The sequence below is a fragment of the Nicotiana tabacum genome, chromosome 15 (genome assembly GCF_000715075.1).
Source record: "Nicotiana tabacum cultivar K326 chromosome 15, ASM71507v2, whole genome shotgun sequence".
Taxonomy (NCBI): domain Eukaryota; kingdom Viridiplantae; phylum Streptophyta; class Magnoliopsida; order Solanales; family Solanaceae; genus Nicotiana; species Nicotiana tabacum.
This window is the reverse complement of record NC_134094.1, coordinates 125,464,731-125,536,819: the sequence shown is the minus strand read 5'-3', so window position 1 is coordinate 125,536,819 and position 72,089 is coordinate 125,464,731. Positions and strand designations below refer to the sequence as shown.

The following is a 72,089-nucleotide window of genomic DNA, read 5'->3' as shown; positions in this document are numbered from 1 at the left end:
ATTAGGTAGTCAGTTATATCAATTAATCACTGTTGATATAGTTAGTTAGCACTGTTAGTAGTCGATTAGTGAGTGTCACATGCTGTGCAAGTGACTCGGACAGTGTAACTGTATAAAAGACTATGCCTTGTGCATTTTGTGTAATGAGAAACAAATCTTCTCCCTCACATTCTCTCCTCTAGATTCTAGAATATTCCTTCTATGCATATGAACCCTAGCTCCTCCATTTCTGTCAATTGAGCTGAAATCCACAAAGTTCATCCTCAATTTAACATCTATATATTGATGCAAGTGGGGGCACCCCATTTATAATTTCAACTCGAGTTATGTATGTGTACGAATATAAATATATTTAATTAAAAAAATCTTGAAAAATAATAGTACTACGTGTTTATACTAGGTGAAAACAAGTTGTCAAAAATTAACGTCCACCTTTTCCATAAAACCAACTGTGCCTTAACTTAATTATAACCACGTGGCTTTTCACCGGAGAATTGTTTTATTAATTCCGGTGGATTAGACTGAATCAACGCTCATTGCATTCGATTTAAACTAGGTATACATATGAAGAAAAAAAAAGAAACTTTTATATACTCATTGTACACTCTGATCTAGATTCTCGATTTGAATTTGAATAATTCCTACCTAGTTTGTGCAGTTAATTTCTTCTGGCAACTCGTATACTAATAAATCTGCCGACAAAATGATATCTTGAGCAGTTTGTGTGCTAGTTTCATCATGGAGGTTTAGCATCTTAATAATATCCTAATGTAGGCAGAAGATCAGAAACTGAACTTAATTACTTTTTCTGTCCCAATATAAACTAAAAAAAAGTGTCACATTTTTATATTTAAAATAACTTAACTTTAAAATTCTCATTTTATTTTTAATGAAATAATTTATACGATTGTTTAAGCCTTATTTTAGACAACAAATTTCAAAAATCTTTATTTCTTTTTTAAACTTCACTCAAGTCAAACAAGATCACATAAAGTAGATCTTAACTTTGTACCAAGTCAAACAATTGAGACGGTAGGAATAACAAACTAACAATTACCCAACAAAAGGGACAGCAAGATACATATACCTGCACGTAGTAGAGGTGAGCTTTTTGCTGTCTCGTGAGAAAAAGGAGAGAACCCCAAAATCCATAGGAATGGGTGGAATTGGTAAGCTTAAATATTTTCTTAAAGCAAAGGGATGAAAAAAAAGAGAAAACTATTATATAAAGCTTCCCAATCCACCCAATCCCAGAGATTGTTAGAGGAACCAAACTCCCTTTTCATATCAGCTCCTAATTAAACTGTGATTAATTAGTAGAACTTCGACGCTTCAGATGTGCTGTGATATATATACACAGTCGAGGGAACTAATTGCTTGAGACTCTGATCCCTAAGATAGCTGGATAGGAACGAAAAAAATTAAGTAAATAAAGATAAAAACATGTGACACGATATTTAAGAAAGAGGGACCTATATAGTTAGTAGAAATTTTTTTATATATATTGAGGTGTTATCGTAAAGGATTTTATATGCACTAATATATTGTGTAAAAGTTTTTTGCATTATCAGAGTAAGTTAATGTATTATACTGTGTCAAATTGTAGATTATTGATCTTATTTATTGCAAACAACTAATTATAATTATTGTTTAGATGATTTGATAGTATTAATTCTTTTACATTATTTGTTATCTCGTTTATTATAAACGATAAGTACCATGATAAGCCCCTAGAATAATATAGAAGTAATAAATGTAATATTTATATTGCAAATTACTAGTATCATAGAATTCAACATCACATTTGTTGTCAATAACATTTTTTTTTGGGTTGTCAATTGAGTTTTATATTTGTTTTCAAGAAGAAGCATTCTGGGGAAGACTTTTTATAGGCTAACGGACGTTTAAATTTGAAATATAGCAGATAAGGCAATCATTATGCATTAAATAAATCACCATTAAAATTTGATCGAGAATAAAAATTTGATCGAGAATAAAATATGCATTTGGTAAGATTTTGTTCGTATTATTTTGATACGATGTTTGTTTTCATAGTTGAAATCGAATTTTGTCATTTTCATATTTCTAACTTTCAAATTTAATATTCATCCATGACACGTGGCATACATGTATCATGACAGAATTAGTAGAACCCTTGTAGTATTCTGTGTGCACAATTGAACCTATCTTAGCAATAGGATTTAATTATATACATTGGAAGAAGATTATTACTTATTGATTATCAATAAAATAATCTATAAATACCTTATAAATGACTTAATATTAAAAAAAAATATGTCATATATATAGAACTTAAACTCTTAGCAATAAAAGAAGATATATAACGTAATTAACCAAAAAAAGGATACCACAACTAATTACTTATATGATCAATAACACGTTATCAGCAGGAAATGAATCTGTTTAATGAACAAATCTTTATATGTGTATAATTGAATATGACATCCCATCACTATGTGTAAACCAGGCTAATTAGTAAGTGGGAAGAATAGATTATATGTTGACAATGATAGGCATTTTGACATTTTATTTGTGTAAAATTACTCTATCTTAGTATAATTACCAGTGGCATGGCTTGGAAAATATTTTGAACTTTTTTACTTTATGAATAAATTTATTTTTCTATAGGTAAATCCATAATATAGATTAAAAATAGAAAAATAATATTAAATTTACAGGGTAAAGTAGGTATTGACCATTAAAAGTTTAAAATTTTTGGTTGAGTGACCTTCTGAGTGATATAAGCATAGTTAAGTGACTTTCTGTTACAAACGAAAGAAAAATGACTTTACTAAATAATTTCGAATAGTTGAGTGACTATTTGAGTAATGGACTTAACAAAATAGTACTCTATTACTAATATAGGCTAATTAATAAGGTCGAACCAAAATAACAAGGGTTTTTCTTTTTCTTTTATATTTTTATCAATAGTCTAATGTTTTTTCTTTTTAAAAAAGACAATGTTAGAACTCTAACATATAAACACAAAATTAGACTTCTTCTTCTGTGTAATTCGTGATTAAGAGATGAAATTTGGGTTATATATGCATAGAATTAATTAGATTATCATCCCATTAACGATATACACAACCAATATTTGCTGAAATGATTGAACAATATTGTTTATAAGCATTATTTACTATTTCTTTTGATAATCCTAAAAATAATACAGTATTAATAATTTTGCTTCCACATAAAAAAAACACAACTACGTCTAAATTTTCTTAATTTGTTTTGTGTGAGATATGCATGCCATATTCTAAATTTAACCATTAAACACGAGCCTACATTTTTATGCCACTATTGGAGGGGAAAAAAGGCAAGCAATAGGGTGATACTATTAGTAATACTTTCATAATATGACCTCTAAGACAAGGTATTAATTAGGTTGTGACCTAATGCAAAAAAAATTAAATTAATTAACTTAGACGTTCTAGTTACATGGAGTTGTACATGTATCATTTTATGCAGATCATCAAAATATCATGTATAAAGAAGAGATATATATATATATATATATATATATATATATATATATATATATATTCTCTTTATTCATGAATGAGTTTGGGTAGAACATGTCGCTGTTATTTGTAAGAACAAAAAATCACATCTACTTTTTGTATTTTTTCTCGATAAAAAATTTCAAGAAATAATTCAAACAAAATACTTATAATTTTGGTGGGTGAGTCAGAAATTGTACATTGACTTATACATGTATCATGTTATGCAGATCATCAGAATACAATGTATTAACTCATGTGGGAGAAATAAAGAAGAGAAATTTAAAAAAAAAATAATAATAATCATTGTATATGATCATGTGACTATTATTGTTGGAATAACTCACATGTACTATTTTGTCATTTTTTTCTTGATAAAAAAAAGTCAGGAAATAATACAAACATAATATAACTTTGGTTGGTAAGTCACAAATTGAACCAGGTTTAACGAGAATTCTTCTGTGGTATTATCCCAAAATTAAGGAGCCAATGTTTCAGTAGTCAGTGATTCCAAATCAGCAAAAAGAAACGCTGTTGCCGGGGATCGAACCCGGGTTACCCGCGTGACAGGCGGGAATACTCACGACTATACTACAGCGACTTACTTGCTTAAATCGAGGTTCAATATATATTCTACATGAAACAGAAACTTCTGCGTTTTTTTTTCCGTTTCTCATCCTTTCTCCCATATTATTCTTTTTTTCTCATGCAAAGAGAATAAAAATCATCTGATATTATGACAGAGCAATTGAATGAAGCGGTACGGGGCCTATAAGATTATGAATAAGCTATTTATTCTCCATCCTTTTGAATAAAAAAATCTTTGAAATGATGGTAGTAACCAAGGGGTCCCATCATGCTTTCCCACCCACCGTAAACTCTTACTACCTTCAATATTATCAAGAATATTTAGACCTTATAGCTCTCAATCAAAGGTGAAACGATGTTGGCAAAATCCAATACAAAATGTCCCGAGGGGGCATTGTTGAATGAATTGACTTCGGTTTGATTTCCTGAAACACAAGCGTATCGGAAAAATATCCAATGTGAGATTATTCACCCCATTCGTTCGCATTCTCATATTGTGGTGAGTTTGAAAATTGATAGTATACATGATCGACAAATTTTGTTTTATAGTTCTCGAACATTAGAGGTAGCGAGCATTGTTTTTGAGTATTTGAAAAGTGGTTCTTTGAACTATTTTTATAAAGCCAAAAAAAAAAAAAAAAAATTCCTAACGATACGAATAATATACACAATGGGATGCATTGTCTAATACATATATAAACGAACCTGACTAGTAATAACAAATGATTATATTTGGTATTCATCATAGAAACGACGACACATTATTATTGAATGAGATTGTTGCCTAGAACAATGGTATGCATCAACAACAATATACCCAGTGTGATCTCACAAGTGGGGCAGAGTGGTCGGCATCACATAATGAAAAAAACAATAGATAAAACATGAAGGTTCCTAGTACACTTGCTTCATACAAATCCAACCTCTGTTTAGCTGGAAAGGCAGACTGCTTGTTGCCCCAGTTACTGCACAAGTCAAGAGACATCTATATCAACTTCAGTCCATACGTTTGTATCTGCAGACATCAATAACTTTTATGGTAAGAACATAAACATGACAAGCGAATGTTACTTTGCAAGGAGAGAGTTTGCAGAGCGCGCATAGAATATCTAAGGGACAATGGCAATTAGCAGATTTTTAATTACCAACCTCTGATGGTATCTTTACAAAATTTTCAAGCAAAGAAGAATTATTGCTTTAAGATCACATCGTCTGCTTAAAACTATGTCCTGGAGATTTTGGATTGGCCATATAATGTAGTTAAGTGGTATACCTGATATTTATCCAGTTATGCTTCAATGTTATCGCTGAGCAAAAAAGAAAATCTTACATACTTCACCCTGAAACATAATAGAACTCTCATTTGTGGTAGGCATATTATTCAGTTACCTGCTCAAGTGATTCAGAAGCCGGAAAAAGTGTCGCCATTTTGTTTCATTTCATGGAATGTCTTTGATGCTCCACTCGATGAAGTTGTGACGATAACTGAAGCAAATCAATAGTGGGACCATCTTGACAAGAAAGTAGATTCTTGGTGTTCACATAATCTGATCCATGAATACTCCCGTTGATGCCACAGTTGTTTCTTAGTATCTGTTCCAAGCGACCCTCTGCAGAAATTGCTCCGGATATATTGAATATACCGGACGCATTACTTGTTGAATCCTTCAGGCTCATCCCTGGGAACTTTTCAGATGTCTGTGTCACATTGTAATGGGCATTATCGCTAGGTGCAATAAGGTGGTGAGAATTAGGAACTACAGATGAGTAATTTGACGAGCCTTGTGATTGAGATGACAGAAGAGAGAGAGCACAGCCAGAACTTGATATCCCTTGAAAAGTTGAGGCCAAATCCATAACATTCAAGACTTCGCTCCCAATTGAGGTGCTGTGGAACAGAGAACGGGAAACAAAATCTGATCCTTCAATATCATTTAGATATGAGTTGCTACTCACATTATTTTTGCTTCTTGTTATAGCTGTTATTCCTTCATCATGGAGAGCTGGACAGTGTTTGTCGGTATGATATGAAGTACTGAAAAGGGGTCTAGGTTGTGAATGTCCGTTTGTAAAAGGCATGGTTAGTTGAGGGCTGTAATCAGAGCTATGTTCAACCTTTACATTCTTATACCAGTCGTGCAAATCGTGTTTTGGTTGATGAAGAAGGCCACTGCCGAGTATATCTTGGCAAATGAAGGATGATGTTGCAAAAGGAGTTCCTTGAAACCTTGTACCTGCAGAGAACCTAAAGAGTGTTACCAAAACAGCACAGGTTTCCCTTTGAAGCAAATTAACTCAAGAGATATCGAAGTGTTTCCAACAGTAAGAGGTGAAAATGAGTAAAATACATCCTGGTTTTTATCAAATTCAGCTATGCACTAGTAGTTCTCCTCTTTCTCCTTTACGTCCAAATCTCAGTGACAATATCCTTTAGGCATAAAAGAAAATAGATGCAGAGGAATCTGTGGAAGTACCTAAGCTCTATAGATAATTATACATGCTCCTCCTCCTTTTTTACCATTATTAAACAGCAAGACAATACCTGTTATGTGTATAATTAATGATTTCAGGAACATGTCTTGTCGTTGTCGACATAGTTCAGCAATTTTAAACCTATACGAAATTGTTAGGATCAAAATAACATGGCGTCATGTAGAATCTAACAAAGCAAACCTTAGCGATAATAAATCAAACAAAGAGGATTATACTAAAAGAGGATATTATAGTGGGGTTTGGTCAATTAATCTACATTCATAAAAAGAATCTACTAACATAAAAGAGAGTACTGGAATATCGAGAGAGAAATTCCCCCCTAACCAAGACTCTCAAAACACTAAAGGAGTACATTGTGGATACTCTTGTGTTGTGTGAAGGAGGGATCCTCATTTATAGAGGTTCACAACCTTTTTCCTGATCTGTCAAATATGGAAGAGATCGATATTACCTTTCAGGAAAAGTAAAATCAATTATGATAAATATTCTGCCACTTCTTCAAGTAAAAGGAAAGTCCAATCATGGTTAAAAAAAAATCAGGACAAATCCTAACAGAAACATGTGGTGTTTCCAGGAAGCAATCACTGGTAAATGAAGCCATTGTATCAGGATACTATAAATTAATAAGGAATGCATTATCTGAGCCAATGAATGAAATACAGTAAACCAGTAGAATCCTAATAGTCATGCATCTTAAAGTTTAGCATATCAGGGAGAGGGACTATGATAAATAGATTGAAGAACTACTTTTACCAGCATATGATTGAAAGAGTCTTCCTGCTCTGCCAGAATGCAGACCTGTTTGAGGCTTCCTCCGCCGCTCGTTATGACCAGCAAGACGTTTGCGGCAGCTGCGTTTTCCATCATCAAATTCAGCTAACAAATGAAACCTACAAGTTCAGAACCAACAATGATATCCGTTAACTCTGAGAGAACATATATGTGCTTCTTTTCTTTTTCTTTTGATAAAGGGAACACCTCAGTTGACTAGCAACAGCATAAATAAAAACAAGGGTAGCATTTGAATTTTATACGGCATTGGAAATAAAGAAGCTAAGATCAATCAACTTGTTCACAGAGGTTCAGAAATCTGTACCAGAAGAAATGGTACAATATTTATCAAATTCAAGACACAAGTACCTTCTACTTTTGGGGAAAATGTACGGATTGCACTAAGATTGGCTTATAGAAAATATTTTCCTTTCTCATAATTCTAAGCAGCCCAGTGCGCACTGAGCTCCCACTATGCACGGGGTCCGGGAAGGGTCAGACCACAAGGGTCTATTGTACACAGCCTTATCCTGCATTTCTGCTAGAGACTGTTTCCACGGCTCAAACCCGTGACCCCCGGTCACATAACAACAACTTTACTAGTTACGCCAAAACTCCATTTCAGTTCTAAATAGTAATAAACAGAATTTAAGGACAGAGTGATGAGAACTGGGAATTGAAACCTGCTACATTGCTGACAAAACCTCTGCTCAATGCCTTTTACAATAACCTTAGCAGTTTTTGAGTGAACTTCACATACTTTATGCCTCTTGTGGTAATCTTTACAGGAACTTAGATCCTTCCCACAACCTTGAACTTGGCAAAATGGGGTATGAGAACTCAAACCTCCAGCTCTATTTCTCTTAGCTGGAACAGTTGAAGACAAATTTGGTATAATATTAGGAGACTTGAAACTCCCAAGCTTCAAATCAATTAGTGATGAATCTTTACAATTTGATTCCACAACTGAACTTGACTCATCTTCACCAGAAAATGAATTGTGAGGAACTCTAATAGAAACAAAAGATCTTTGACCACCAACCTTACTACTCATTGCATCTTTAATTTGGTTGTTGGGCAAAGATTTTCTCATCAAATCTTGATACCCCATTTCAGCAAAATCTTGTTTTTCACCTCCTTCTTGATTACTTAAGCATCCCATACTGTTTCCCCAGCTGCATGGTGTGTTCAATTCCCAACCACTTGTTCTATTTTGCCCGAGGGAAATTCCATCATCTATAGAAACACATTCTTTGGGTTCCGGACCTTCACGAGACCCCGCGCATAACGGGAGCTTAATGCACCTAATTGTTTCCTCAGACACAAAACCCTTACCCCCGGACACATAGCTCCAAGATTCCATTTTTTTTTCAAGAATTGAATAATTTCACATAAACTGAGGAACCCAATTTGCTCCTTCACTCTTCAACACAAGAACCATGTTGAATATTCAGCTCCATAACCTCAAATATTCTCCACAAACCCATAGACCAAGCAAATAAATTTTTATTTAAAAGCTCAGAAAATGCAAAACAAGATTTTGAATAATCTTGAAAGATAAAACCCCAGAAAAAGATAAGTCATAAAACACTATTCCGACAGCTCAAAAACAGCAGAAATGTATGCAACTAGAGACTAAAATTATTTCAATCAAAGGGGCCACTAAGAAAGCAAGTAGTAGTAGACAAGTTAAATACGTGCCTCCTTAGTGGAAGCAAAGTAGGTAACGGAAGGTAAAGATAGCTATAGTTGGCGAATGAAACTGTGGTCCAGTTACTATAAATATATAATAGAGAGTCAATCCGTTATAAATTTAGATAAGATAGTTTAACTCGACACAAAATTAAAAAATTAAAAAAAAAATTGTAATTTGTGGTCGTAAAAGCTAAATGGATAAAAATTTTGTGGGGCTATGACATTTGTATGGTTATAAAAGTTTCTAATCAAGGGTAAAACGAGTAAAATGACTAGTTTAAAGTTAAAGTATTTTCAAATTTAAAAATATGTCATTTATTTTGAAACGGATTAAAACTGATTAAAAAGAGAACTAACTCAATCTCATTTGTAACGGAAAGACTAATAGTTAATGTGAAAAAGAGAGGTATACTTGTTTGGGGGATAGTTGCAGTACTAGATATTATGTGATGAGTGGTAGTTAAATTTGTGGATGTATAGTTGATTGGTGAAGTGAAGAGACCACTCAATGAAACAGAGATGTGGCATTGGATTTTTGTTCCCACCTCCACGGAAGGGTTCACACTTCAGTCTTCACTGCTTCTCTTATCCATAAACAGTAGGCTGGGGTAGGAAGGGAAAGAATTTTTTTTGGGGGGGGGGGGGAACGGAGGAGTCAATATTTTAAATTTTATTAGTTTTTATTTCGAGATTATATTATAATTTATTTTGAACCCCGCACATAACAAAAGTTTAGTGTTCCGCGCGGTCATGCTCTTTATTATAATTTATTTGATTTATTGAGTTTGAAGTTAATTATTTGTATATTTTTATTGAAATTTTCAACTTATATATATAAATACTGAAACAAAATTACTAAGTTTTGATGAACACGTTTTCTCTCTAGATCCGCTCTTATGAGTGTTACTTTTTGCTTCTTTTATCTTAGAAGGATGTTCAGATCCCAATTTATAAGAAGATATTGATTGAAAGAAAAAATTTTAAAATTTATGATTTAAAATAAATCATAGAAATTTGTGTGGGTAAGAAAGAAAATTATAGTTTAATTATTACTAAATAAAAAAAGACATCATTTTTAGGAACTGACTGAAAAGAAAAAAATGTACATAAATTAAAACGAAAGAAGTATATTATATGTAGAATTATATTACTTTTTGGTACTTTGCTTAGCAAGTAGGGAAACTGCAATTTCCACACCTTTTTGTTTCCTATTTTAAGTTAGAGGGGTGTGAAATTATTGAAGAAATGATAACGGAAAAAGAAAAAGACAAAGGAAAAGAAAGATAGAATAAAGCAGACACAATCAACGGAAAGAAAGATTAATTCCTCTTGGCACACGTTTTCAGCGTTCAATGTTTAGAAACATGATTTCCACTGTTATTTACACTAGAATACTGCTTTACATAAATAGCCATTCTATGAGAAAATCGCAAATGTAACCACATTGGATGTAATTTACAAAAATGGCCACTTTTGCCCACTAACCACTTTTGCAAATTTTAAATTTTGAGTTCGCTACTGCTGAATTTTCTCCCACTAACCACATGAAGTTTCTACTGACCACATAAAGTATTCAATTTTCTGAAACTTGAACGTGAAAACAATTAACGAGCAAACTATAAGTATTACGTACTATTATCGTTCCAACAAAGGTCCATTTCTACTTCTCTTTCTTCCCATATACGTTCATATAATTGAATAAGTGGAAACTCAAAGAATACACTTTTGATGTACTTCATAATTAAATTCAGTTGGAGCCAGAATTTAAAAATTATAAATTAATATTGTACACATATTTAATAAAAAAATTTAGACAAATACATAATTTAGACAAAAGTTATTGGGTTCATATCGATATTAGTTATATCAAACATTTGGTTTCTGATATTAAATTCTGCATTTCAGTTTCAAAAACTATTAGCTCGATGGAGATTATATTAGGTATGCCGTATTTTATATAGGTGACCAAATTATTAGAAAGATTACATTTTTTACACTTCAAACCAAATTAACAAGGTACCCAACTCATACTCGAGAATTTCATGTTCTCCATCCTATAATTGCATTGTTTTGTCAATTGATCTATTTTCGTTTTAATACTGTGATATCCACATTATTGGGTTTATGATATATAATTACTGGCTATATGGTGCCAATAATAATAAATAAGGCTTTTTCTGTTAATTATATCGGTACATTGTCACATCGTGCCAAAATCCCTTAAATTCTCCCAATTTTATATATCTCCTTCCTTCGGATCTTTAAAAGTATACACAAACACACACGGGTACTCATAAAGCAGTCTTAAAATATAGTTCAGCAAATGCAAAATAAATGTCTCTTTTTGGGAGGTTATTTTTTAACTTAGTTACACATAGTAAAAGAAAATTAAATTATTAGTGACAGAAAGTATTTTTTTTTTTAAAAGCGTTTACGCAAACAATACTCTCCGTTCCATTTTATGTGACCACCAATGCGAGACTTTAATTCCATGTTTGCTCTTATTGGGCAATAAGTAACTACATGATCTTAATTAATACAAGATTAAACACTATGGACCAGGTGGTTGTTGATTGATGAGTGGTTAGGGTGTAATAATATTGCAATGTTCTCAAGGTAGGAAAGGCATATTTTGCAATAGATATTCTCACTACCTCTATATGAATTATTGATACTGGCCTATCATTTTGAGGGAATTAATGATGATAATGCTAATGAAAACTAAACGTGTTTTGAGTTTTCACCGTCAAATACTATATCGTAGTGTAATCAAAATGAGACTAGTATCATTCATTCCTTGGAATAGTCCAACTACATACGGAGACGGCGTTAGGATTTAAAATTTATGTGTTTCGATATTGTCATCGAAACCATAGCTGGTTTAGTTTACTGAATTCGCAATTAAATATTTATATATATTTAACAAATTTTTAATACAATTTCATGATTTAAGCAAAAGCTACTGGGTTCGTCCGCACCTTTTTTACTTCCCTAACTCCGCTTCTGATTGCAACAAACATGGGGCAGAGAGAGCCCCTTCTTCTCCATTTTTTCTTTCTCAATATCTGAGGTAAATATTCCTTTCATTTTTAACCAGAAGTCTCAAGTTTGAATTTTGAAAATAGAAACCTTTGGTAAGAAAAATTTTACCTCCCAAAATGAGATTTTTATGCGTGAACACACCGAATGAAAAATCAAAAATTTATATCTCAAGCCTTGATTATCTAGTAAAAATAAAGTTATGGTACTGAAACTATTGAGAGATTTGGTGTTAACAACAGGACAGTATTTCTAGATAAATTTCTATAATTATTTTGGAACATATATATTTCTTCTTCTTGTTCGATATAATGTTTCTTTCCAACTTATCCTAACAAAGAGACATAAATTAAAGTCATTTCTTAAAATAATATTTACCTCTGGAACAATAGATAGACAGCTTTTGGGATCAAAATCATGCATTATGAATTGGTGACTGTTTCTTTTCAAAAGCTTTCTGCCAACTTTATGTGGCTTTTAAGGTAGCATTAACTAATTAAGGACATGTCCAATTTTTTGAAAGGCCACTGGAATTGAATGGAAGAATTAAGTAAGACAATCCAAGATTCCTCTTGCTAATTCAGTAATGTTTGAGATCTTCTAGGGCCGCCGGGGGGGGCTTCCCCACTCCACAGATCCCAGTTCCCAAATAATTGCTAGCTGCTTAATTTGATGGTTAGATACTGATCAAAGATTTGAAGCTACGCGTTCAAGTTTTAAAATTATTGGATTATAAAGTAAATAAAAAAAGGCAGCTCAGTGCACTAAGCTCTTGATATGCCCCTGTGAAAGGACCGAACCATAAAGGTCTATTGTAAGCGGCCTTAATTACACTACATTTTTGCAAGAGACTGTTTCCACGGCTTAAAATCGTGACCTTTTGGTCACATGACAACAACTTAACTAATTACGTCAAAACTTCCCTTATGGATTATAAATTAATAATTTATACATATTAAATAAATTTCTTAAGATATATACATTATTTGGACCAGAGTTACTAAATTCAACCGAAGGTGTAGCTTCTTTTCTCTCTCCTTCATGATCGGACCTCTCTGCTACGTTGTTTAATAAATGATTTGTTTTAACTTGTTGTAGAAGATAGTTTGTCTTATTTTCTAGATTACGAGTCGTGTATTCTTTTAAATACGTAGTTACTTATAATTATCTTTTATGTGATTTAAGTATAAAAGTTTTTACACTATTAGATATAGAGTAAAAAGTTAAAGTCATAAATAAATGATATTTACTCATGATAAGAATTAAGATTCCTTTCTACCTCCATCCTAAGCAATACTTTCAAACTTTTGTTGAAATAATAGGGTCAAATATTTCATGCTTTTATGACATGCTTCCTTAGAATAAAGTTCGTAGTTCATTTGTAGCCAGCTAATAAATTTAAAGAGGCTTTGAAATTGAAGTCCCTGCAACCACCACCCCCCTCACCCCCCCCCCCCGAAAAAAAAAAGGAAAAAATCCTTTCCAGCTTACCCTCTCTCCTCTATTATATGTCAATACTTGAATGTATAGTAGCTTTTTCTGCCTTTGGTAGGGTATACATCTTTCCACGCTGCTGATAAATATTTATTGTTGAAACCCAGTAATTAAGGTTGAGTATTGTCACTTTGATTATTCATTTTGGATATGACTATATACTGACTAGCAAGAATATGATATTCAATCTCACATGTGGTGCCTACCATATTTCCCTTACAAATATCCTTTCAAATCTTGATAGGGAGTGATTCCCTTTAATTTATACGGCACGTGTTCGACTTAATCGAGTACCAATGCATGTACTGAACACAAATAAAAAGAGTACTTTTGTCCTTTTAAAATTAGGAGTATCCAATTTTTTCTCCCAAAGTATGTATAGTTACTAGGACTATATTTCATGTGTCTTGCATACTTTTCTCATGGTTTTTACCTTACATTCATGTATTCGAACGTCCAAGTTAAATTTTAGACTAAGCATCTATATATATATATATATATATATATATATATATATATATATATATATATATATATATATTACAAAAATGTGAAAAGCACTTTAATGAAAGAGAAAGGAACCTACTCTTGAAGAAAATAGGTTCAAGGTATATTTCAAGTTATTGACTTTACAATTCAAAACCCCCCATAATAAAGTTTACTGGCTTATTATGGGATCTTAACATAAAATAGCCGGTCAAGTTTACTATTTATATTTTTTAGTCGGTGTACATAAATTACATATTTATCATACTTATACACGTATAATATATAAATTATATAATTTATTTTAGTTTAAGCGGTTGAATTAGCAATTATTTAAGTTAATTCTTTGCCTATTTTTAATACCACAAAAAGATTACGAATAAAGAAAAAAGATTGCTGATGTTGATGAATCGAGGGTATGTCAATTCTCTCTTTGGCGGCCATGAATAAGAGGCAGAATTAGGATTTGAACCTTATGAATTCGAAATTATAATTCTTTTAAGTTACTGGTTCTAAATTAATATTTTGTACATATTCATTGAATTTCTTAATACAAATATACGGTTCGAACAAAAACGACTGAGTTCGGCCGAACCCGCAAACAACATTGTGGCTCCGCCCTTGCCTTGAATTTAATGTCCTAATCAATATAACTATAACTATCTGGCAGATAGTAGCTGAAATAGCAGGACCATTTTGATTTATTTATATGTTTGCGCTTAATCATCAAACGTTTGGGCATGTCGGCATGCATATAGCTATTTACAAATGTTCATAATCATGTACTTTCTCAAATCTAGTTCAATGATTCTCATCAAACTACAATCCAAGCACTTCATCTACTAGTATTAAATATCACTCTTCTATTCACTTTAAGTGATTTTTTGGCTGTTTTTAAACATATTAAATTTTTTAACATTAATTAATAATGTAATTGACCGTATTAATCTTAATTTGTTCATTAAAAACACAACAAATACTCCTAGGTACTTTACTCTAAGGGAGAACTTTGAAAAAATGAAGTTAGTTCTTTCTTGATATTTGAAAAAATTAAATATTATAGACCACAATATAAAAAGCCAAAAAATCACTTAAAGTGGACATGAGAGAGTAGTCATTTAACGAACTAAATTTATTTTAAAATATTTTTTATTATTACAGTCCTAAGGTTTTAACATATTTCATTAGTTATTCCCTCCATCCAACTTTACATGTCCTAAGGTTTTCATATATTCATGAAAAAAATAATTTAATAATATTAATCACAGATTTATTTGACTAAATCAGTCCCTCTGATTTTATTTACTTATCCCTTTCGCCTTCTGCACATTCTTTAATAAAACACTAACAAGAAGTGTTATTTGACTAATTGCTTTTGTTTATTCCTTGATCTCTATATCTATTTACTTCTATAATTTCTAGAACATTTATTTGAGTTGTAAGGTAAAATTGAAAAATTTAATTATCTTAGTAAGAAAATAAGGAAAAATATAGAGAAAGACTTTTTTGTGAAAAATCTATGTTTGATTGTTTGGGTATGCAATAATATGTATATTATCCTTTAATAAAACAATACTTCTATAAAATTTATGCACCAAAAAAATAAATATAAATTCTAATAATTATAATAATTAGATATAAAATATACTTTTGACTCAATATTATATTTTAGAAATACTTTTGAAATGATATATAGTTTAGTAATATTTATATAGTAATTTTTTTAAGTTTTATATTTATGAATATGGAGTACACGCGCAAAGCGCGTACCCTGAAACTAGTAAGTGTACTTCCAATTCTCATGTTTACTTTAAATGCCATAAGGAAAATAAAGAGTGTTTTAACCAATATTCTTATAATTAAAGATGTTAAATCCATTGCTTAAAAAATGTAAAAACCCTTAAACATGCTTTCAAAATCAAAGACAAATCCCCTCTCAACCTTTCCATCTTAAAAATGAAAAGAGAGGAGTAGAATAGAGTAGGGATGAATGATATAATGGACGTGGATAACACCACGGATAAAACCAAAAGGCAAAAGCCAAGTGTGGATAATTTTATTCTGTTCCCACTAACCTTCTATCTTTTCAGTTGTAGAAACTCCTCTCAAGATTATTTCTGTAATAATTAATAAGTACTTTCATGATAAGTTTCAATATTGCAACTTACCTTTCTGATATTAATCCGTACTTTTTATTAAAGGAGTAACAAATAATTGCAAAGATTGTACTTGTATATTCAAAGATAGTCATATTTTTTTATATAAGATAATTCACTTTTAGAACATATATGTGGTTCTCTTCTTCTTCGTTTGGTGTATACATCTAATCTACTATGAAAATTGATAATTGAAAAGGACTAACTGTTTACCCGAAAAATAGATAGAGTTAAATTTATACGCAGTTCCGAGGATATGTGGCATAACTTAATACAAAATGCAAGGATAAATAAAAATATAAATATAGATTGGAGAGAATGCAAAATAGATAAGGTTATCAGGAACAATGAATCTTAGGGTTCAACAAATAGAATCAATCTAAGAAGTCTGAAAGAACGATTTTTTACTGTAGAAGGATAAAGCATTTTTATTACAATGTAAGCCTCAGAAAAAACTTGTCCTACAGAAATGGTAACCAAGCCCTTTTATAGTAGATTGATTAGGCTATAAGCATAATAAAATAAATATTCAGTGGGAGACCCACGATAAGTCAGCTTTTCTATAATCTCTGCCAAGATTCTCTCTAGTGGGATTGCAACGGCTTTTGTCTGCGAGCTCGATCCTGCTTAGAATCCTCGATTTTGGTTAGGGCTTGATTTCGGCTCGAACTCGTGACCTTAGTTCGAGCCCGATCCTGGTTCGAGCCCTCGAATTGATTCGAGGTCAATGTTGGTTGGTTTCTGGATTATCAGAACATAGATCTACTCTGCATCATGGTTTGATTTTGATTCTAGCTCGATAATGATATCGACCTCGACACGGATCGGCCTTCCGGGTTCGAGGTTAGTTCGTTCCACGCTCAGGATCTTACTCCGATAAATCGTCGTTCGAACTCGATCGGACGTGCTAAGGCAGAAATCTATTTCGACCGTATACAGATAGTCCCCTCGTTTCTCGGAAAGAGTGTGGCGAGAAACGATATGATTTCTTACAGCTCGTTCGGATTATATCCTGTTTCCATCGGGTTCGATCATGACGCATCTGGTAGCTGTCCCGTCGGTTTAGTCTTTCAAGGCATTTAATGCATGCTAGGCGGTAGCCGGCACTGCTGATACCGGACCGCCATCGCTTGAACCTATAAATAACCCTTTCTTTTATCTTTTACCACTTTTACATCTTCTATCTTCCAAATTTCCCTAAGTTCTTCTTCGTACTCTCCAACTTACCAGTAAATCTGTGATTTCTTTCAGCAAAAAACCCCTCTTCAATTCTACCAAATCTTTATCACTTCCTTTTATTCCTCACCTTTGAATTCAAAAATGGCGGAAATATCGCAAACTATTCCTCAGAGAGAGAAAGCTTCATCTTCACAGTGTGCTGCCGACGAGATGCCAGCGAAACCACGGCCTGAGGAGTGTGTTCCCGGGGCATGTGTCCTTACTTCAGATTTTAAGGTCGATAAAGGTTCATCGGTCCCTGGCCGATGTGAGCTGGTATCGAGATACATGTGTTCGATAACCGAGAAGCACCTCGATCAGTTAAAGAAGGATTGCAATTGGGGTGAAAAAGAAATACTAATTCCTACCCCTGACGAAGATATCACTTCTTACGTGAAAGGGTTTTTGAATGTGTATACTTACCCTTTCACTTTGGGTCCCCTCGATTCCGTCATTATTGACTTCTGTCGACAATATCAGGTAACCCTAGGCCAGGTCCATCCTTCTTTGTGGCGGATCGTTATCCTGATTTGATATTTTGTGAGCAAAATCGAGGGGATGTCGTTCACCCTCGATCATCTTATCCGATTGTACCGTCCTCGACTTTTTCGAGGAAGGTTAATAAAACTCCAGCGTCGGGCTACCAAGGATTTGTTCTCGAGTATTGACGAGGACAGGGACCAGGGTTGGATGGGCAGGTTCGTTCGAGTAAGGACTTCGGACCTGATTCCGACTGAAAAGATGCCCTTTCCCGAGGAGTGGAATATGAAATGTAAGTGTGATCTTGCTGTTGCTTCTATTTTGTTCTTTCATTTATTCTCATATCGACACTCCCCCCCTTTTTGTTGTTGTTGTGATGTAGCGGTTCCCTGGATGCCCGGAGCAGTTCTCGATCTCAAGAACTGGGTACGAGCCCTTGTTTCGACCTCCACATACACCGAGCGCTCATGGCGTGATTTGTCAAAGGGTCGGTGGGAGGCCAAAAATCACGGTAAGCTCATTTCTCGGACTCTGATGATCCGAACGAGGCATTTTTTAAAATATTTTTTATAAGGTTTCCCATATGCAGGTTTGGGTAAAGACGCGGTCTTGAGGCCCTTGTCTAATGAGGAGGAAATTTCGGCCTCTATCCCAAAGTCGGTGAAGGAAAATAAAAGGAAGAGAGCCTCGGTTCCCGAATATCCAAAATCGAAGAAGAGGACGGCTTGTAAGCCGAACAAGAATGTCATTCCTTTGACCGTGGAATCCGTTCTGCGTCTAAGGGATAAAGAAGAAGAAGAAGAAGAAGAAGAAGAAGAGAATGATGTGTCCGCGCTGGCGGTCCGAATGAAGAGAACCATCGATGCTTCATCGCCGGCTGGATCGATGATGCTCTATGAGGCTCCGCCCCGAACTGAAGATATACCGGAGAAAGATTTGAGTACAGTCCCTGAACTGTCGAATATCGAAGATGCATCTCATCGGAGTCAACCGGCAGGGGATATGATCGAAGATCCCCTCGAACCCCTTCGAACTGAGGGGAACGTTCCAAGCGAGTCATTTGGGGCAGCAGCGATCGAGGATTCGCCTAGCTTTCCCGCTTTTTCCACAGGGGTGATTCGGGAAGCTCAAGCTCTGGGAGCCCTCGATCTAGACATGCCTCACGATGAAGAAGATCTGTTTCGTGACCTGTTTACCGGCATTGAGGACATTGCCGGTGCCGGTGCCGGTGATGAATTAGATCTTTTTCACGGATTGCGGCAGGCTTTGAATCAGGTGAGATTTTAAAATTATTTTGTCGGTACTATCTTTATGTTCGTTTTTTGTTAACTTTGCTTCTTGTTTCTTTGTAGGCAACGGCAGTTCATCGAGAACAATGTTCTCGGTCCCAGAATGAGCTGCATCAATACGTGGCCGACCTACAATGGGCTACTGACGAGAGGAACTCCCTTAGACTTTTCTTAGGGCAGAGAGAAGAGGAAATAAAAGACCTCCGAGCTGCGTTGGCCAAGGCTTATCGAGATCAGACCGATTTGTCTGAGCAGGTAATGATGCTTTTGAAAGCCTATGGGCTTGATACTAGAACGATAGCTAACATTTCGGTCTCACAGCTGCAGCAAAAAATCCAGATGATCGGGAAGCTTCGTGAGGAGGTCGACGTGATAAGAACGGAGTCCTTGCGGTGGAAAGAAGGTATGGACCACTTTGCTGCAGAAAAAGAGACTGCTCGAGCCCAGTTATCATCGTCCGAAATCCAACTTCAGAAAATGAAGGAAAATGGCCTGGTTCAAGCAAGAAGAATTGAGGAGCTTGAGGCTCGGTTGGCCTCTGTACTTGCCAAGGCCGAATTCGATGCCAAAAAGGCAAAGGCCAATGCAGATGCGCTCGTGGCCGTCTATCGGGCCGATGCTGAAGCTGCCCAAGTCCAGGCAAGAGAGGCAGCCGAGTCCGCCGATATTCGATCGCATTGGGTCGCCGAACTTGCTAAGTGCCGATCCAGAAGGGAAACTCTCGAGGAGATTCATGCTTGTGGCTTCGATCTCGCTGAAGAGATAAAAAGGGCCAAAGAACTCGAAGTCGATGCTGAAGCTCTGGTTTCGGATAGCGATGACGATGACGATGACGATGGGAGCGAGAGTGGATCCGAAAATGGGGGGAACTTGATAAAGAAGAGACCGCTCCTGGTCGAGAAGTTTAGTTCTCAGTTTTTACGTTGTAATCACCCATGCAGATAAATTTGTATATAGACATATCTCCCTTTTTGCCGACTTGCTACTGTTTTTATTTCCCGTCTTGTGAGGACTTTATTCACGCCTTATGAATATTTTCACAATGATTTAAACAACTTAATCAAATTTGGACCTCGTAGGCTTAGTTGAGTGAATGATTCGAACTCGAAGTAATGTAGCCCGTAGGCGTAATGGTCGAGTGAGTGTTTGCTCGAACTCGAAATAAAAGTAGCCCGTAGGTGTAATGGTCGAGTGAGTGTTTGGTCGAACTCGAAATAAAGATAGCCCGTAGGCTTAGTCGAGTGAAATGATTCGAAATCAAAGTAACGTAGTAATGGTCGAGTGAGTGTTTGCTCGAACTCTAAATAAAAGTAGCCCGTAGGCGTAATGGTCGAGTGAGTGTTTGGTCGAACTCGAAATAAAAATAGCCCGTAGGCTTAGTCGAGTGAAATGATTCGAACTCGAAGTAACGTAGCCTATAGGCGTAATGGTCGAGTGAGTGTTTGCTCGAACTCAAAATAAAAATAGCCCGTAGGCCTAGTCGAGTGAACGATTCGAACTCGAAGTAGTGTAGCCCGTAGGCATAATGGTCGAGTAAGTGTTTGCTCGAACTCGAAATAAAAATAGCCCGTAGGCTTAGTCGAGTGAATGATTCAAACTCGAAGTAGTGTAGCCCGTAGGCGTAATGGTCGAGTGAGTGTTTGCTCGAACTCGAAATAAAAATAGCCCGTAGGCTTAGTCGTCGAGTTTATCTTAATTCTGATTGCATAATAAATCTCAAAATAGAGGAATTTTCATTGGATATAAGATGCCGATAAAGAAGAGAACTTTCTTCGCACGTTATTACACGCCCGGGTTCGGGCCAATCTATATGAGCATGGTTCGCTTTGACTATTTGGATCTTACAATTTTTCCTATTGGGACCCTGTTGTGAAATAACTTTCTTGCGAGACCTCGGATATTATTGTAAATGTTGCACGATCAATGGTTGCCTCATTAAAAATCTTGCCGAAAAACCCATTTGGGATAAAAACCGGTCTAAGGAAAAAAGAGTGCAACGCGAGCTTTCAAGCGAGAGATCCGTCTTAGCCCTTGTTCGAACTTCTGCAGGGGTCAGTTTTGAGATATAAACGAATATGGAAAGGTTGTACCTTAGCAGTAGTACCATTTTAGATGTGATATATTCCAGCTGCTTGATAGCTGTTTGCCGTTTATAATGCCGAGCCTGTATGATCCCTTTCCGATGTTCTCGAGCACCTGATATGGTCCTTCCCAATTCGGTCCTAGTTTCCCTTCATTCGAATTTTGGGTATTGATGGTAATTTTTCTCAACACTAAGTCCCTAGGCTTGAAATGGCGGAGCTTGGTTCTTCGATTATAATATCTTTCGATTCGCTGCTTTTGGGCGGCCAATTGGACGAGAGCAGCTTCTCGTCTTTCGTCCGATAGTTCGAGGCTTGTATTCATAGCCTCGTTATTTGATTCTTCCATCGCGAATCGAAATCTGGCACTGGGTTCACCAACTTCGAAGGGTATCAATGCTTCGGACCCATATACTAAGGAGAATGGGGTCGCCCCTGTACTGGATTTTGACGTTGTCCGATATGCCCAAAGGACTTCGGGCAGGATTTCTCTCCATCCCCCTTTAGTGTCGTTCAACCTCTTCTTTAAGTTTTGAATGACAATTTTGTTTGTTGATTCGGCCTGCCCATTCCACTGGGTGATATGGCGTCGATAGTATCCTTCTTATCTTGTGGTCTTCGATGAATCTTGTTACTTTGCCACCAACGAATTGTTTTCCATTTTCACATACTATTTCGGCGGGTATCCCAAATCGGCATATGATATGATTTCAAATAAAGTCTATAACTTCTTTCTCTCTTATTTTCTCGAACGCCTGCGCTTCAACCCATTTAGAAAAATAGTCAGTCATAAATAAAATGAATTTGGCTTTACCTGGGGTCGATGGCAGAGGGCCGGCGATATCCATTCCCCATTTCATGAATGGCCACGGGGATAGGACTGAGTGGAGTTGCTCTCCGGGCTAGTGGATCATTGGTGCGAACCTTTGACATTTGTCACATTTACGAACAAATTCCTTCGCATCTTTGCCCATATCGATCCAATAATACCCTGCTCTGATTATTTTTTGGACTAATGTATCGGCTCCAGAGTGATTACCGCAAGTACCCTCGTGCACTTCCCGTAGGACGTAATCGGTATCCCCCGGACCCAGGCATACTACCAATGGTCTATCGAACGTTCTTCGATACAGCACTCCATCCGAAGACAACGTGAATCGAGCAGCTTTAGTCCGTGGGGTTCTGGAATCTTTAGGGTCCGATGGGAGTTTTCCGCTCTTCAAGTATTCAATATACTTGTTTCTCCAATCCCAGGTTAAGCTTGTAGAATTTATTTTGGCGTGACCTTCTTCGATTACCGATCTCGAAAGTTGAACAACATTCCCCGAGCCCGAATCATCTACCTCGACCGACGACCCCAAATTCGCAAGCGCATCGGCCTCATTGTTCTGTTCCCTTGGTATATGCCGTAAAGTCCATTGTTTGAAATGGTGCGAAGTGACAAGTAGTTTATCTAAATACCTTTGCATTCTTCCTTCTCAAACTTCGAAGGTTTTGTTTACTTGACTCACCACCAGCAAGGAGTCGCAATTGGCTTCAATGACTTCTTTTCCCAAGTTTCTAGCTAGCTCGAGAACTGCAATCATGGCTTCATACTTGGCCTCGTTGTTAGTCAACCTGATAGTTTTAATAGATTGCCTAATAGTGCTACCCGTGGGTGGTTTCAAAACTATGCCCAGCCCGGACCCTTTTACGTTCGAAGCTCCGTCCGTAAAAAGGATCCATACCCCCGATGATGTACCTAATTTCAATAGTTCTTTTTCGACTTCGGGTACGAGGGTTGGCATGAAATCGGCCACGAAGTCTGCTAAAATTTGAGACTTGATGGCCGTGCGGGGTTGATATTCGATATCGTACCCACTAAGTTCGATAGCCAATTTGGCCAGTCGGCCTGATAACTCGGGTTTGTGCAAAAAATTACGAAGCGGGTAAGTGGTTAACACACATATGGGATGACATTGAAAGTACGACCTTAACTTTTTTGAAGCGCTTATTAGCGCAAGTGCCAATTTTTCTAGGAGCGGATATCTAGTTTTCGCTTCTACTAAGGTTCGACTCGTATAATAAACGGGAAATTGCGTACCTTGATCTTCTCGAACTAGGACACCGCTTACGGCGACTTCCGATACTGCCAAGTACAATCAAAGTTTCTCGTCTGTTTTTGGAGTGTGAAGTAGTGGTGGGCTTGATAGATATCGCTTTAGCTCCTCTAATGCTTGTTGGCACTCCGGGGTCCAAGCAAAATCATTCTTCTTTTTGAGTAGAGAGAAAAATTTGTGACTTCGGTCAGATGATCTTGAGATGAACTGGCTCAAGGCTGCAATTCGACCCGTTAGCCTTTGTACGGCCTTCATGCTGTCCACAACGACGATGTCTTCGATGGCCTTGATTTTTTCGGGGTTAATCTCTATTCCCCGATGTGACACCATGAAGCCGAGGAACTTGCCCGAACCGACCCCGAAAGCACATTTCTCGGGGTTGAGCTTCATGTTGTATTTCCTTAAAATCTTGAACGTTTCCTGCAAATGAGTCAAATGGTCCTCTGCGTGCAGGGACTTAACTAACATGTCATCAATATAAACTTCCATTGCTTTTCCTATTTGTTCTTCGAACATTTTATTCCATTGCATCACGTTATAATAATACGTTCCATATTTGGTGACAAATGAAGTCTTTTCCTGGTCCTCCAGGTTCATCTGGATTTGATTATACCCGGAATAGGCATTGAGAAAAGTGAGGATCTCGTGGCCGGCCGTGGTGGGCAGCGGAAAGGAATCTTTGGGGCATGCTTTGTTCAAATCCTTATAGTCCACACACATTCTAAGTTTGTTCCCCTTTTTAGGGACTACAACTATGTTGGCTAGCCATTCGGGATATTTCACCTCCCGAATGGACCCTACTTTGAGAAGCTTGGTTACCTCGTCCTTTATGAATGTGTGCTTTCTCTCGGACTGGGGTCTTCTCTTTTGCTTCACCGGTTTGAACCCGGGGTCCAAACTTAGCCGATGCGTCGTTATGTCCGACGGGATCCCTGTTATATCTAAATGGGACCAGGCAAAACAATCGATGTTATCGATAAGAAATTGAACGAGTTTCTTACTGAGTTCGGGGCTTAACCCCGTTCCCAAGTATACCTTTCGCTCGGGCCAGTGCTCGATTAATATGACTTGCTCTAGCTCCTCGATTGTTGATTTGGTGGCGTCGGAGTCATCGGGAATCACGAAAGATCGAGGGACCCTTTGATCATCATCCTCTTTGATTTTCTAGTTGTCTGGCTGGGTTGAAGCCGATGCTTGTGATTGCTATTTGGTGTCTCGTTCTCCTTCCGGGCCCGATCCTTTTATCGGTGAAAGAGAGGACATTGGTTTAGCTTCATCGACGGCGAACATTTCTTTTGCGGCTGGTTGTTCTCCGTACACCGTTTTGACACCTCCCGACGTCGGGAACTTGAGAGCCTGGTGTAGGGTCGAAGGCACAACTCTCATGTTGTGGATCCATGGCCTTCCAAAAAGGGCATTATATCTCATATCGCCTTCGATCACGTGAAACTTTATTTCCTGGATAGTTCCGGCCACGTTTATTGGTAGGATTATCTCACCTTTGGTGGTTTCGCATGCCATATTGAACCCGTTTAGGACCAGAGTTGCGAGTACGATCTGATCCTGTAGGCCGAGCTGCTCTACTACCTTCAATCGAATGATGTTGGCCGAGCTACCTAGATCGATTAACATACGCTTAATTTTAGTTTTATTCATGAGTACAGATATTACCAGTGCGTCGTTATGAGGTTGGATGACCCCCTCTGCATCTTCATCATCAAAGGACAGAGTCCCCATGGGTGCGTAATCTTGAGTCCGAGATCGCTTTTCCCTCACCATCGATGTTTTAGTGCGTTTAAGCATTGGTCCCTGAGGGGTATCGATGCCGCCGATGATCATGTGGATGACGTGCTGCGGTTCTTCTTGCTGAAATCCCTGCTTTTAAAATGGTTCTTCTCCCTATCACTCAGAAATTCCCGAAGGTGCCCTTTGTTAAATAAGCGAGCTATTTCCTCTCTTAGTTGCTTGCAATCTTACGTCCTGTGGCCATGGGTACCATGATATTCACACGTTTGATTGGGATTTCTTCGGGCAGGATCGGTCTGCATTGGTCGAGGCCATTTAGTGTCTTTGATGCGTCCGATGGCTGACACGAGAGCGGATGCACCAACGCTGAAGTTATATTATGATAATCGAGGTGTTTCTATAGGATCGACATATTTATCGAAGCCGCTCTTACTCATAAGCCCCCGAGAATTTTGTCCTCGATCAATCCTTCGATTTTTCCGAACTGCATTGTGTGTTGAACCGTTATTCACCCGATCTGCGACGTACGGTCGATATCGGTCTCTGTTCTACCTTTGTTCTCTGTCAATCTCCTTTTGGTTTTTAATAACTGTCCTGTTCTGATGAGCGGGTCCGTACGGAGCTCCCAACTGATCATCCTCGACCCTAATTTTTGATTGATATCGGTTGTGTACATCTGCCCAAGTTATCGCCGGATACTCGATCAAATTTTCTTTCAGCCGATGTGATGCTGTCGAACTTAGCTCGTTCAACCCTTGGATGAAAGCTTGTACGGCCCAATCGTCTGTGACCGGGGGTAATTCCATGCGTTCCATTTAAAATCGGGATACGAATTCCCTTAGCATTTCATGCTGCCTTTGCTTTACTTTGAAGAGGTCTAATTTCCTCGTTGCAACCTTTATGGCACCAGCATGTGCCTTTATGAACGAATCTGCTAACATGACAAAATAATCGATGGAATTCGGCGGTAAATTGTGGTACCAGATCATCGCTCCTTTCGAGAGGGTCTCCCCGAACTTTTTCAATAACACAGATTCGATCTCATCGTCCTCCAATTCGTTGCCTTTTATGGCATATGTGTAAGAGGTGACATGTTCGTTAGGATCGGTCGTACTGTTATATTTGGGAATTTTGGGCATACGGAAATTTTTGGGGATTGGCTTAGGTGCCGCACTCGACGGAAAAGGCTTTTGTATGAATTTTTTTGAATCAAGCCCCTTTATCATCGGTGGAGCCCTCGGGATTTGATCGACCCTGGCATTGTACGTTTTCACCCTCTTGTCGTTGGCTTCGACTCGTTTTGTGAGTTCCTCGAGCAATTTAGTAATTCCGGGAGTAGTCCTCGATTCTAGCTTGTTAGATTTCACTATGGCGGGCTCTGTTCTGGGGGTGACTTCTCGAAGTGGATTGGAATCCGGCCTGCTTTATGCGCGAGTTTGGCTCTGTAGCTGAGCTATCGCTACTTGTTGGGCTTGTAGCATCTCGAAGATCATACGTAAGCTGGCCTCAATTTTTCCCGCGTTTTGGGTGTCTCGGGCTACGGATCAAGTACCGCCCTAAATGCTTCTTTCCGGTTCGGAACGCTGGTTCGCCTCCAAAGCTATTTGTGAATTGACATCCAATGGTATTTCGGCTCGAATTTTGGGTACTTCGATTCGAGCCTCGGGTGCCAAGTTGTTGGTTTCATCTTGAAGGCCGGCTTCATAATCGATCGGTGAAGCCATTTGATTGGTGGTTATTCGTAGCTGATCCGAAATTCAAGATGTTTTCGGAATAAGTGCAAAGCACAATGGCGTATTTTTTCAGATTTGTATCAAATGACCATTGTTATCCTCGTCCCCACGGTGGGCTCCAAACTGTTTACCCGAAAAATGGATAGAGTTGAATTTATATGCAGTTCCGAGGATATACGGTGTAACTTAATACAAAATGGAAGGATAAATAAAAATGTAAATATAGATTGGAGAGAATGCAAAATAGATAAGGCTATCAGGAATAATGAATCTTAGGGTTCAACAAATAGAATCAATCTAAGGAGTCTGAAAGAGCGATTTTTTACTGTAGAAGGATATAGCACTTTTATTATAATGTAAGCCTCAGAAAAAACTTGTCCTACAGAAATGGTAACCAAGCCCTTTTATAGTGGATGGATTAGGCTCTAAGCATAATAAAATAAACATTCAGTGGGAGACCCACGATAAGTCAGCTTTTCCATAATCTCTGCTACGATTCTCTCTAGTGGGATTGCAACGGCTTTTGTCTGCGAGCTCGATCCTGCTTAGAATCCTCGATTTTGGTTAGGACTTGATTTCGGCTCGAACTCGTGACCTTGGTTCGAGCCGGATCCTGGTTCGAGCCCTCGAATTGATTCGAGGTCAATGTTGGTTGGTTTCTGGATTGTCAGAACATAGATCTACTCTGCATCATGGTTTGATTTTGATTCGAGCTCGATAATGATATCGACCTCGACACAGATCGGCTTTCCGGGTTCGAGGTTAGTTCGTTCCACGCTCAGGATCTTACTCCGATAAATCGTCGTTCGAACTCGATCGAACGTGCTAAGGCCGAAATCTATTTTGACCGTATACACTAATAAGCAGTAAAAAGTATATCTTGGTAGTCTTTAAATTTGTGATTTTATTATTATGAAGCCCGGTTGTAGAGGCATACATAAAACTACAAACAAAAAAGAAAACTAAATTGTAACTTACTCTTTAGTTCTTTTCTTGTTCTAGCGCATTGATTCTCTTAATTCCTTTTCTGTTTAGGTTCTTTTGCGTTGGGAATATGCAACTACCAAGTAGTAAAAGAAAGGGGTGTGGGGTTTGGTAGTTCTTTGCGTTGTGAGAACTAGGACTCCTTTTTTTTTTTTTTTTTTTAATATAGAAGATGAAGGTGGTATGAAGGGTTACGGACGGAGTCAGAATTTTCACTGAGGGATGTCATGATATAAAAAATTAAACACGTCAAAAAATTAAAAGGAGTCAATATATAGTAAATATATATAAAACAAAAAAATTTATCCAACAATATAGTGTAATTTTCTCGAAAAAATGTCATTTGACTCACCTTGGTTGAATGTGGCTCCACCAACGTGAAGGGTTGTGGTCTTGTGGGCTGGACCATTTAAGAAAGGAGAACCCCACACTATATGGTAGTATATGATATAATAGACAACTTCTGCTGAAGTGGAAAATAGTAGTGGAACCTGAATTTTATTAAAAAAAATTCAAAATATAAAGAATTAAACACATAAAGAGATAAAGAGGAATCAAATATACTATATATTCATAAAAAATAATTTTAATCTTACATATAATAGTGTACTTTCGATGAAGGGGGTTCATGGCTCCGCTTTCATTCTTAATTATAGCTATGAGGTTCGAGCCTTGGGGTACGAAGTCATCTTTGATAGAAAACGCTTTATCCCTCAAGTAAATTATTCGACGTGAATTCAAATATTTAATCAGGTCCCAAAATAAATACTAGACACGGGACCTAACCAAAAAATACTATACCAAAGCCAAGAAGGTGTTACACATGCTCTCTCTCTCCCTCTTTCTTTGTCATAGTGATGACATCCATCTTTCTTGCTTTGCTTCACTTTATATAAACCAAATCAGTCCAAATCAATGAATTGGGAGTCGACTGTCCATTTCCTGCTTTATACGAATGTTCCATGTGCACTTTCCTTATGTTTTCCAACTCCATCAGTTTCAATTTCAACTACTTTCTACTCACTTCTTGTGATCTTTTGTGATTTTTTTTGTGTGTGGTCAAAAGACTTGATAATTGATATGGTATCTATGGCACTAGATTTTCATGGGCCCCATTTCCATTTAAAGTGCCTGGCTAAACCTTAACTCTTCTACCCTACATTTAATCAAGAAACTTTGACATGACAAAGCAGTTCTTCCTACTGCTGGTGTTCATCTGTACTAAAGTAATTTGGTAAAGATAGAGTGAGTTTACTAAGCTCCCTTTGACCATAAAATTTGAGAGTTTTTTTCTAAATTTTATTTTCAAATATTTGTTTGTTTATAAATTTTAACAATTTTTGATAAATTTTGAAAACAAGTTCTTCAAATTCCAAAAACAACTCTAGAGTAGTTTTTGAAGTGTTCTACTCACAAAACTCCAAAAAGAAAATTCAAGTAAAATGCATGTTCAAATACAATTTCAATTTTCAAACATAATTTTTCTGACCATCCTTATTTTTTCAAGTTTCAACCAAATCTATGTCCAAATGCTAGCTTAATATTTTGTGAATTTCCTTATTATTTTTAGTTTGTAATTTATTATGGTCCATTGCAAGATATGGTACTTGAGTTCCACATCAGTATTCTAATATGCTGATGTGACATTTGTATAGCCTTGGGCTCTCCCACCTTAATAGCTAGCTTTGAAGGTATGATTTTCCCTGGATTGTATCAATAGTATTAGAGCCACCTACCACCCTCCGTACCCATCATGCCTTGGATGGTGACATTGATAATGTAGTATATGCCCGGGGCTAGAAATGTCTAGCTTATAGATGTCAAGCATGACATATGCGGAGTGTGATAGTTTGTTATGGTCCATTGGAAGATATGAAATTTGAGTCCCACAGTATTGTATGTCTTGATGTGTGATTATATAACCTTGAGCTCTCTCCCCTTGATGGTTACTAGCTTTTAGGGTGGGGTTCTCCTAGACTGTATCATAATTATATACATGCAACTAAATCCTCATATACGAACCTATTCCTCCTTAAAGGGTAGGAATGATCATAACTATAAATTAGTATAAAACAAATCTAAGCAATTGGATTTTCGAAACTTATCCTAGTTGTCACAAGGTTATTCGCGAATCTTTAATTTCATTCAAGTTTGTAAAATTTTAATTTCCATTTCAATTAATCATGTTGTTCAATTGGTACCTCTTGTTAGCACCTAAAGCTGAGGCTTTCTGATGAAAAACAAATTAATTTAATTGATGTAACGTGAAATCTATTAAGCCAAAAACTTCATGAATCATGAGAACAACAAAAGTCTAAAGAACCAATAATTGACACCAAGGAGTAAAATCTCATTATGCTTCAGGAACATAAAGCTTGGTGTATATGGTCAAATCCGAATTTGCCCTTCGAGATTGGAACATGATGAATCGAGATTCATCATTGTAATATCGAGCCATGATGCGAAGTTTGGTTGTCGAGCTCGAGCCCCAAAAATTAATCCAGATCGAGATCGGTCAAGATCGAGCTCGAGACGCCGAGGTCGAACAAATAGAGATCAGTCAAGATCGAGCTCGATCCCCAGAAATCAATCAAGATCGAGATCGAGCCAAGAAACAAAAAACCCGTTATAGCCGCAATAAAGGGGAGAATCTCGGCGTAAATCACGACGCGAATCAAGGAGAAGCTAATTAATTAATCTATCATGGGATCCCCACTATGTATTTTTAATTATATCCAAAATAGGATTTTCTCACTATATTAAGGGTTATTATCATTTGTAGAAGGGATCAAATTCATTAAGATTTATAGAACACCAAGCAAATACTATCCTTTTCTGGGCTTTGATATTGAGTCATATTGTTCTTTTATCAATCACTCTCCATTCAATTTAGGTTTGCATTTATTTCTTTTACAGCTAATTTCGATATTCATTTACTTATTTTTTTTAATTTGTACCAAGTTATACCACGTATCCTTAGAACTACGTATAAATTCAATTGCTATCCGTTTTTCGGGTAAACAGTTTGGCGCCCACCGTGGGGCTAAGGATAATAGTAGTTATTTAATACAAATCTCTGTAAAACACACTATTTTACACTTGCTCTTGGAAGTATCTTTGATTTCAGGCTAAAAATGACGAACTCTCGATTAATGGCCCTACTTATCGACAGCGAATCTGGCCATCAAGATGCGAATATCAATGTGATGCTCGGGGATGAAAGGCCACCCGTTGACCTTGTTGGAATTCGGGCCGTGGATCCAATTGACGTTAATTCGCATGTGGCCATTGAAGCGAACCTACATTCCGATCCCGAAAATAGCATTCATGGTGGAACCCGATCTGCAGTTCGAAATACCCAAAATGTTGGAGAAGACGGGATCAACCTGCGTATGATTTTCGAAATGTTGCAAGCTCAACAGGTAGCGATAGCTCAATTACAGAGCTAAACCCAAGCACCGAGTAGGTCTGAGCCCGGTCCAATCCAGGAAGTCACCCACAGAACGGGGCCACCTGTAGTAAGGTCAAATGAACAAGAATCGGGGACTAACCCTAAAATTATAAAGATGCTCGAGGAACTGACAAAATAGATAGAGTCAGGAGAAAAGAGGATTGAAGCAAACGACAAGAAAGTAGAAACTAATAATTCTAGGGTTGATCAAATCCCGGGGGCACCACCAATATTGAAGGTTTTGGATTCCAAAAAGTTTGTACAAAAGCCTTTTCCCCCGAGCGCAGCTCCCAAACTGATCCCCAAGAAGTTTCGCATTCCCGAGATTCCTAAATATAATGGAACGACCGACCCCAACGAACATGTCACCTCTTACACGTGTGCCATTAAAGGGAACGATCTAGAGGACAACAAGATCGAATCCATATTATTAAAGAAATTCGGAGAAACCTTGTCAAAGGGAGCAATGATATGGTATCATAATTTACCACATAACTCTATCGATTCTTTTGCCATGCTTGTAGATTCTTTTGTAAAAGCACACGCCGGAGCCATAAAGGTCGAGACCACGAAGTCGGACCTTTTCAAGGTAAGACAAAAAGATAACGAGATGCTAAGAGAGTTTGTATCTCGTTTCCAAATGGAATGAATGGATCTACCACCGGTCACAGACGATTGGGCCATTCAAGATTTCACCCAAGGACTAAACGAACGAAGCTCAATGGCTTCACAGCAGTTGAAGTAGAACTTGATTGAGTACCCGGCTGTTACCTGGGCCTATGTACATAATCGATATCAATTGAAGATTAGAGTCGAAGATGACCAGTTTGGGGCCCCTTCTGGGTCTGTTATCAAAAGGGACATCGATCGAGAACCGAGGTTGAACAGGGACCGATACCAGCCGTATAATGGAGATCGTAGGGGTAGCGGACCGGGACGCAACTTCGTACGAGGTGAAAGGAGAAGTGATCGAGGCCAAGGGTCTCGAGGGCTGATGAGCAAGAATGGTTTCGACATGCATACCAGACCTAAAGAAGCACCGCGATTGTCAGAGTATAAATTCAACATTGATGCATCCGCCATCGTATCGGCTATCTGATGCATCAAAGATACTAAATCACCTCGACCTCTACAGACTGATCCAACCCAGAGAAATCCAAATCAAATGTGCAAGTATCATGGTACCCATGGCCACAGAACGGAAGTTTGCAGGCAGTTGAGAGAAGAAGTAGCCCGGTTGTTCAATGAATTAGCCCGGTTGTTCAATGAAGGGCACCTTCGAGAATTTTTAAGTGATCGGGCCAAGAATCACTTCAAAAACAGAGAGCTCAATAGACAAAACGAGCAAGAAGAGCCGCAACACATTATTCACATGATTATCGAAGGGACCGATGTTCCCCAAGGGCCAATGTTTAAACGCACTAAGGTATCGATCATAAGGGAGAAGCGATCTCGGGCTCAGGATTACATACCAAAAGGAACCTTGTCCTTGAACGACGAAGACACAGAAGGAATTATGCAGCCCCATAACGATGCACTGATAATATCTGTACTCATGAATAAAACTCAAGTTAAGCGTGTGTTGATTGATCCAGGTAGTTCGGCCAACATCATTCGATCGAGGGTCGTAGAGCAACTCGGTCTACAGCACCAGGTCGTTCCCGCGGCCCTGGTACTAAACTGATTCAACATGGCTTGTGAAACTACTAAAGGCAAGATAACTCTGCTCGTAAACGTGGCCGGGACCATCTAAGAAATGAAGTTCCACGTGATCGAGAGCGACATGAGGTATAACGCCCTGTTCGGGAGACTGTGGATCTACAACATGAAAGCGGTGCCCTCGAACCTTCACCAGGTTCTAAAATTCCCAACACCAGAGGGAATCAAAACAATCTACGGGGAGCAACCAACCATAAAGGAAATGTTTTTCATCGCTGAAAAGATTCCGATATCATCACTCTCATCGACAAAGGGATCAAATTCGAAGGAAAAATAGGATACCAAATAGCAATAACAAACGCCAGCCTTGACCCAACTAGAGAAGCAGGAGACTAGCGAAGATGATGATTATAGGATCCCTCGATCCTTCATGGTCCCCGATGATTCCGACGCTACCAAATCAACGATCAAAGAACTGGATCAAATCACACTAATCGAATATCTTCCCGAACAAAAGGTATACCTGGGCACAGGGCTAAATCCCGAGCTCAGGAAAAAGCTTATTCAATTTCTTATAGCTAACATGGATTGTTTCGCTTGGTCCCATCTTGACATGACATGGATCCCACCGGAAATCACCACTCATAGACTAAGCTTGGATCCAAAATTCCATCCGGTGAAGCAAAAAAGAAGGCCCCAATCCGAGGTCAAACATGCCTTCATCAAGGACGAGGTAACCAAACTTCTCAAAATAGGATCCATTCGGGAAGTAAAGCACCCCAAATGTTTAGCAAATGTGGTGGTAGTCCTTAAGAAGGGAAACAAACTTAGAATGTGTGTAGATTATAAAGACCTAAATAAAGCATGCCCTAAGGATTCTTTTCCTTTGCCCAATATCGATCGTATGATCGATGCCACGGCTAGCCACGAGACTCTCAGTTTTCTCGATGCCTACTCTGGGTACAACCAGATACAGATGAACCTGGAGGATCAGGAAAAGACCTCGTTTATCACTAAGTACGGTACCTACTGTTATAATGTAATGTCATTCGGTCTAAAAAATATGGGTGCAACTTATCAACGCCTAGTAAACCAAATGTTCGAAGAACAAATAGGAAAATCAATGGAAGTTTATAATGATGACATGTTAGTCAAGTCCCTGCGAGCAGAGGACCATTTAAAGCATTTGCAGGAAACTTTTGATATACTGAGGGAGTACAATATGAAGCTCAACCTTGAAAAGTGTGCATTCGGGGTTGGCTCAGGCAAGTTTCTTGGTTTCATGGTGTCCAATCGGGGAATCGAGATCAACCCCGATAAAATCAAAGCTATCGAGGATATCACGATAGTGGATAATGTAAAGGTCGTACAGAGGCTGACGGGGCGGATAGCCGCCCTAGGACGATTCATTTCGAGATCCTCAGATAGGAGCCACCGATTTTTCTCGCTACTTAAGAAGAAGAGCAATTTTGCATGGACTCCGGAATGCCAGGAGGCCTTGGAGGAACTAAAGCGGTATTTATTGAGCCCGCCGCTGCTTCACACCCTAAAAATGGACGAAAACCTTTACCTGTACTTGGCAGTCTCAGAGATAGCGGTAAGTGGAGTCTTGGTCCGAGAAGAACAAGGTACGCAATTCCCTGTCTATTATGTTAGTCGGACCTTAGGTGAGGCCGAAACTAGATATCCACACTTAGAAAAATTAGCGCTTGCTTTAATAAGCGCCTCTAGGAAACTAAAACCATATTTCCAATGTCATCCAATATATGTTGTAGCAACTTATCCTCTTCGAAATATTTTGCACAAACCCGAGCTTTCGGGTCGATTGGCCAAATGGGCTGTAGAAATCAGTGGGTACGATATTGAGTATCGATCCCGAACTGCCATCAAGTCTCAAATCTTGGCGGACTTCGTGGCTGACTTTACGCCGGTCTGCGTACCCGTGATTGAAAAAGAACTACTAATAAAATCGGGTACATCTTCGGGAATCTGGACCCTCTTTACGGACGGTGCTTCGAACACGAAGGGGTCCGGATTAGGCATCGTACTAAAATCACCCACATGTAATATAGTTAGACAGTCTATCAGAACCGCAAAATTAACTAACAATGAGGCCGAGTATGAGGCCATGATTGCAGGTCTCGAACTAGCTAGAAGCTTGGGAGCGGAGGTCATAGAGGCTAAGTGTGATTCCCTCCTCATGGTAAACCAAGTTAACAAGACTTTTGAAGTCTGGGAAGACCGAATGCAGAGGTACTTGGATAAACTACAGGTGAGTCTACATCGGTTTAAGGAATGGACCTTACAACATGTACCTTAAGAACAAAACAGCGAGGCCGACGCTCTTGCAAACTTAGGTTCATTGGTCGAAGACGACGAACTCAACTCAGGGATCGTTGTACAACTCATGATATCGGTAATTGAAGAAGGTCACACCGAGATAAACTCCACAAGTTTAACCTGGGATTGGAGAAAAAAATACATAGAATACTTAAAGAACGAGAAGCTTTCATCAAATCTAAAGGAGTCGAGAGCTTTGCGCATAAAGGTAGCACAGTTGCCTTTGTCCGAAGATAGAACACTACTTAGAAGGACGTTTGATGGACCATTGGAAATATGTTTGGGACCGGGAGATACCGACTACATCCTACGGGAAATTCACAAGGGTACTTGTGAAAATCATTTCGGTGCCGATTCATTGGTCCACAAAGTAATCAGAGCATGGTACTATTGGACCAATATGGGCAAGGATACGAGGGAGTTCCTTCAAAAATGCGACAAATGCCAAAGGCATGTGCCCGTGATTCATCAACCCGGGGAATTACTCCACTCAGTCCTATCCCAATGGCCCTTCATGAAATGAGGAATGGTCATCGTTGGCCCTCTCCCGTCGGCCCCAGGTAAGGTTCAGTTTATTTTGTTTATGACTGATTATTTCTCTAAATGGGTTGAAGCACAGGCTTTCAGAAAAGTCAGAGAAAAGGAAGTCATAGACTTCATTTAGGACCATATCATATGTCGATTCGGGATTCCCTCTGAGATTGTATGTGATAATGGAAAATAATTCATCGGCAACAAAGTAACTAAATTTCTCGAGGATCACAAGATCAAAAGGATCCTATCAACACCTTATCATCCCAGCGGGAACGAACAAACCGAATCGACCAATAAAACCATCATCCAAAATCTTAAGAAGAGATTGACCGACGCCAAAGGAAAATGGAGAGAAATACTACCCGAGGTTCTATGGGCATACCGCACAACATCTAAATCCAGTATCGGAGCAACACCGTTCTCGTTAGTTTATGGCACCGAAGCTCAGATCTCGGTCGAGGTCGGAGAACCTAGTGTCAGGTTTCGATATGCAATAGAAGAGTCGAATAACGAGACCATAAATACGAGCCTAGAATTATTGGACGAAAGATGCGAAGCCGCTCTCGTCCGATTGGCTACCCAAAAATAGCGGATCGAAAGGTACTACAATCGAAGAGCCAATCTTCCACATTTTAATATCAGGGACTTGGTGCTAAGAAAAATCACCCTCAAAACCTAAAACTCGAATGAAGGGAAACTGGGTCCGAATTGGGAAGGACCGTACCAGGTCCTTGAAATCATCAGAAAAGGATCTTACAAGCTCGACACGATAAATGGCGAACAACTGCCGAGCAATTAGAACGTATCGCACCTAAAATGGTACTACTACTAGGTACGACCCCTCCCATTTTCATTTATATTTTAAACTAACCCTTGCAGGTGTTCAACCAGAAACAATGATGGATTCTTCGACACGAAGTCTTTAGGTCTGAAAGCACGCGTTGTACTCTTTTCCCCTTAGACCGGTTTATGTCCCAAATGGGTTTTCCGGCGAGGTTTTTATTAGGGCAACCATTGATCGTGCTAACTTAGAACAATTCAATAGTATCTGAGGCCTCTTTACAATCAACCTCGAATACTGGGGAGCATTGCCCTCGAATATCAACTTTGATGCGAGGAAGTTACTTCATGGCAGCAGGGTCTCGATAGGAAAAATTTGTAAGGGCCAAACGGTCAAATGAATCATGCTCGCGTAGTTTGCTCGAACCCTGGCACAGAACATGTACACATGTATAATCATTTATAAAGAGAAGTATTTTCTTTTACTGATATCTCGTGCCTTAGAAAAATATTTCTACTTTACAATTTCATACTCTCGATCTATTATGTAAACAGGCTTAAGGGCCGACCATGACCAGAGTTCGGGTGATACCCCCACGCTCAGGGATTACCGTTCGTAAAATAAACGAGTTCGAATTATTAAAACTACGAGATCATAAGACCTTTTAGGCAACCCTCAATTTTTATAGGCCACGACCACCCCACTCGAGGACTGATACTTCAGAGGCAACCCTATAATTTTATAGGCCACGGCCACCCCACTCGGGGACTGACACTTCAGGCAAGCTCGAACTAAAACGGGAAAGTAAGCCCAAGGGGAAAATCCTGAACTAAAAAGGCTACGGCCGAATTAACACGGGTCGGAGACGTCCGAGTTCCGTAACAAAACAGGCCTTCAAATTTTTTCATAAACCGGTTAAAAAGGCTATCCCCGACAAAAACATAAAAGGATTCGATAATATCAAGCCTCGAAAACTCTAATGAGTACAAAATTGTTCGAACTCTCGAACAATTCCTTATTTCATGCTAAGGTATTACAAATTTTGCAAATAACAAAATGAAAAAAAACCCTTTTTAAAGCCGAAAAGGGGAGAAAGCCATGAACAATCTTTTACAAAAGCCTAAGGGCTGTTTTTTTGCTTTGAGTTCGAGAGACCATCCTCGCTCAAATAAAAAACCTAAGGGTTACCTTACTTCGAGTTCGGGCAAGTACTCACTCAATTGTAAAGCCTAAGGGCTACACTAGTTCGGTTTCAATCAAATTGTCTAAACCTCGGACCTTAGAATACAACTTCGTAATTTTATAAGACAGAGAGGAAGAAATTTTCTTATATATATATATGTCAAAAATCATTTACAAGGGCAACATTGCCCGATCAAATTTCTCTACAAAAGACCAAAACGGTCTTAAAAGAAACATAAAATATACTAATCCTAAAGGACTTAGTCTTCTCCGGGAGCAACATCTTCGCCCTCGAGACCTTCTTAGCTTTTAGATCCGCTCATACTCCCAGAATCATCATCATCATCAGGAAAGGCCAACACTCTGGTTTTGGCTTCAAGCTCCTTAGGATTCTCGATCTCGACTGTAAGACTGAAGCCATGAGCATGGATCTCCTCGAGGGTCTCCTTTCGAGACTGGAATTTAGCATGCTCGGCAACCCAGTTTGCTCGTGCCTGAGAAGCCTCGGCAACCTCCTTTGCTCGAACCTGAGCAGCTTCAGCGTCGGACCGGTAGACGGCCACCATTACATCAGCATTAGCCTTGGCCATTTCGACCTCCGATTTGGCCGCTGCAAGTTCTGTGGCCAACCTGTCTCGATCGGAAGTTGTTGAACCCAACCGAGACTGGAACTCCTCGATTTTCTTGGCTTGCACCAAGGCCTTCTCTTTCAAGATTCGGAGTTGGGTCTCAGCCGAGGCCAGTTGAGCTCGAGCAACCTCCTTTTCTGAGGCAAGGCAGTCCATGTTCTTCTTCCACACCTCGGCCTCTGCTTTCACTGCGTCCACTTCCCCACGAAGCTGCCTGATCACATCGAGCTTTTGCTGGACCTGTGGGACCGAACTGTTAGCCATCACACCCGAGTCAATATCATTAGCTTCAAAGATTCTTTTTACTTGCTCAGCCAGGTCAGCTTGTTCTTTCCGAGCTGCTTCTAGCTCTGCCCGAAGTCATTTTGCTTCTCCTTCTCTCTACTCACTGAGAAGCTTGAAGGCATCTCTCTCCTCAATAAGCTCTCGTATTTCGGCTTCGTACCGGCTCAGCTCCCCTCAGGATCGGAAGAAAGCCTCTTGATGAAGTACAGAAGCCTACAAAAATAGAAAAGATGAATTATACAAGGAAATAAAAGTTCAAGTATGAAAATTTGACAAAGAAAATATGAACTTACCCGGTTCAGGGCCTGTTGGTCTTCGTTGAAAAGACAAGACGCTCCCACCTCGCCTGAGCTCTTCTTCGGAGCCTCCAAGTCACTCAGACCGGTGACATCTTCTACCTCAATAAAATAACCACGAAAATGATCTTCCTCTCCATGGGCTCCCTCCTCATGACAAGTCTCCACGGCCTGAGCGTCGCGTATCATAGACTGGGAAAATGAAGGAAACGAGGGGGAATCCCAGATCTCTATTGCCCCAAGTAGGATTTTTGGGGCGCTGCCTCCGTCTTGGGGAGCCTCAAGCCCGGTTTTTGCACCGGCATCCACCGCCTCTTCAACGGTCTCTTCGCCCTCTAGGTAAAGCATCTTCGGTTCCCCTCGGCTCTAGAACTTGGGTCGAAGTCTGCTCCTCGACCTCATTAAGCCTAGACGGAGCAATATCAACTCCCATCGATTCCGAAGTTTTTCGAATCTCGGTGCTAGCTCGCGCACGGGCTATAAGCTCGGAATCATCTTCTTCTTCTTCCCTTAGTCTTTGGACTGACTCCATAGTCAATGGGATTTTTTTCCCCTTGGGTTTATCGGCTCCTCTCTTCTTGGGTTTTTGACCCTCAGAGTTCGAGGCCTTTTTTCTCTTATTCTCCTTCACCGGTTTTGAGATAGGTGGTAAAACTTCTTCATCACCAGATGTGGGTCTCATAGTTGCATCCTTTCCGAGACCTATAGAAGAAGAAAATAAGTAAACTCATGTTTGAAAAGATGCTTGAACGATAGGCAAATTAGTAAGTCGGGAAGAAGGCTTACCATGAGTACAAGCCTCCCAATGGATCTTTGACAAATCACGCCATGCGCGCTTGATGTATGTTGACGTCGAAACTAGGCTCCTAACCCAGTTCTCAAGGTGGGGAACTACACCCGACATCCAAGCAACGACTGCATCGACAAAAACACTGATAAGAAACGATGAAGAAGAAAAAACAACAAACAGAAATTAAAGACGGAATCATACTTACGTTTCATATTCCATTTCTTAGGAAATGGCATGCTCTCAGCCGGGATTAGGTCCGTGGTCTTCACCCAAACGAACCGGCCCATCTAGCCCCGATCTTTGTCTTCATCTATACTCGAGGTGAACGCCTTGGTGGCCCGATGTTGAAGCTTTATCAGCCCACATTGGTAGAGTCGAGGGGTATATAATCATATGAGGTCGTCAAGGGTGAAGGTAGAAGCCCGTCGATTTTGCTCACGAAGAAACGAAGCAGTATCATGATCCTCCAGAAAGAAGGGTGAATTTGGCCGAGGGTCACCTGGTATTTCTTGTAGAAGTCTATGATGACAGGATCGAGGGGACCCAGCGTGAAAGGATAAGTGTAAACACTCAGAAACCCTTCCACGTGGATGGTGATCACTTCCTTCGGTGCCGGTATCACAACCTCTTTGTTTTCCTAGTTGCAATATTTCTTTACCAGGTCAAGGAGGCTTTTGGATATTGAGCATATATATCTCGATACCGGCTCACATCGACCAACAACCGATGAGGGTTTCTCGACCTTAAAGTCGGAATCAATAACCCCCCCTCCCCCCCGGGGAATAAGTTCTTCAAGGCGTGGCTCCACCACTAGTTTCTCGCCGACCGGCCGAGATGAGGAAGCAACCTCTTTCTGCGGAACAATTTTAGATGTTTTGGTCATTTAGCTTTTGTGGAGAAAGAAGAATGGAAATTGAAGTATTTGGTGTTTTAGGAAGAACAAGCAAAGAAACTCAAAAACCTGGAGATAGGAAGCTTTGGAGAAGGCAAAGAACTATGAAGATTAGAATGTAAAAGATTTGAAAGTAAAAGTTTGAAATATTGAAGAAGGGGGCTATTTATTGGTTTCACAACGACGATTCAAAACTGGTAGTGAACGACCATCGACTGACGCATATTTAATGCCTTGGTAACTGGACCGACGAGACATTTGTCGCATACATCACAATCGGGCTCGTTGTTGATGTCATTGCCCATGTAGTTGGAGTTTAAAAATTCATATCGTTTCTCGCTATCTCCTTTCCAAGAAACAAGGGGATTATCTGTATACGGTCAAAATCGAGTTTCCCCATCGATATTGGAACATGATGGTCCGAGGTTCATCATTATAATATCGAGCCATGATGCGAAGTTTGGTTGTCGAGCTCGAGCCCCAGAAACTAATCCAGATCGAGGTCGATCAAGATCGAGCTCGAGACGCCGAGGTCGAACAAATAAAGATCAGCCAAGATCGAGCTTGAGATATTGAGGTCGAATAAATAGAGATCGGCCATGATCGAGCTAAAGCCCCAGAAACAAATCAAGATCGAGATCGACCAAGAAACAAAAAAGTTATTATAGCCGTAATAAAGGGGATAATCTCGGCGGAAATCACGACGCGAATCAAGGAAAAGCTAATTAATTAATATATTATGGGATTCCCAGTATGTATTTTTAAGTATATCCAAAATAGGATTTCCCCACTATATTAAGGGTTGTTATCATTTATAGAAAGGATCAGATTCACTAAGATTTATAGAACATCTAGCAAATACTATCCTTTTCTAGGCTTTGATATTGAGTCATATTGTTCTTTTATCAATCACTATCCATTCAATTTGGGTTTGTATTCATTTCTTTTATATCTAATTTCGATATTCATTTACTTATTTTTTTAATTTTTACTAAGTTATACCACGTATTCGTAGAACTACGTATAAATTCAATTACTATCCGTTTTTCGAGTAAACACTTGGATTACCAAAAAGTTGATTTATTTTTTTGTATGAAAGTCAGTTTATAAAGACAGATCAACTCCCTAGTTTTTATGTTTAACTTTATCTAAGTTGCAGTTAATCAAATTCAAGAAATAGGCTAATCCTAAGTGAGAGAGGGAGAGGAGAGGAGAATCCTGGAACCACTAAGCTTCCTTAGTTTAGTCTGTATTACGTAGTGTATTCACCTAGTTCAGTTTCATATCATGATAGTATATTCTTATAACAGTAACATACTGTGTATTCTTATAATATGGGTCCAGAGGCGGATTCAGGATTTCAAGCTTATGGATTCAGAATTCTAATATTTTTAAGTTACTGGGTTCTAAATTAATAATGTATATATATTCCATGAATTTTTAAAACAAATACAAAGGTTCGAACCAAAACTACTGGGTTCGGCCAAACCCCGTTCTCAACACTCTAGCTCCGCTCCTGGTGGGGTCTGTGTTAAAAGCTTGAAAGCTCTGTTTTAATAGTGAGAGATGAAGAAGAGAGAATAGGGAGACAAAGAGAGAAGCTTCTGGAAAATGATTAATATTCCCACTAACTGATTTTACAATACACTGTACATCATTTTATACAAGAATAACTAACTTCTTAATTACTAATCTTAACACTAACTAACATGCGAGCTCATACGCAGCTCAATATCCCTCAACACTTCCCCTCAAGCTATGTGGTGTGAACAAGTTGAACACTCCTAGCTTGGACAATTGAAATTCATGTTGTGCTCGACCAAGACCTTTAGTTAAAATGTCTGCTAGTTGCAACTCTGATTTCACATGTGTTGTTTCTATCAATCCCTTTTGTATATTTTCTCTAATGAAATGGCAGTTAATCTCTATGTGCTTTGTCCGTTTGTGATGAATTAGATTCGTTGCAATCTGAAGAGCGGCTTCACTATCACAAAACGGCTTCACTGGCAGTTGAATCTGCAAATTCAGTTCTCCAAACAGTTTTACTAGCCAAACCACTTCTGCAATTGCTGTTCCCATGTTTCTATACTCAGCTTCTGCTGAACTTCTTGATATAGTACTCTGCTTCTTCGATTTCCATGAAACTAAAGAGTCTCCAATCTTGACAACAAAACCATTGTTTGATTTCCTTGTCATAGGACAAGTAGCCCAATCAGCATCACATAACACTGTCAGCTCATTAGACATTCTAGAGGACAATAAAATCCCTTAACTAGGTGCATTTTTAAGATACTTGACTACCCTTAAGGCTGCCTCCATGTGTGACTTCTTGGGTGAATGCGTGAATTGGCTCAAGTTTTGTACTGCATAGGCTATGTCCGGCCTAGTCATTGTGATGTATAAAAGCTTGTCCACTAATTTCTGATAACTTGTGGCATCTTCTATTGCCTCATCTATCTATGTAGTATCAACTGCAAGGCCTTTGTCATATGCCACACTAGTGAGTCTTCGATTGACTTCCAAAGGTGTACTTACAGGCTTAAATCCTGCCAAGCCCAGGTCTGAAATTAAATCTAAAGCAAACTTCCTTTGACAGACAGAAATTCCAGCTTTACTTCTAGCTATTTCAAGACCAAGGAAATACTTCATCTCCCCCAGGTCCTTGATCTTGAAATGATGCTGAAGTAATGCCTTAGTGTCCTGAATAAGAAAGGCAGAAGAACCAGTGATCAAAAGATCATCCACATACACAAGAATAATTATAATGTGGCCATTAACTTTCTTAGTGAAAAGAGAGTAATCATAGTGACTTTGGGAGAAGCCAGAAGTCAAAAGAGCCTCAAATAATTTTAAATTCCACTGTTTGGATGCTTGTTTCAGTCCATAGAGGGACTTTTGCAATTTACACACCTTAGAAAACTACCCATGTCTAGCAAAACCTGGAGGTTGCACCATGTAGACATCCTCCACCAAATCTCCTTGCAAAAAAGCATTAAAGACATCCATCTGGTGCAAGTGCCAACCATACATAACAACCATGGATAAAATAGCTCTAACTATGACTATCTTTACTATAGGAGAAAAGGTCTCCTGGTAGTCCAACCCCTCCTGTTGTGTATATCCTTTTGCCAACAAACGAGCCTTGTACCTCTCTACCTTCCCCGTAACATTATAATTGACCTTGTATACCCACTTACATCCTATGGCCCTCTTACCAACATGCAAATCCACCAAGGACCAAGTATTATTATCAAGCAATGCTTGAATCTCCTACTTCATAGTTGTAACCCAGTGATCATCTTGTAGAGCGTCTGAGCAGGAGTGTCACGACCCAAAAATCCTAACCTGTCATTATGGCACCTATCTCAATACTAGGCAAGCCGACAACCTCAATAAACCACATTTTCTCTTAAGTTTGAAGTCATAATATTTGAATTTCCATAGAAAAATCTCACAAATTACTGACATAAGATACATTCCCAAAACCCGGTGTCACTGAGTACATGAGCATCTATACATTATAAGTCTGGACAACATGGTCTATAATAGTCTGAGACCAAATATAGTAAACAAGGAGATAGGGAAGGAGAGACAAGGTTTGCGAAACACGGCAGCTGCCTATGAATCTCCGAAAAATCAACTGTGCAAAAGAATCAACACCCACTGTGTCCGGGATCACCTGGATCTGCACACGAAGTGCAGGGTGTAGTATGAGTAAAACCAACTAAGTAAGTAACAATAATAAATAAGAACTGAAAGTAGTGACGAGCTTCACAGCTAAGTCCAAATACAGTAAATTTTCAACATAAAAGGGTAGGCATGCTCTCATGTTCAACATTTAAAATTTCACAATAATTTCATATCAACTTTGACTGAAACAGCAGAACATGTCTTTTAGAAACTTTTTATTCAACCACACAGTTCCATGGAATTGACCAAGTCATAATTCCTACGGTGCACACCCACACGCCCGTCACCTAGCATGTGCGTTACCTCAAAACCAATCACACACCAAATAATCCAGGGTTTCATACTATCAGGACCAAATTTAGAATGGTTACTTACCTCAAACCGTGTAATTCTTTATTCTGTAATGCCTTTGCCTCGTGAATCGACCTCCAAACGCCTCGAATCTAGCCACAAATAATTCGATTCAGTCAATACAAATTATAGGAATTGATTCCATATGAAAATATTAATTTTCCAACAAAAATCCAAAATTGCACCCAGAAATCGCACATAGGGCCCATGTCTTGGAACCTGACAAAAGTTACAAAATCTGAAAGCCCATTCAACCACGAGTCTAACCATACCAAATTTTCCTAATTCCGACATCAACTCGACCCTCAAATCTTCAAATTAAACCAAGAGGATTTTCTAAACTTTCCAATTTAATTCACCCATTAAATGTTAAAAACAACCATGGATTCGGGTAATTTGACCAATAATGAGTTAACAACACTTACTCCGTTATTTTCCTTGAAACTCTCCCAAATATCGCCTCTTCCCGAGCTTCAGTCCGTCAAAAATGAAATATGGGACGAAGTCCCATTTTCAGAACTTAAACATTATGTCCGCGCATTCCTTCTTCGTGAACGTGACAGGTCCCTCGCGTTCGCGAAGCACAAAATTGTGCTGACCAAACATTGCACTTTGCGAACGCGAGACACAACTCGTGAATATGATGCTTTACCGGGCGAACCTTCGCGAACGCGAAGGCAAAACTCCACACCCGTTGTTTTCTCTTTTGCGAACACGATACCCAATCACGAACGCGATGAACAACCTCTCCTGCCCCCAGCTCCTCTTTGCGAATGCGATACCCCTCTCGCAAACGCGAAGAGTAAATATTGCCTGCCTCAAATTTTCCTTCGCGAGCGTGAAGAAGGAAACCAGACACAAGCATCAGAAAATTCCAGCCAAGTTTCAAGTTCAAAATTCATTCCGTTAACCATCCGAAACTCACCCGAGGCCCCCGGACCTCAACCAAACAAACCACCAAGTCTCAAATCATCATACAAACATAGTCAAATCCTAAAATCACCTCAAACAACGCTAAAACCATGAATCATACCCCCAATTCACGCTTAATGAAACTAAAAATTTTCAACTTCTACATTCAACGCCGAACCCTACCAAATCAAGTCCGATTAACCTCAAATTTTGCACACAAGTCATAAATGACATAATGGAGGTATTTCAATTTTTAGAATCGGATTCCGGGCCTGATATCAAAAAGTCAACTCCCCGATCAAACTTTCAAACTTAAATTTCTATTTTAGCCATTTCAAGCCTAATTTAGCTACGGGCTTCCAAATAATTTTCCGGACACGCTCCTAAGTCCAAAATCACCATACGGAGCTATTGAAATCATCAAAACTCTATTCTGGGGTCGTTTACATATAAGTTGACATTCGGTCACTAATTTAACTTAAGCTTTAAACCTTGGAACTAAGTGTTCCAATTCATTCCAAAACCCCACCGGACCCGAACCAATCACCCCGGTGAGTCACATAACAACTGTAAAGCATAAATTGAGCAGTAAATTGGGAAATGGGGTTGTAATACTCAAAACGACCGGTCGGGTCGTTACATTCTCCCCCTCTTAAACAAACATTAGTCTTCGAACGGGTTTAGAATTATACATGGATCCTAAAATAAGTATGGATATTTTCTCCGCATCTCCCGCTTAGTCTCTCAAGTAGCTTCTCCGACTAGATGGCCTCTCCAATGCACTTTCACTGAAGCTATGTTCTTTGATCTCAACTTTCGAAGCTGCCGGTCTAAATTGGCCATCGGCTCCACATCATAAGTCAAATTACCATCTAACTGCACTGTACTGAAATCCAAAACATGCGATAGATCCCCGACATACTTTCGGAGCATAGATACATAAAACACTGGGTTAACACTCGATAGACTAGGCGGCAAGGCAATAAGCTATCACTCCAATCTTCTTAAGTACCTCGAACGACCTAATATACCAAGGGCTCAACTTGACCTTCTTCCCGAACCTCAACAAACCCTTCATGGGCGAAATCTTGTGCAGAACCTTCTCCCCAACCATGTATGCAACATCACAAACCTTCACATCGGCATAACTCTTCTATCTAGATTGCGCCGTGCGAAGCCGCTCCTGAATCAATTTAACCTTCTCCAAAGCATCCTGGACCAAATTAGTACCCAATAGCCTAGCCTCACCCGGCTCAAACCAAACCACCGGAGACCTACAATGTCTCTCATATAAAGCCTCATACGAAGCCATCTGAATGACCAATTGGTAGCTGTTATTGTAAGCAAACTCTGCCAGTGACAGAAACTGATCCTAAGAACCCCCAAAATCAATTACACAAGCACATGGCATATCCTCCAATATCTTTATAGTGCGCTTATACCGTCCACCCATGTGAGGGTGAAATGTTGTACTTAGCTGAACCTGTGTACCTAATTATCGCTGCACTGCTCTCCAAAACTGTGATGTAAACTGCGAGCCCCGGTCCGAAATGATGGACACTGGCACCCCGTGTAGGCGAACAATCTTATGGATATAAATCTCAGCCAACCGCTCCAAAGAATAAGTAGGACCAACTGGAATGAAATGCGCGGACTTGGTCAACTGATCTACAATCACCCAAACAACATCAAACTTTCTCAAAGTCCGTGGGAGCCCAACTACAAAGTCAATGGTAATACGCTCCCACTTCCACTCCGAAATTTCAAGTTTCTGATGCAATCCGCCCGGTCTCTGAAGCTCGTATTTCACCTGTTGACAATTTAAACACCAAGCTACAAACCCAAGTATATCTTTCTTCATTCGCCTCCACCAATAGTGTTGCCTTAAATCCTGATACATCTTCGCAACACCTGGATGAATGGAGTACCTCGAACTGTGAGCCCTCTAGAGAATCAACTCACGTAAATCATCTACATTAGGAACACATAGCCTGTCCTACATCCACAATACACCGTCATCCCCAATAGTGACCTCCTTGGCATCACCGTGCTGAACCGTGTCCTTAAGGACAAGCAGATGGGGGTCATCATACAGACGTTCTCTGATACGATCATAAAGAGAAGACTGAAAAACCACACAAGCCAACACTCAGCTCGGCTCAGAAATATCCAATCTGAAAAACTGGTTGTCCAAGGCCTGAACATCCAAGTCTAAAGGCCTCTCTGCTACTAGTAAGTATACTATGCTGCCCAAACTCTCCGCCTTACAACTCAAGGAATAGGCCACCATATTGGCCTTTCCGGGATGATAGAGAATGGTGATATCATAATCCTTAAGCAACTCTAACCACATCCGCTGCCGCAAATTAAGATCCTTCTGTTTAAACCAATGTTGTAGACTCATGTGATCGGTATAAACCTCACAATGGACACCGTACAAATAATGACGCTAAATCTTCAAGGCATGAACAATAGCTGCTAACTCAAGGTCGTGGACTGGATAATTCTTCTCATGTACCTTTAACTATCTGGACGTATAGGCAATCACCCTACCGTCTTACATCAGCACTACACTGAGACCAATACGCGATGCGTCATAATACACAATATAAGACCCTAAACCTGTAGGCAACACTAATTCTGAGGCTGTAGTCAAAGTTGTCTTGAGCTTCTGAAAGATCTCTTCACACTCATCCGACCACCTGAATGGAGCATCTTTCTGGGTCAATTTAGTCATAGACACCGCAATAGACGAGAAACCCTATAACCGGCCAAACCGAGAAAACTCCGAATCTCAGTAACTGAAGATGGCCTAGGCCAACTCCGAATTGCCTATATTTTCTTCGGATCCACCTTAATACCTTCACTGGACACTATGTGTCCCAAGAATGCCACTGAACTAAACCAGAACTCATATTTAGAGAATTTAGCATAAAGTCTCTCATCTCTCAGCCTTTGTAATACAATACCCAAGTGTTGTGCATGCTCTTTCTGGCTATGTGAGTACACCAGGATATCATCAATAAATACCACGACAAATGAATCAAGATACGACTGGAATATGTTATTCATCAAGTGCATAAATGTTGCTGGGGCATTGTTCAGCCCAAAAGACATCACGAGAAATTCATAGTGACCATAACGGGTCCTGAATTCCATCTTTAGAATATTTGAATCCCGAATTCTTAACTGGTGATACCCAGATCTCAAACCAATTTTGGAGAATACCCTCGCTCCCTGAAGTTGGTCAAATAAGTCATCAATATGCGAAAAAGGATATTTATTCTTGCTTGTAACTTTGTTCAACTGCCTGTAATCGATACACATCCGCATAGTACCATCCTTCCTTTTCATAAACAGAACTGGTGCACCTCAAGGCGACACACTAGGCCTAATAAACCCCTTATGAAGAAGGTCTTGATGTTGCTCTTTCAATTCTTTTAACTCAGCTGGTGCCATGCGATATGGAGGAATAGAAATGGGCTGAGTGCCTGACACCAAATCAATACCGAAATCAAAAAGTCAACTCCCTGGTCAAACTTCCAAACTTAAATTTGTATTTTAGCTATTTCAAGCCTAATTTAGCTACGGGCTTCCAAATAATTTTTCGGACACGCTCCTAAGTCCAAAATTACCATACGGAGCTATTGGAATCATCAAAACTCTATTCCGGGGTCGTTTACATATAAGTCGACATTCAGTCACTATTTTAACCCAAGCTTTAAACCTTGGAACTAAGTATTCCACTTCATTCTAAAACCCCACCGGACCTGAACCAATCACCTCGGAGAGTCAAATAACAACTTCAACGCATAAATTGAGCAGTAAATGGGAAAATTAGGTTATAATACTCAAAACAACCGGCCGGGTCCTTACAAGGAGTCAAGTTCATTGATGACATAATAACTGCAAATGGAGTCAAGGTAAGAGGCTGAAAGTGAGGTATAACACATGTAGTTAGACATAGGGTATATGCAGGAGGATGAAGTATGGTCACTAGGTAGTGGACCTTGCACAAAGTCATTCAACCATCCATGAGGTCTGAAAGTTCTAGCAGTTATCCTGGGCTGTGGGTAAGGAATATCAGGAGAGTTAGTTGGTGAGGAATGGCTTGCTACAGAATAACTAGATTGTGTGAAATGTTCAGGTGATGAGAGCACAGGGTTGGGTGCTTCATCAGTATCATGTATACCAGAATGAGTTCCATGGATAGGAGAACCTGATTGAGAAGGAAATGATTCTGGGCTAACATCGGGCTCCTCAACAGAGGGGCCATCTACCCAAGATGGTTGCACTGTAAGTAGACCATCCTGAGTAGATGGTAACTCTGAAAGTGGATCCATATGTGGCGTAGGTGCAGAACAAGCAGGAATCATGTAGGCATTTGATGTTTGAGATGATTTGAAAGGAAAAACATCCTCCTTAAAAATAACATCTCTACATATAAAGAACATCTTGCGTGAGAAGCTATAGAGTTTGTATCCCTTTTGTGTGCTAAAATACCCCATATGTACTGCTGCTTCAGCTCTTGGACCAAACTTATCTCCAATGGCCCCAGTAATAGTAGCATAACACAAGCTGCCTATGAATCTCAAATGAGCCAAGTTAGGTTGTCTTCCAAAGAAAATTTCAAATGGTGACTTGTTTCCCAGTACTGGAGATGGTATCCTATTAATGAGATACACAACATTGAAAATACAAATACCCCAAAATCTCAAAGGCAACCCTGCTTGAAACCTAAGTGCCCTGGTTACTTCAAGGATGTGTTTATGCTTTCTTTCAACCACCCTATTTTGTGGGGGTGTGTGAACATAAGAGCTTTGGTGAATGATCCCTGCATTACTGAATAAAGCTTTGTAGAAAGAATTGAAAAACTCAATCCCATTATCACTTCTAAAGACCTTTATTGATGTATTAAAGTGAGTTTGTACAAGTAGTAAGAATTCCTTAAGGATAGTGCTAACATCACTCTTCAGATATAGAAGAAACACTCATACCATTCTACTAAAATCATTCACCAAAGTAAGAAAATATTACAGCCATCAAAGGTAGGGACCCTATAGGGACCCCAGACATCTGCATGTACCAAGTCAAAGGGTTTTGCAGCTCTACTATTACTTATAGGAAAAGGAATTCTTGTGTTCTTAGCTAGAGGGCATACAATAGAAGACTTAGTATTATTCATGTTACTTCTAACTAAAGAAAGTTGTCTTAATATCCTCCAAGAGACATATCCTAGCCTCTTGTGCCATAGCTCATCCTCATCATGTACTTTTAGGAATACTGAAGGGACAAGAGATGGTGGCCTTTTATTCTTTGAGTACCAGTGATACCGATCTTCTTCTATTCTACCAATCCCCTTCACCTTCCTAATGTGAAGGTCCTGTATTAGACAAAAATCATGATAGAATGCCATAAATCATCTCAACTCTCTTGTCAACTTTGCTACTAATAACAAATTGAACTTGAATTCAGGGACATATAAAATATTATGAATGTTTTCTTGTAACAATTTAGAACTCCCTATATGTGTAATGGGGACTCTACTGCCATTAGGTAAGAGCACTTTCCGATTCTCTTGTTTAGTAATTATAGACAACATACCACTGTCTCCCACTATGTGATTTGTGGGCCCACTATCTACAATCCATTTATCATTCCTATCATTAGAAAGAGAGGGAGTAACAATACCTACTGCATTAGCTGTTGCTTTAGTACTGTTACCTTTGCTCAACATCTTCAGAATTTGGTTATATTGTTCTTGGGTGAAGACCATAGGTGATGCACCTGCATTCATATTTGTGGCACTTTGGCCTACAACAACACTGCTCATTATCCCTTGACCCTGGTCCAATGTAGCAAAACCCTGACTATCACTAATAAAACCTGAACCACGATGCTCTTCACTAAGGAAGTTGTATCCATGATTACTAGTGTTATAACCTTGATATTAACCCCCATGATAATGCTGGCCAAGAATCATATTAGAGTTTTGGTCCAATTGTCTACCAAACGAGGTCATATTGTTGGCAGTCATATTATTAGCAGTTGCCCCATTCTTTTTTCTCCCCTTATAGTTTGGAGGGTAGCCAACTAATTGGTAACAATTTTCCTTAGTATGACATTTCAACTTGCAATGTTCACAATATAGATTGAAGTTCCTCTTTGGTTTCTGTTGTGTGCCTTTTGCATTCCATAGTGATGTAATGTCATTCCCTTCTGCAATGGAATTAACCCCAGGTGGTGGTGTCAACTGGCTCTCACTTTCAATAATCTTTGCATATGCCTGATTCAAAATTAGTTCTGTTGTTTTCACGAGAATTTGACGCCTCGCCTGGTCATACGAGTCATTCAAGCCACTAAGAAATTGAAGCAGATGTTGTTGTAAGAAACGTACTACAATTTTCTTGGATTTTGCACATCCACAATTTGGAGAAGGTCTCATTGCATTATATTCTGCCCACAATTCTTTCAGCCTCGTGAAGTAGATGGAAACAGAGTCTGTTCCTTGAGAAATTGTTGCAATTTCCCGATGTAGCTGAAATATACGTACTCTGTTTACTTTGTCAAAACACCCCCATAGATCTTCCCATACGTGCATCGGAAGCATAGACAATTCCACTGAATAGACGTGGTGCGACTCTATTCATTATCCACGAAAGGGCAATCGTGTTGCATGTTTCACAGTGTTCATGAAACTCATCATCAAATAATTCCTTTCTACAAGTTTCGGTAACAAAACTTAATTTTCGTTTGGCTTGAAGTGTTATACGCATCGACCTTCGCTATAGTCCATAGTTCTCAGATCCTTTAAGATGGATCCGAATCAGAATTGAACCCGGAGTGTCCGATGGATGCACAAAGAGTGAATGCGTGTGGTCAATTTTAGCTTCATTTCCTGTTGTCGCGACTCATATTCCGTCTCCAATCACCATTTTAGCTGAATGGGAAAAATTCAAAAAAACCCTAGCTTTGCGATATGTGACTTTGGAACAATTTCTTCATGATTATGCAAGTATAAGCTTCGAAAAATAGATGAGTTGTGAGCGAAATTTCGATCGATTCTCACAGCTCTGATACCATGTTAAGAGCTTGAAAGCTCTGTTAATGTTGAGAGATGAAGAAGAGAGAATAGCAAGACAGAGAGAGAAGCTTTTGGAAAATGAGTAATATTTCCACTAACTGATTTTAAAATACACTGTACATCCTTTTATATAAGAATAACTAACTTCTTAATTACTAGTCTTAATACTAATTAACTAACTAACTTGCCAGCTCATCCACAGCTCAACATCCCTCAACAGTCTGGGAGAATAGTATGTACGCATATCTTACCCTAACTTGTGGAGATAGAGAGACTATTTCCGAAAGACCCTCGACTAAAAAAAAAAAAAATTCTCAGCAGTTATGAAAAAAAAAAACAATAGTGAAGAAGGAATGATTGTAATATTCTTCCACTCTGCAAATTTTATAAGATTTCGGATCTGGACCTCACCTACACAATTCTGGCCCAAGATTGAACTTTCGTTAGAGAAATGGGTATTACTACCTTCGTTCCAGTTTATGTGAACTTATTTTCTTTTTGGTCCGTTCCAAAAAGAATGACCCCTTTCTAAATTTGGAAATAATTTTGCTTAAACTTACAATTTTATCCTTAATGAGAAGCTTTTATAACCACACAAATATTCTGGGCCCCTTTTTGAATTGTTTAGGACCACAAATTCTAAAAGTCTTCATTTTTTCTTAAACTTCGTGCCAAATCAAAGAGATTCACATAAATTGGAACGGAGAGAGTATTATTTTTAACCCGTGCCAAAAACTATTTACACGGTAGCCGTAAAAGTGTATAATATTTGATAATTTTATATATTTTTCCGCTATTATTTTTACAGCGGTTATACAATGTTATTTTTTCTCTGAGGAAATGCTCATTTCACTCTACTCTTTGGGCTTGTTATTACCGCGTGCTGAATACTCACAGGTAATGAGCCCAGGGCTTAGTTTAGAGTATCCCAATCTCTTCTAGAACTAGAAGGACATTTCAAATTTCAAGCTTTAATGTCTGTGACTATCTAAGGGAAAGTTCTTGCACAAAAAAAGAAAAAAAAAGGGTGGTCAACCGTTCTAAGTTTTCCAAAAAAAACAAAAAACGATCACCTCCTATAAAAATAATGTAGCCTAGCAGTCAATATGAAATGAAAATCATGAAAAAACATAGGTCAAATTCCAACGGAACCAAAAAAATGCGAGATGATTTCTCGTCAACACGATTATTTAAAAAAAAATTGCTATGAAGTTAGGAATGATAACCAATGACTTGCAAAAGTGATTGCAGACAACTTTAGCGTTAAGTATAACAGATTCATTTTTAAGTACAAGTTTGCCAGTCCACTTCCTCTGCACCAAACGTTACTATGCATAAAACATCCGTGTTTGTTCCATAGTTTTGGGATATTATAATGAAGTACTTTTACAAGGTAGGGGTAAGGTCTGCGTACACACTACTATCTCCAGACCTCACATGTGGAATTACACTGAGTTTTTTTATTATGGAGGATATATATTACTACACGACTAAAAAACTATCAAAAAACGTCCAAACAAAACCGACCGAAGTCGGTCGGAATCGAACAAAAACCGACCGATTTCAATTCATCGAAAAAAGAATAGTTACAATAAGGTAGCAACCGCAGTCGGTCGATATTACCGACCAAAATCGATCGGTATTCATCAACGCACTTTGATCAAATTATCTGACAAAAAATAACCATACCGATCGATTTTAGTCGGTAGTTTTGAAAATAATTTTAAATTATTTTTAAATTAGCGACCGAAGTCGGTCGGAACATTAATTATTAATTTTTTTAATAATCGTGTTGATGAATCGGTCGGTATTACAAATAAAAATTAAAAATTATTAAAATTAAAATTAAAATTAAAATTAAAATTAAAAATTCCGACCGCAGTCGGTCGGAATTGTTAAAATATTTAATATTTAAATTCAACAATTTCGACCGAAGTCGGTCGGTAACTTTGAATTTCTGGAAAATTCAAATGAACAGTTCCGACCGACTTCGGTCGATAGGCGGTCGATTTTCTGGGTATACTATTGGCAGAATACAACTGCTTTATAGCTGCACCACCTACCAACAACCAATCACCTATAATGACAGCATTACATTGCTGCTAATCAACCAATATCAATAACAATAACAACAATAAAAACAACAATAATAACTATCATAACTATATTATTAACAAAACATCATCTCCATCTCCACTAAACTATATTTACAAAACATAATACCTAACAATAAAATGTTTCACAAGTTAAAAGTTCAAACATCATTCAATGAGTATTTTGTATTGCATCACCTCCATCTTCACTACTACAGCTTCATCGCCGGCATGGTTCGAAGGATCATGACGAGAAGGACTAGCATCTGGGGAAGGATCACGAAACCGGGAAATGGGGAAGCACTACTAGCAAGAAGATTGGCTAGCTGACCTTGAAGGAGATTAAATTGTTAGTCCCTATTTTCTAGAAGAACTTGAAGGGTATCGAATTATTTATCTCTCTTTTGTTCTCTAGCCTTTGTCTCTTCAAGCTCTATTATCAACTTTGCGATCTTCTTCTCCATAGATGAGATAGTCGAGCTATCAATTGCCTCGCCTTGGGCGGAAGTTCCTATTCCTTACAATCCAGCCTTGTAGCGCCGAAATGATCTCTCTGGAAGGCCGTATGCTATCTCCTTTTTAGGACCACCGACAACATCCAACCATATCTTCTGTGCTTCTTCGTCGAAAATGGGTGGTCGCTCGCCTTGCTCATTCGATGACAAGCTCTGAGTGTACTCCTCCACATTAATCTTGTAGCGACCCTTTATTTAGAAGATAGAAAATTATTAACTATATAATATTATAAACATTAATTTCAAGTTATAGTAGTTATGAAACTTACATATGTAGTCTCCGCCCGGTCCTCGACCCATCTAGTTGGATCTGTTGGTACCTTTTTCTTCCGGATGTGAGTCTCCATGAAGAACTCATCATGAGTCATCTTCCTCCCATATTGTTTTTCTTACAAATATAATAAAACATGTTAACTAAATTAAAATATATAAATATAGTTTGATATATATAGAATTAAATATTTTAAGTAATTACCAGTAGTCTCCTCGCAGTTTCCATGCTCCTTGCACCCACACAATGCAAGGAGGCACCCTTATCAGATGCTCGAGCCTTCTTTCCATGTTCACTCTTCTTCTTGACCTTCCCAGTGGTCCATTGCCTCAGCAGATCCTCCCATATGTGCGGTAGAATCCATGAAGGCTTCTTGGTCTTCTTCCGAGCAGAATAGAAGGAATCGGATAGCCTCTTATGGCATTTGAAATCAAAATTTGCAAGAATGGCACTGTTACGCCGGTCTTCCCAGGAACACTTAGTCTGCAAATGAAGTATGTAACATTAGATGAAAATATTGATAATATAATGCTTAAATAGATAAAAATTTTAAAACTTAAATTGGTTGAAAATTTTCTCCACGAGCTCCGATGGAAAGTCACTCCAAGTCGCATAGGGTGCATCATACAACCGGCCAAGAGCTTCAGAGATTATCTATGTAGTCTGATGATTAGATATGAACCTGAAACATAACAATTACATTAAATAAACAAGACTAACTATTATAATTAAGCAAAAACAAAAAAGTAATAAGTAAATCTTACCCATTGCCCTCAGGCCTGATGATCATCCTATGATAACGATCATACCGCAATTCCTCTGGATTATCTTCCTCTGATGAATCAGAAGCATGCGTAGAAGGGGAGGCATCTGGCTCAACGCTACTATCCCGAAGGTGAAGTCTAGAAATGGTAGGCGACGAACTCCGTGGAGAGGGTGACAGGGTCACTGATGAAGATGGCTGCGATCCACACCCTTGCTGCGATCTAGACCCCTGCTGCCTGCTGCGATTCGGCTGGCTGAAATCTAGATAGATGTGATCCAGCTGGTGATAAAGCAAATGGAGCAGATGACAGGCGTATCACCACATGGCCCTGTGACTGATGACTCGACGGACCAATGTAACTATATGCAGGATCATGTAGAGGAAGCGGGGTATTGCCCTGCAGTGGAGAATGGTAAGATTACTGCTGGGAGGGCGAATGGTAGGTAGTCTGATGATAGATGTGGTGGAAAGATGTGTGCCTAGAAGATTGCTGCCGACCATCAGCAGCGGAGGGATGCAAGTGTGGAGCGGAAGGAAGCGAGAGTGTAGCACCGTCATCGTGATCAATATGCCTCTTATCCTTCCTAGACCTACCTCGTCCCCTACCGGTCATCTGCATAAATTAAAGAAAATGTTAGAATTGTGAATATAAATCTATATAAGTTGAGAGCACTTGAAAAAACTAACATGTTATCGTTTTTGAAGTATCCTTCCTCGTCTGAAAATTCTTCCTCTTCACTTATTTCATTTTCATTATGTGATTCTTCGTCCTCATATTCTATGATTGTTATTTCCTCCATATCAACTTCTTCTAATATGCGTTGAAGATGCTCCAAGTCATTTTCTAACCGATCATCCACCATTTGGTTAACACTTGAGGTATCGTTTTGGTAAGCAACATCTAGCACATTCTCAACTTTCACCCTACCAACAGGTTTAGTTTTGATTACAACCAACCAATCAGCCTTATCCCTCCGCAATGGATATGGAGCATAATACACTTGCCTAACTTTTTTTGCAATTATAAAAGGATCATAGCGATCATACTCCCTCTTTTTATTAACCTCAATTATGTTGTATACCGAGTGTATATTTGTACCTCATCTAGGTGTTGGGTCAAACCACCTGTATCGGAAAAGTATGATCTTCTTATTTGGCCAACCTGAATATGATAATTTTAGAATCTCTTTGACCACACCATAATAATTATTTTCCCCATCCTGGTTGCTTCACCACCTTTGACACACACTCCACTGTTATTGCTTTTTGTATACTTGGAGAATTCCTCAGTGTGGAATTTTTAGCCATTCACAAAATACTTAGACATAGTTGTAACCGTAGGTGCAGGTCCCCAAGATATATCTTTCAAAAATTGATTAACACCATTGTTTGGATTATTGACCTATATATAGTGTTAAATAAATCACAAGTGAGCAAGTATATTCACATGTGACCAAGTATGTATATTCACATGTGAGAAAGTATGTAAGATGCACTTACACACTCTTTAAACCATGCCTCAAATGTAGAATATACAACATCATGGCCCTAATTGACTCACGAAGTCATTGAGCGACACATTGAAAATTTTGTTAGTTGCATCAACCAAATTAAATAGCAGTCTGTGTAAATTAATCTTACGTCAACACTTACTTAAGAAAGGGTTGAACTTCCGGACAATTTAGCAAACACATGATTTGAAGCTAATTTGTACTCCATACAACTTAGGTCCTTTTTTGTTCGATCTTTAGAACCTCGGCCTGTTTGATTGAATATGGACATTGGTGGATATAATGGATCAATCTCAATCATGATTATTTCTAGCACATGGCACATGACTGTCGAAGTAGTAAGAATAAAATTGGGAAGTTTCCTTTGCAAGATAGGCTTTGCATATGGATTCTTCAATCCTATTCCTCTGTTTAACAAATCATTTACACTTACCGATAGTCCTGCACATTGTCACTTATTAAATTATTATGTTAAAGAAAATTACAAGAATAAATCAAGGTTTGAAAATTACCTCTCAAATGGATACATCCACCTACATTGAACCGGCCCTCCAAGTCGCGCCTCATGTACAAGGTGAATTGGAAGGTGTTCCATCATATCAAAGAAACCACATGGAAAAATCCTTTCGAGCTTAATACTTATTACAGGAATGTTCTAATTCATTTGAAATTGGTTTTCTTCCCTTAATGTGGTAGAACATAAGTCTTTGAAGAACAAACTTATCTCTATGATGGGTTTCCAAATATTTTCAGGCAAACCACAAAATGCAATAGGGATTAAGGTTTCCATGAAGATATGACAGTCATGACTTTTCATATGAGTCAGTTTTCCTTCAACCATATCGGCACATTTTCCAGGTTCTAAGCATAGCCTCGGGCATCTTTAGGTTTGCAACCAACTCACAAATCTGCCGTCTTTCTTCCAAAGTGAATGTGTAGCTGGCCTTGGGCTTGAACACATTACCATTGTTTGCAGACTGCAAATATAATTCAGGTTGCCTGCAATATTCTTGTAAGTCCAGTCTAGCCTTCGAGTTATCTTTTGTCTTATTCTTATCATCCATCACTGTGTTGAACAAATTGTCAAAATAGTTCTTCTCAATATGCATGACATCAAGATTGTGTAGGAGAAGATTATCCTTCCAATATGCCAACTCCCAAAATATGCTCTGTTTTGTCCAGTTATGAGTAACACCATATCTAGAAAATCTAGAAGGTGAGGCCTTGGTAACTTTAGTGAAGTTCTGAACCCTCTCCCAAATTGTCATGACCCAACTGGAGGGTCATGACTAGCACCCAGGCCATACTTGCCGAGCACCAATGTACATTTTATCTAACCTTCCTTATTATCTTTAAGGGCCGACAAGATCAATATAAATGGTAGACATAGATCATGAACATCCAACAATGAAAGATAATGGCATGAACATACATAACATGGGACGACAAGACTGTCAAGAAGCTATATATAAGGTATGAGCTACCATGCTGCCATGAAAGACTATACAACAAAAATCATCCGACAAAGCATTCCAAACCATACATGAGTCGACACCTGTCTATGAGCCTCTAAAGGAACATAAGTGCTGCAACATTGCCGGAACAGGGCCCCAACATACCCATAATCTCTATAGCAAAAACGCATACCAAGATCACGGCAAGTCCGGAGAAGGGATCTCGCCAATAACCGCTGAACTGGGCAGCCTACTATGGTGGGGGAGCTGCATCTACCCGTCTATCAGGACATGCATCACGACATGCAGCATCCACAAATAAAAAGGACGTCCGTATGAATAAAGTACTGAGTATGTAAGGCATGAAAGCATAAGTAAGAACAGTAATGTTAACAGGGATAGAGAATATACACCCTGTGACATCTGGGTACCTCTGAGGGCTACTGACATGAAATACATGATACATACATATATATACATAAACGTTTAAAACATACGCCTCTGTGGGCATCACCATCATCATATCGTACCTGGCCGTAATAGGCTTGGTAAAACGTACCCGGCCATCATAGGGCTCGGTAGAATCGTACCCGGCCACGTAGAGCTCGGTAAAACCCAACTGATTAGTGGTTGCACAATAGGTGTCGTACCCGGCCGACTATAGCGCGGCTCGGTAGAGTAAAATAGATACATATATATATATGATGCATGCTGGACTCATTGGAATCACATTTTGAACCTTTCGGAGTGACGTAAGGTCGGTATCCTTCGTACACATTATTAGGAGTAAATCTTCATCAAGAATCTTATAAGAATCAGGAAGTACCAACAACATTGATAACATAAGAATAAGAGAAGTAACATCAACATCAATCTATCCATAAGAAGGGCAGCGATGTAAGTACTGCTAGCTTCTAAGAGTAGAGTATCTTTGGAAGCTCGTTTATTACATTATGTACAATCGGAGTCGTGCAAAAGAATAAACCCCTGATAGCCTCACATACCTTGTATATACTTCCCAACCTCAAGCTATGCAAATGTCACGACTCCTTAGTCTACAATAAGAGAAATGACACTATCATTATCGTTTAAGCATCGTAACTATTATGTATCGACCGAAACCTATTTTACGATGAAACGGACAGCACCTCCCCTATTTATATGACTTCCCACAAGTCAATACAATAACCAAACGGCCCAAACAACATCAACAATAATCATATTGAGCCTCCCAAAATAGTCCACCAATCAACAACATTACTACCAAGCCTTTCGATATATATTTCACAAGATCTAACTTCAACGACTTAGCCGCAACTTGGATAATCTTAAATACATGTAGAGTAAGAGGTTCCTTACCTTTAATGGAAAGAACAACTCCAATTTGACCTTAATTGTCCTCGAAATATCCCTCCAATTCTTCCACAAGAACAAGGAAGCGAAATTAGCAATCAATTCGGTTTTTTCGGCACTAGAATTACTTTAGAAGACTTTAAATCACCTAGAGTTGATATTAAAAACTTGAGGGAGTATTTACAGAACATAAAACACTTAAAACAACCTCCCACACGAGCTGTAACAACACATAAATCAGCAACAACAAGAAGAACAAGAAACTTACTAGCGCCACGGGATTCCCGACACTTGATTTGTGTTGTTTGCCCTTTGTTTGGGTCTTGGATCATGAGAGAACCTTGAGAGAGTGTTTATAGGGTTCTAAGGTCTGAATATACTAAAATATAATGACTTAAAACGGGGTTGAGACATCTTATATATATCTATATGTCTTAAACCGCCTATGTGGGCCCCATAGAGAGATTGTATCGATAAACGGTTTAATGCGTTGGAAACTAGACTCATAGATCTTAAATATGTTGGGTAAATCACCCCGTAATTCTAAGTACATTGGGAGAAAAGCATAGTAACATATGACCTAAAGTTTAAGTAAAATTATAAACGTAAATTGCGACAACTTTTGTCGACTTTTGTTTCATAACTAGCTTGACTTCAAGACTTATGATGCGGATATTATACGATTCAAATACATTAAAACATTACCTCTTGGGACAATTAAGCACCTCTAGTTTTACCTGAAAATACGGGTTACAACATCCTTAATTCGTTTAACTTCTAATACTTGTTAACCACTCTTATACACCCTTGTATCCTTTAAGACTAATAGGATTAACTTCTTATCATCTCAAAGATAATCTCTTCTTGAATGTACATTGACTAACTTACGGCGTGATCTAAGGTACGCGAATTTGGGTTGTAACACCCTCCCCCCTTAGGAACATTCGTCCTCAAATGTAAGGGTTTATGGGGAGTCTAACTCATCGTGGATTCCGACGGAAATTTCCGGTTGGGTTTTCCCTATAAAATGGACACTAGCCAAACTTGCAAGCAGTTAAACACAACCTATGGCCTTATAAGAGTATACAAAGCATTATGGATATGTACATTATCTGCATATTACCATTTTGTATTAAAAAAAGTATTCACAAGCTATTGCTTACCTCATAGAGCCGTTTCACCTTCTAATGCATCATGCTTTCCCCCGACATCCTCGTTATCTTCACTCTGGAATAGGTAAGGGTATCTAGACTTCAATTCCTCTTCTGCTTCCCATGTCATTTCTTCTATATTCTTGTTCCTCCACAATACTTTGACGGAAGCTACATCCTTTGTTCTCAGCTTGCGGACTTGTCGATCTAATATAGCCACTGACATTTCTTCATATGATAGATCCTCTGTAACTTGTACATCTTTGATAGGGACCACTCGAGAAGGGTCTCCAATACATTTCCTCAACTTAGATACATGGAATACCGGGTGGACAAATTCTAATTCGGATGGCAATTCTAACTCATAAGCAACCTGTCCAATTTGTCGAAGAATTTTGTACGACCCAATATACCACAGACTCAACTTACCCTTCTTCCCAAAATGCATAACACCCTTCATCGGCGAGATCTTCAGGAAAACCCAATCACCAACCTCAAATTCCAGATCACGACGTCAGACATCAGAATAAGACTTTTGCCTGCTTTATGCCGTCCTCGGTCACTCTTGTATCACTTTCACCTTCTCAATGGCTTGGTGAATCAAATCTGGCCCATATAATTCTGTCTCACTGACTTCGAACCATCCAACTGGTGATCTACATCTCCTCCCGTACAGTGCCTCATATGGGGCCATTTTAATACTGGAATGGTAGCTATTATTGTAGGCGAATTCTATGAGTGCCAGATGGTCATCCCAATTCCCCTTGAAATCTAGAACACATGCTCGTAGCATATCTTCAAGCATCTGAATGGTACGTTCAGCCTGTCCATCAGTCTGCGGATGGAATACAGTGCAGAGATTTACTTGTGTGCCTGAACCCTTCTGAAAATACCTCCAAAAGTTAGCCGTAAATGGAGCTCCTCGGTCTGATATAATAGATACCGGCACACCATGAAGCCTAACAATCTCCTTGATATACAACTTCGCATAATCTTCAGCCGTGTAAGTTGTCTTAACTGGCAGAAAATGGGCAAATTTTGTAAGTCGATCAACTATCATCCAGATGGAGTCAAACTTACGATAAGGGCGAGGTAATCCAAGAATGAAGTCCATATTAATCACCTCCCATTTCCAGGCCGGAATCTCTATATTCTGAATCAATCCACTAGATTTCTGATGCTCGATCTTTGCTTGTTAACAATTAGGACACTGGGCTACAAATTCTGCAATAGACTTCTTCATGTTATCCCACTAATACTGCTCCTTAACATCATGATACATCTTTGTCGAGCCGGGATGGATAGAATATCGGGACTGATGAATCTCAATCATAATCTTCTCTCGCAACCCTGCCACACTAGGCATACATAATCGGCCCTGGTATCTCAGTGTCCCATCTCCTCCGATCTCGAAAGTTGTAATCTTACACTGCTGAATGCCCTCTCTCAATATTACTAAGGTAGCATCTTTATATTGCCGTTCTTTTACCTCGGCTACCAAAGATGATTCTGCTGTATTCTGTACAGTAACACCTCCGTTATAAGAGTCTAACAATCTGATTCTCATATTGGCCAGGTGGTGAAGCTCTTTGGTCAACCCATGTCTTCCTGCCTCAATATGTATTAAGCTTCCCATTGACTTACGGTTGAGAGCGTCTGCCATAATATTGGCATTATCGGGATGGTAGAATATCTCGACGTCGTAGTCTTTCAGTAATTCAAGCCACCTACGCAACCTCAAATTCAACTCCTTCTGCTTGAAGATGTATTCTAAACTCTTGTGATCTGTGTAGATGTCAATATGGATGCCGTATAAGTAGTGCCGCCATATCTTCAAAGCATATATTACTGCAGCCAATTCCAAATCATGAGTCGGGTAATTCTTTTCATGTCTTGATGCATAAGCAATCACCTTCCCATGTTGAATCAATACGCACCCCAAACCTATACCCCAGGCATCACAATATACCACATAGCCATCTGTTCCTTCTGGGAGAGTGAGCACTGGCGCAGATGTCAATCGATTCTTTAGCTCCTGAAAACTACGTTCACAAGCGTCAGACCATTGGAACTTGGTAGCTTTCTGTGTTAACTTAGTCGATGGTGCTGATATAGAGGAAAATCCTTCTACAAACCGCCTATAATATCCTGCTAGCCCCAGGAACTTGCGGACTTCTGACGGTGTTGTAGGTCTCGGCCAATTCTTCACTGCACTGATCTTCTGAGTATCGACACTAATACACTCATCAGATATCACATGGCTAAGGAATGCTACTGAGTTCAGCCAGAATTCACATTTGGAGAGATTAGCATATAACTTATGATCCTGAAGGGTCTGTAATACTATCCGCAAGTGGCCTGCATGTTCCGCCTCCGAACGAGAATACACCAGAATGTCATCAATGAATACGATCACGAACACATCAAGATAGGGCATGAATACACTATTCATGGGATCCATAAAAGTTGCTGGGGCATTTGTTAGCCCGAACGACATCACCAAGAACTCAAAGTGCCCATATCTTGTCCGGAAGGGCGTCTTTGGAATATCCTTCTCCTTAACCCTCACTGATGATACCCTGAACGTAAGTCAATCTTGGAGAAATACTTGGCATCCTGGATTTAGTCAAACAGGTCATCAATCCTTGGAAGTGGATACTTGTTCTTTATAGTAAACTTATTCAACTGTCGATAATCGATACACATCCTTAACGACCCATCTTTCTTCCGCACGAACAAGACTGGCGCACCCCAAGGTGAAGTGCTAGGCCTAATGAAACCCTTATCCAGCAAGTCCTTCAACTGCGCCTTTAACTCTCACAACTCTGCCAGGGCCATCTTGTAATGAGGGATAGAGATCGGTTGAGTGGCAGGCAACGCATCAATGCTAAACTCAATCTCCCTTTCAGGAGGATGGCCTGGGAGTTCATCTGGGAAAACATCTGGAAATTTATTGACCACGGGGATTGATTGTAGAGTAGGCGGCTTCGCCTCCGCATCCCTAACGCAAAAAAGATGATAAATGTAACCTTTTGAGATCATATTCCTTGCCTTAAGATAGGAAATAAACCTACCTTTCAGCGTAGCAATGTTCCCCTTCCATTCAATGGTGGGTTCACGAGGAAACTGAAACTTAACCATCTTCGTATGACAGTCAACATTTTCATAGCATGAGGCCAACCAGTCCATTCCCATTATTACATCGAAATCAACCATTTCTAACTCAAATAAATTTGCCGAGGCTTGATGACTACAAATCATCACAGTGCAACCTCTATATACCCTTCTAGCAATCACAGAATCTCCTATCGGAATGGATACCGCAAGTGGTTTACTTATCAATTCAGGTTCAACGCCAAACTTATTAGCCACAAAGGGTGTAACATATGATAATGTAGATCCTAGATCAATTAGCGCATATATATTATAAGAAAACACAGACAATATACCTGTAACAACATCCAAAGACAACTCGAGATCTTGTCGACCTACTAGAGCATAGGTTCGATTTTGAGCACCACTCGAACTGGGCACTGCACCTCTACCTCTACCACAACCTGTCGACTGTTGAAAACCTTGTGCTGGAGGTCGAACTGATGAGGAAGAACCAAACACAGATCCAGTCGGCTGAGCCATACCACCACCTCCTCTATTAGGACAATCTCACATCATATGGCCAGGCTGTCAGCAAGAATAGCATGCATCGGAACCTTGATGGCACAGTCCAAAGTGGGCCTTGCCGCACTGATCACAACGAGGTGTTGGGGGTCTCGTCTGACTAGTATCCCTATGATATTGTGAGCCTGATGCCCTCGAACTCTGACCTGAACCAGAATAGGTAAATCGATCATACCGAGGCCTCTGAAACTGTGGAGGAGCACTAGCTACAGGTGGCACCGTACTCCTCGAAGACTGGGGCCTGATACTGCCTCTGAAGTCATCAGAATACCCTGCAAATCTCACCCTCTTATGTTGGCCCCTATCCTGCTCCCTATCTGCCCTATGTTGGCGCTTACGATCCACTAGGGTCTGGGCATAAGCCTGAATATGGGAAATATCCATGTCCTCTACCAAGGAGGCTATTGTGCACTCATTTATCAGATGTGGTCCCAACCCATTTACGAACAGGTGCACCCTATCACTCATCTCGGCCACCATATGGGGAGCATACCTTGCTAAAGAATCAAACTGCATACTATACTCTCGTACACTCATATTACCCTATCGAAGGTTCAAGAACTTATCAGCTCTAGCTCGCCGTATCTTAATTGGCAAGTAGTGACGAAGAAAGGCCTCAGAAAATTCCTTCCACACGGCTAGAGGAGAGTTCAGACCCCTAGATCTCTCCCAACTATCATACCAGAAAACCACAAAATCCCATAACTGATAAGAAGCCAACTCTACTGCCTCCGTAAACTAGCATACATAACCCGCAATGTACGATGAACCTGATCAATAAACATTTGCGGGTCCTCCTTGGGGTCTGATCTGGTAAACACTGGAGGGTCTAGATTAATAAAATCACAAACTCTCACACTAACCGGTTTATCAACAGCACCGGTATTCTACCTCTGAGCCTGAGCAGCTACCAAGCTAGTCAACAACTGCACCGCACTGCACATATCGTGGTCTGTAGTGCCAGACGGAGGAACTGGATGTACATGGTGCCTCCTAATATCCTCTGGAGGAGACGGAGAGGTATGAGATGACATCTCACTCTGAGCCTCACTTTGGCCTGCTCTGGCTGGAGGCACCTGACTGGTACCTTCTCCCACAGCTATATCAAGCCGTTTAATAATCGATTGCTTCCTAGTCGAAGGCATCGCTTAAAGAAAACAAGGTGAATATTAGATATGAACACTTACGACTCAACTCTACGCACGATCTAGATTCAGGAAGAAGGCAACAACCCTAGATGTCACATAGCCTCCTGATTATAAATGTGGCACGCTACACATCCATAATCAAAACTCTACTAGACACGGCTCATAGACAACCCCTAGGATAGACTTGCTCTGAGACCAAGTTTGTCACGACCCAACTGGAGGGTCATGACTAGCACCTGGGCCATACTTGCCGAGCACCAACGTACATTTTATCTAACCTTCCTTATTATCTTTAAGGGCTGAAAAGATTAATATAAATGGTAGACATGGAACATGAACATCCAACAATGAAAGATAATGGCATGAACATATATAACATAGGACGACAAGATTGTCAAGAAACTATATATAAGGTACGAGCTACCATGCTGCCATGAAAGACGATACAACAAAAATCAGCCGACAAGTCATTCCAAACCATACATGAGTCGACACCTGTCTATGAGCCTCTAATGGAATATAAGTGCTGCAACATTGCCAGAACAGGGCCCCGACATACCCATAATGTCTATAACAACAATGCATACCAATACCACGGCAAGTCCGGAGAAGGGATCTCGCCAATAACCGCTAAACTGGGCAGCCTACTGTGGTGGGGGAGCTACGTCTACCCGTCTATCAAGACTTGCAGCACGACATGCAGCGTCCACAAATAAAAAGGACGTCAAGACGAATAAAGTACTGAGTATGTAAGGTAGGAAAGTATCAGTAAGAACAGTAATATAAACAGGGATAGAGAATATACAACCTGTGACATCTGGGTACCTCTGAGGGCTACTGACATGAAATACATGATACATATATATATATATATACACACACACACACACACATAAACTTTTAAAACATACGCCTCTGTGGGAATCACCATCATCATATTGTACCCGGCCGTAATAGGCTCGGTAAAACGTACCTGGCCATCGTAGGGCTTTGTAGAATCGTACCCGTACCCGGCCATCGTAGGGCTTTGTAGAATCGTACCCGGCCACGTGCAGCTCGGTAAAACCCAACTAATCAGTGGTTGCACAATAGGTGCCGTACCCGGCCGACTATAGCGCGGCTCGGTAGAGTAAAATAGATACATATATATGATGCATGCTGGACTCATTGGAATCACATTTTGAACCTTTCGGAGTGACGTAAGGTCGGTATCCTTCGTATACGTTATTAGGATTAACTCTTCATCAAGAATCTTATAAGAATCAGGAACTACCAACAACATTGATAATATAAGAATAAGAGAAGTAACATCAATACCAATCGTTCCATAAGAAGGCCAGCAATGTAAGTACTGCTAGCTTCTAAGAGTAGAGTATTTTTGGAAGCTCGTTCATTATATTATGTACAATCGGAGTCATGCAAAATAATGAAGGGTATAGCCTCACATACCTTGTATATATTGCCCAACCTCAAGCTATGTAAATGTCACGACTCCTTAGTCTACAATAAGAGAAATGACACTATCACTATCGTTTAAGCGTCGTAACTATTATGTATCGACCGAAACCTATTTTACGATGAAACAGACAGCACCTACCCTATTTATATGACTTCCCACAAGTCAAGACAATCACCAAACAGCCCAAACAACTTCAACAATAATCATATTGAGCCTGCCAAAATAGTCCACCAACCAACAACATTACTACCAAGCCTTTCGATATATATATATTTCACAAGTTCTAGCTTCAACGACTTAGTCGCAACTTGGATAATCTTAAATACATGTAGAGTAAGAGGTTCCTTACCTTTAAATGTAAATAACAACTCCAGTTTGACCATAATTGTCCACGAAATATCCCTCCAATTCTGCCACAAGAACAAGGAAGTGAAACTAGCAATCAATTCGGGTTTTTCGGCACTAGAATTACTTTAGAAGATTTGAAATCACCTAGGGTTGATATTAAAAACCTGAGGGAGTATTTACAGAACATAAAACACTTAAAACAACCTCCCACATGAGCTGGAACAACACAAAAATCAGCAACAACAAGAAGAACAAGAAACTTACTAGCGCCACGGGATTCCCGACACTTGATTTGTGTTGTGTTCCCTTAGTTTGGGTCTTGGATCATGAGAGAACCTTGAGAGAGTATTTTTAGGGTTCTAAGGTCTGAATATACTGAAAAATAATGACTTAAAACGGGGTTGAGACATCTTATATATATCCATATGTCTTAAACCGCCTATGTGGGCCCCATAGAGAGCTGCTTGGCGCAGTCTCGCAAAAACGCAAATATCTCTCTATTCCGAGATCGTATTGACAAATGGTTTAATGCGTTGGAAACTAGACTCATAGATATTCAATTTGGTGGGTAGATCACCCCGTAATTTCAAGTACATTGGGAGAAAAACGTAGTAACATTTGATCTAAAGTTTAAGTAAAATTATAAACGTAAGTTGCGACAACTTTTGTCGACTTTTGTTTCATAACTCGCTTGACTTCAAGACTTATGATGCGGATATTATATAATTCAAATACATTAAAACATTACCTCTTGGGACAATTAAGCACCTCTAGGTTTACCCAAAAATATGGGTTACAACATCATTGATTCGTTTAACTTCTAATACTTGTTAACCACTCTTATATACCCTTGTATCATTTAAGACCAATAGGATTAACTTCTTATCATATCAAAGATAATCTCTTCTTGTATTTATGTCGACTAACTTACGGCATGATCTAAGGTACGCGAATTTGGGTTGTAACATTTCCTCACCGGACAAAATTGGAGGAGGCAAATCACGTTCAATTGTATTCTTTTTGAATGCGTTCTTCATCCTTCTGAACTCATGATCAACTGGCAAGAACTGACGATGACAATCAAGCCATGACTGCTTTTGGCCATGTCTTAAAGATAACGCTTTAGCATTTTCCATGCAGTAAGGACATACTAACTTTTCAGCTGTCATCCACCCTGACAATATTCCATACGCAGGAAAATCATTAATGGTCCACATTAAGTTAACACACAAGTTGAAATTTTTCTTAGTTGATATGTCATATGTCTCAACTTCCTCATACTACAAATGTTTTAGCTCATCAATCAGAGGTTGCAAATATACATCAATCAAACTCTTTGAATTGTGGGGACCGGGAATAACACAATTTAAGAAAATATATGGACTAGTTATACACATTTCAGGCGAAAGATTATACGGCATAATAAAGATTGGCCAGTATGAATATAGTGTTGCAGAAACAAAAAAATGGCGTGAAACCATCAGCACACAAACCCAACCGAACATTCCTCGATTCACTATCATAATCCGGATACGTCCTACCAAAATGCTTCCAAGCTTCCCCATATGAAGGATGATATATAACACCAGGCGGCCTTCTATTTTCATAGTGTCATCTCATATGAGGAGCGGAACTCATCGATGCGTACAATCTCTTTAATTTAGGAATAAGAGGTAAGTAGTGCATTGACTTCACAACAACCTTCTTCCTACTGGAAACCCGCTTAAAATGAGGTTTTTCACAAAACTTACAACTTTCTAAATCTTCATCACCCTTATAATACAACATCCAACCATCTTCACAACAATCGATACTAATAGACGAGAGTCCTAAGTTAGAAACTAATCTTTTAGCCTTATAGAAATCTTGAGGTATGTTGAAAGTTGGGTCAACTAGTTCACTCATAAGGCCAATGAAAGAATCCATTCCCTCTTGAGAAATATTGGTATCTGATTTGATACTTAATAACCTAACCGCAACAGACAACTGAGAGTGTATACTCCCTTCACTTAGTGTCATGACCCAATTTCTCCTATAGGTCATGATGGCGCCTAACATCACAGCTAGGTAAGCCAACTAGTGAATTAAACATACATTTATTTCTTTAAATATTTTTTGAGTAATTAAACTCTTCTTTCTTGCAATAGTTAAGAAGAAAAAATGGAAAGATCTAATTAAATAAAAACCAAGAAAAATAACTAAATCCAAAATTCTACTAGTGTGTGTGCCAAGGTCTTGTGTCACAAGTGTATGAGCATCTAGTAGATTATACAAAAATTCTAAATAATATTTGAAATAAAATAGACAGAACACAAATACAAGAAGAGGCATTAGTTACTGCAGAACGGCTCAGAAAGGCTGCTCACCACTAAGCATCGGTATAACGTGGGTATGCACCGGTAGGTCCACCTATAGCACCTGTCTCAGGTACTGCACAACAAGTGCATCAAGCGTAGTACAAGTACGTAAACAACATGTACCCAGTAAGTATCAAGCCTAATCTCGAAGAAGTAGTGACGAGAGGTCGACTTTGACACTCACTATGGGTCAATAATATTAAAAATAGAAACATCTAATTAAACATGATTTATATGAACAATAATATTTTCCTTAAAAGGCAGAAGGAAATAAATTTTCAAATTTCAATAATTTCTAATTTATTATTCAGTTTCACAAGCTGCAATAAAATATCAAGGTATTGTGTAATGATTATTAATAGGCACGATTTCTGCCGATGACGTTCGGCCCGATCCAGAGTGTCGTGTACACTACCGAAGGATGTGCGACACGAACCATAGATGCATCTATATACTGCCGAGGCGTTCGGCTTGCTCCACAAGAAAAGGAAGGAAGTTACTGAATTACAAGACACGTGTTTATAATACAACACATGAGCATAAAATGAATATAATCTTTACCATTTCTCAAATAACTCGTATACGAAATTGTGGTCTTTTACTATTTCCTCTAACAATTTACAATATATTTCCAATATTTAATTAAATAAAAGATGCAATTATCACAAATAATTCATGATTTGAGTCCTAAACTACCCGGACATAGCATAATTAGTAGCTACGCACGGACTCTCGGCACCTCGTGTGTACGTAGCCCCCACAATTAGAAACAATTATTAATTTAAATTACCTATGGGGTAAATTCCCTCTTACAAGGTTAGACAAGAGACTTACCTTGTCTCAAAGTCCACTTCCCGATCACAACGTCGCGTTAAGGTCTCATTCGGTGCGAAAAATCCCAAACTATGCAAATTTTATATAGAATAATTAATACATGCTCAATAATTCGAAATTAGACTATCAAATTAATTACCCAACCCAAAATGGTAAAATTCCTAAAATTCAACCCAAGCCCACGTGCCCGGGTTTCGAATAGTTTCGGAGGAAAACGTTACCCATAATCTCAAGAACTCAAATATAAACTTTTCATTCAATTCCATAACCATTTTCGTGGTTAAAATCTCATTTTTGTCAAAACCTAGGTATTTTATCTAAACCCTTGATTTCCATGATTTACAGGTTATAATCTGCCCATAATCTATGTATTTAACTCAAAGTGTATAGAATTAACTT

The 72,089-nt window shown here is 39.0% G+C and overlaps 2 protein-coding genes across 5 annotated transcripts; both read right to left on the bottom strand.

Annotated features, from left to right (window-relative positions):
• Positions 1 to 4,822: 4,822 nt before the first annotated feature.
• Positions 4,823 to 9,149, bottom strand: LOC107774760 (squamosa promoter-binding-like protein 6). 4 transcript variants are annotated; one of them, XM_016594406.2, is made up of 4 exons: positions 8,060 to 9,149; positions 7,359 to 7,495; positions 5,502 to 6,346; positions 4,823 to 5,077 (listed from the first exon to the last, which is right to left on the bottom strand). In XM_016594406.2, exons 1-3 carry the CDS (start codon positions 8,737 to 8,739, stop codon positions 5,547 to 5,549), a joined length of 1,617 nt encoding a protein of 538 aa, XP_016449892.1. In that variant the 5' UTR covers positions 8,740 to 9,149; the 3' UTR covers positions 4,823 to 5,077; positions 5,502 to 5,546. The 4 variants fall into 4 exon arrangements, with proteins under 4 accessions (XP_016449892.1, XP_016449891.1, XP_075086547.1 ...); XM_016594405.2 differs by having other exon boundaries at positions 4,823 to 5,127; positions 8,060 to 9,147; XM_075230446.1 differs by lacking the exon at positions 4,823 to 5,077 and adding an exon at positions 5,144 to 5,419.
• Positions 9,150 to 49,540: 40,391 nt separating this feature from the next.
• LOC142169851 (uncharacterized) lies at positions 49,541 to 52,269 on the bottom strand. Its single transcript, XM_075231779.1, has 4 exons — positions 51,624 to 52,269; positions 51,313 to 51,554; positions 50,755 to 51,051; positions 49,541 to 50,638 (listed from the first exon to the last, which is right to left on the bottom strand). The coding sequence occupies exons 1-4, from the start codon at positions 52,267 to 52,269 to the stop codon at positions 49,541 to 49,543; spliced, it is 2,283 nt and encodes a 760-aa protein (XP_075087880.1).
• Positions 52,270 to 72,089: the final 19,820 nt, after the last annotated feature.

Excerpts from the sequence above, each read along its gene's own strand:
- LOC107774760 (XM_016594406.2), bottom strand. The coding sequence starts at position 8,739 with ATGGAATCTTGGAGCTATGTGTCCGGGGGTAAGGGTTTTGTGTCTGAG. Across the intron at positions 7,496-8,059 it reads TTTTGTCAGCAATGTAGCAG|GTTTCATTTGTTAGCTGAAT; the intron begins GTTTCAATTCCC and ends CTGAACTTGTAG. Across the intron at positions 6,347-7,358 it reads ACTCTTTCAATCATATGCTG|GTACAAGGTTTCAAGGAACT; the intron begins GTAAAAGTAGTT and ends GGTTCTCTGCAG.
- LOC142169851 (XM_075231779.1), bottom strand. The coding sequence starts at position 52,269 with ATGCACGTATGGGAAGATCTATGGGGGTGTTTTGACAAAGTAAACAGA. Across the intron at positions 51,555-51,623 it reads TGGCCAGCATTATCATGGGG|GTTTTATTAGTGATAGTCAG; the intron begins GTTAATATCAAG and ends ATCGTGGTTCAG. Across the intron at positions 50,639-50,754 it reads CTGCAAAACCCTTTGACTTG|AGTGATGTTAGCACTATCCT; the intron begins GTACATGCAGAT and ends CTATATCTGAAG.